General features: G+C 40.7%; 2 protein-coding genes across 4 annotated transcripts; both read left to right on the forward strand.

Annotated features, from left to right (window-relative positions):
* The first annotated feature begins 8,304 nt into the window (after positions 1-8,304).
* LOC143030941 (uncharacterized) lies at positions 8,305-43,821 on the forward strand. Of its 3 annotated transcripts, none has more exons than XM_076194227.1 (2): positions 8,305-8,377; positions 36,530-37,716. In XM_076194227.1, the coding sequence occupies exon 2, from the start codon at positions 36,652-36,654 to the stop codon at positions 37,690-37,692; it is 1,041 nt and encodes a 346-aa protein (XP_076050342.1). In that variant the 5' UTR covers positions 8,305-8,377; positions 36,530-36,651; the 3' UTR covers positions 37,693-37,716. The 3 variants fall into 3 exon arrangements, 1 of the variants encoding a protein (XP_076050342.1); XR_012966954.1 differs by lacking the exon at positions 36,530-37,716 and adding an exon at positions 43,617-43,821 and having other exon boundaries at positions 8,308-8,377; XR_012966955.1 differs by lacking the exons at positions 8,305-8,377; positions 36,530-37,716 and adding exons at positions 39,018-39,865; positions 43,617-43,821.
* A 15,602-nt stretch (positions 43,822-59,423) lies between these two features.
* On the forward strand, positions 59,424-60,786 carry LOC143030174 (uncharacterized). Its single transcript, XM_076193337.1, has one exon. The coding sequence runs from the start codon at positions 59,424-59,426 to the stop codon at positions 60,216-60,218; it is 795 nt and encodes a 264-aa protein (XP_076049452.1). The 3' UTR covers positions 60,219-60,786.
* The last annotated feature ends 11,303 nt before the right edge of the window (positions 60,787-72,089 follow it).

Genomic DNA, 72,089 nt, shown 5'->3' on the forward strand with positions numbered 1-72,089 from the left:
TAAATTGTGACACCCAGCTCGTTGTCTCCCTTCCCATTTTCTCGTCTGTTTTCTCTCCGTATCAGCCCTTAATTCCCCAAAGTCGGGGGAATTTCCAGTCCTTAAGACTACTAGTAGCAACATCCTGTCTTTTCTCCTCGTTATCCTCTTTATTTGTCATGTCATTTTTGACAACCAATTCAATGCCTTAACGAAGGGAGAGACTTCTAATATCTAGAAACACCCCCCCCCCCCTTTTGATTTGTGTTCTCGGAGCCATGCTCAACGGTATTCGCGCCCATACAAAGCACTCAAACACCCCCCCCCTCCCCCCCCTGCGCGCTGCCACATATTTGATTAAGCTAGGCAATTAGAATTATTAGGACTGTGTTTAACCCGCTCGTGAACAGTGTCTACCTCAAAGAACACTTGAAACTGTGTCACCCTCCCGCATGAACATTATTCGTAATACCCTTCGCAACTAGGGACGGAGACATAGTACTATTGGCAACGTCGGAAGCCGGCTAGCGGACATCGTGACCTGACCTGTCGCAGGACAGGGGCAGTCTAAGCATCGAGTTCGAAAAAGGAGGTCAGACCGCTCGATCTCGGAATAGTAAGCGCGTCCTTTCCTCCCTCAAGTGACTGTTGGGGATTTATATCCTCTGGAATAAATCGAGTGACGATTATTTGGGTATAAACCCCTCAAGCAAAAACTGAGTGTAGTGCGATGGACCGGGAAAAGTACGCCGACGAAGTGAATTACAACCCCCATCACAGCGCGCCCAGGCCGTCCACTCCCCGCCCCCACCAAACGAAGTGGCGCCGATCGTAGCTCAGCAGGAGATCAGGCTAATTGAAGACGTCTCCACAAGCAAGACAATTATAAGTACACATTAAACAACAATTTCTTAAACTAGGAACGCGCGCAGGGAATAGATAGGATGTATGTATGTATGTGAACCCAACTGTTAAAACCCTTATTTAATGTCAAGTAGCTTAATTTTAGTGTTTAATTATTCAATTCATTAAAACTCACAATAGGAGTTCTGGGTTTCATTAGCCTAGGACGGTTCACTTAATGAGTTGTCCCATCATACCCCTCTTTGATTTACTCACGCTTGCCTTGGAGGGAAGGCGAGTGGTCCCGAGATGTGATAAAAATCACCTGGACTTCGGTTCCCCAACTGCAGCTATCTTCCCCCTCCCTTCATCAATCACTTAAGGTACGTGTTACCCACACCACCTCATCTACCACCTTCTTCCACTGTCCAGGAATTTGCGTCACGTGCTCGTTAGTGGTCCTTCGAACCGGATATTCATTCCATTACCTATGTACAGAACTCGTAAATTAATGCGACTTCACTAGTTCAATAATTAGTATGACAACTCATGAAGTAGATCACAACATGTTTCCCTGCGCATAGGTTAGCAACTCAATGCACTGTACAGGAGTCACTCCTGCTCGTTAAGGCACGCACTAGGTCAACCATGATATAGTAATTTTATGTCACATTAATTTACCCTTCCTACTTTTACCTTTCTCTTGTGCAACATTTCGCCACCCTAAGTAGAATTAGATTGTGCTGAAATTACACTGGTCCCTTTTTCACGGGTAATTCCGCCCGGCCTCTTCATTCAGCGGCATCCTCAGCCGCACATCGTAATTTTAAGTTCAGCCATTTTCGGCTTAATTTAGTTTCGGCTCGGCCCAGCCTTCCAAAGCGGCGCAAATACCCCCCCTTTTGGCGCCATCCGCCACCACGTCCTTGTGTTAAGCCTAGCCGTTACCGTTACGGATGACCTGACGCTAACGGCTCGCATCGGCCCGGATTCAAGCGGCCTTATTTTTAAACTTTCGCGGTTTCACGCGAGTATCCTCTCTCCCACCTCCTTTGTCAGACCAGCTCGTATGACAGCACAATCTTCTGTAGTCACCCCCTTCGATTCTCCATTTTCGTCGTGCGATTCTTTCGCTCGACTCTGCATCGTTCTTGAGAGAGAGAGCGGACACCCCCCCCTCTCGGCTTATGATTCAGTGACCGCAAGCATACTCAGACGGCGGCCACCATGTCTTATTACAGCCCTAACGAAGACGCAATTACGAACGCAACACTGACCGAGCTCATTGCCATCACGCAGAATTTCCTTGACGCTGTCACGGAATATTCTGAAGCGTACGGGACTATCAACGTTGAGAGCCTGAGTCCCAGTGCGGCTACGGAAATTCTTCAAGAAGGTCAAGACCATCACCAAACATGGCGGTTATTGGAGCCCGCGTGGGCCCGCCATCCTCACGAGGATCGGCTCACAAAACTGAAACAGGAACTAAGACCCCACAAGAAGGTCCTATTAAACCTAAAAGTCCGAGCAGATGCGCGAGTGAACGGCGCAAATACCGCCGTTCAAGCGTCAAACAGCCAGCTTAATCAAAGCGCACTTGTCACATACATAAGGGAAGAAAATCATACCCCCTCTTTCGATGGGGATCTGGAAATGTTCTCCAGCTGGTGGAGCATTTTCAAGACAATTGTTCACGAAAGCAATAGGTACACAGAGGGAGAAAAGTTCAGCGCTCTCATGCGCTCTCTAACGGGGCGTGCCAAGCGTCTTGTTGGATACCCCGTGTTCAACAACACCGCGTATGAACACACCATCCGACGGCTGCATGATGCCTATGACAAGCCCTTGGCAGTACGAAGAAGTCTGAAGGAACGCCTCGTCGCCATTCCCGCACCTAAGGACGAATGTGAGGACTTGTCGAGGTTCCTCGCCGATTGGGATGAGTTGGGCGAAAGGTACAGGAACGCAGTAGGACAAGCCCTCTCCGATGAATTTGTAGAGGATGTCCTAGTGCCGAAACTACCCCGACAGGTTCTTTCATCAATATACCTGTTCAAAGGCACTTCTGAACTAAGTGCACCAGAGCTTCAATCAGCACTCAAAGTTTACTCGGGTGCCATCACGGGCAGTCGGCTCCATACCCCGGTGTTGGTACGCCCAGTTGCCGCAGCTACCCCCACACCCGTTCCTACTCAATCCTCAACACGCCAGCCTCGACAGACATTGACGTGTGCTCCGACGCCACCGAGGAGTCAAGGTCATACGTCCAGGCACAGCACTGGACGGCCTGTACCCACGCCCCCAGTAGGTCACACCCCGGAAGCCACCTGCACCCCCTCTTCATCGCACTCGGCTCCCATCTTACCAACTTCAGTCAGCACTTCCACGGCACCAGATGCCACTTTATATCAGGACCCGGAAACAGCACCAGTCCTCGTCATTGAGAATGCACAAGTTGCCACTGACACTCCAAGCTCTCAGACCACCTCTGCTCCCACTTCATCCACGGCTGTCAGCTCTCAACATGACGGCTCCTGTGCCACGCCCCCAGTAGGCCACGCCCCGGAAGTCACCAACACCCCCTCTTCAATGCACGCGGCTCCCGTCCCGCAAGCTGCAATCCGCACTTACACGGCACCAGATGCCACTTTATATCAGGACCCGGAACCAGTACCAGTCCTCATAGAAATTACTCAAGATGCCACCTATGCATCTACTTCATCCACGGCTGTCAGCTCTCAACATGACGGCTCCTGTGCCACGCCCCCAGTAGGCCACGCCCCGGAAGTCACCTGCACCCCCTCTTCAATGCACGCGGCTCCCGTCCCGCAAGCTGCAATCCGCACTTCGACGGCACCAGATGCCACCTTATATCAGGACCCGGAACCAGTACCAGTCCTCATAGAAATTACTCAAGATGCCACCTATGCTTCTACTTCGTCCACGGCTGTCAGCTCTCAACATGACAGCTCCTGTGCCACGCCCCCAGAAGGCCACGCCCCGGAAGTCGCCTGCACCCCCTCTTCAAGGCACGCGGCTCCCGTCCCGCAAGCTGCAATCCGCACTTCCATGGCACCAGATGCCACTTTATATCAGGACCCGGAACCAGTACCAGTCCTCATTGATAATATACAAGTTGCCACTGACACTCCAAGCTCTCAGAGTACCTCTGCTCCCACCACATCAACGTCTGTCAGCTCTCACCACGACAGCTCCTGTGCCACGCCCCCAGTAGGTCACACCCCGGAAGCCACCTGCACCCCCTCTTCATCGCACTCGGCTCCCATCTTACCAACTTCAGTCAGCACTTCCACGGCACCAGATGCCACTTTATCTCAGGACCCGGAACCAGTACCAGTCCTCATTGATAATATACAAGTTGCAACTGACGCCCCAAGCTCTCAGAGCACCTCTGCTTCTACATCATCCACGTCTGTCAGCTCTCAACATGACGGCTCCTGTGCCACGCCCCCAGTAGGCCACGCCCCGGAAACCACCTCCACCCCCTCTTCATTACACTTGGCTCCCATCTTAGGAACTTCAGTCCGCGCTTCCACGGCACCAGATGACATTTCACATCCAGAACCGGAAGCAGTCCCGATCATCGTTGGGACTACACCAATTGATAATGACGCTCGAAGTCCTCACATTACACCATTCGATCCTGGAACCACTGTTACGGTCCCCAGAGAAGACGATGTCATCAGCTCCGTAGGAGTCCGCACTCTTAAAGGAGAATACGAGCGGTCTGTCACACGAATCATCCCTCGAGAGATCAATCTGAGCGCGGACACGCCCCCTCATTCCCACGCGGACCGTCACGAACTGACCGCGGAGCACCTTCCCCCCGCGGGGGAAGGCGAAGCGGACACCGTAGACGACGGAACCTCTCCGGCGGCGAACGACCCGACTGAAATCGCCTGTGAACACGAGTACCTCGCCACGCCACCTACGCTACAACCCCGCACGGCCTCGATGACCGACGTCACAACGAGAGCTTCAGCCACGTCACTCAACGAGCCAGCAGCGGCTCCATTAACAAGAGCACGACCAAGAAGAACGGCCGCCTAGCAAGCCAGAAACTAGTTCTTTCACTCTTGATGAAAGACCAGCCTTCTTCTCCCAGCTTCAAGCCATAGGGGAGACCCCCCCCCCCTTTTTGGTTCATAACCTGTGTCACAATTTTTTAAATTGTGACACCCAGCTCGTTGTCTCCCTTCCCATTTTCTCGTCTGTTTTCTCTCCGTATCAGCCCTTAATTCCCCAAAGTCGGGGGAATTTCCAGTCCTTAAGACTACTAGTAGCAACATCCTGTCTTTTCTCCTCGTTATCCTCTTTATTTGTCATGTCATTTTTGACAACCAATTCAATGCCTTAACGAAGGGAGAGACTTCTAATATCTAGAAACACCCCCCCCCCCTTTTGATTTGTGTTCTCGGAGCCATGCTCAACGGTATTCGCGCCCATACAAAGCACTCAAACACACCCCCTCCCCCCCCCCTGCGCGCTGCCACATATTTGATTAAGCTAGGCAATTAGAATTATTAGGACTGTGTTTAACCCGCTCGTGAACAGTGTCTACCTCAAAGAACACTTGAAACTGTGTCACCCTCCCGCATGAACATTATTCGTAATACCCTTCGCAACTAGGGACGGAGACATAGTACTATTGGCAACGTCGGAAGCCGGCTAGCGGACATCGTGACCTGACCTGTCGCAGGACAGGGGCAGTCTAAGCATCGAGTTCGAAAAAGGAGGTCAGACCGCTCGATCTCGGAATAGTAAGCGCGTCCTTTCCTCCCTCAAGTGACTGTTGGGGATTTATATCCTCTGGAATAAATCGAGTGACGATTATTTGGGTATAAACCCCTCAAGCAAAAACTGAGTGTAGTGCGATGGACCGGGAAAAGTACGCCGACGAAGTGAATTACAACCCCCATCACAGCGCGCCCAGGCCGTCCACTCCCCGCCCCCACCAAACGAAGTGGCGCCGATCGTAGCTCAGCAGGAGATCAGGCTAATTGAAGACGTCTCCACAAGCAAGACAATTATAAGTACACATTAAACAACAATTTCTTAAACTAGGAACGCGCGCAGGGAATAGATAGGATGTATGTATGTGAACCCAACTGTTAAAACCCTTATTTAATGTCAAGTAGCTTAATTTTAGTGTTTAATTATTCAATTCATTAAAACTCACAATAGGAGTTCTGGGTTTCATTAGCCTAGGACGGTTCACTTAATGAGTTGTCCCATCATACCCCTCTTTGATTTACTCACGCTTGCCTTGGAGGGAAGGCGAGTGGTCCCGAGATGTGATAAAAATCACCTGGACTTCGGTTCCCCAACTGCAGCTATCTTCCCCCTCCCTTCATCAATCACTTAAGGTACGTGTTACCCACACCACCTCATCTACCACCTTCTTCCACTGTCCAGGAATTTGCGTCATTTGTGACTTTTCTATTGTGTCTAAATATAATCAAAAGCATCATCAGATTTAGAAATGTTTGATGCACTACTGCGTTATTACATATTTTCACTAAAGAAGTGCTGAAACATCCTTTGGCTAGGCACAAAATCTTTACATTTCCCACATAACCAAGATAAATTTATATCATTCATATACATCATCGGTAAAATTTTACTTTCGACCTTTGTTTGAATATAGCAATACAAAATTAAATAGTAATTTTGTAAATTAAAATGTATCAACGTAATATGCAATTTTGTGTGCGGAAATGAAAATAAAAATACGTTGCTACAACAGATTTCTTAAGTAACGAAGTCGTGTACGACGAATGGTACGCCATGTTTGTTGTGGTAGATGCCGACGTCGGAGAAATGAAAGGACGATAAATTTGTCTAAAACTAAACTAACCTAACCTAACCTGTGTTTAATAAATCATTACCTGCAAATTAGATATCATCCGGCTGGTCCTCGTCGTCGTCGTCGTGAGAGACGTTGGCGGGCTTTTAAACCACTCTCTCAGCTTTTGTATGGCTATATTCCTCCAATGGTCGAAAGTAAAATTTTACCGGTTAGATTAGGTTAATTTAGTTTAGTTTCCTTTACTTTACTTTACTTTAGACAAATTTATCGTTCTTTCATTTCTCCGACGGCGGAATCTACCATAACAAACATGGCGTACCATTCGTAGTACACGACTTCGTTACTTAAGAAATCTATTGTAGCAACGTATTTTTATTTTCATTTCCGCACACAAAATTGCATATTACGTTGATACATTTTAATTTACAAAATTACTATTTAATTTTGTATTGCTATATTCCAACAAAGGTCGAAAGTAAAATTTTACCACATCATCATTTAATTCTTGATATAAGTAAAAGAGTGATCTCTAATCACGACCGGGTATTTAAAAACGCCCCCCAAAAATGCCAAATTCTCAAAAATGCCACCCAACAAAATTTCCTGCCAAACACAGTAAAAACATTCCTAAGATACAAAATTTGGCATTAAAAATGCCAATCTGGCAACTCTGACGCTCAGTGATGATCTGCATTCGCAGAACATAGATAGCAGGCTAGCGGTAACCATGAATCGTAACCACGAATCGTAGCTGGGGTCGGTAATTTTGCAGAGGATAAAAACGTTACTGCTCTTTGATCAAATTACATGAAAATCACACCTTTTAAAGAAAATAGTTCAAATAATGCAACCATATGCTAATTTGTTACGGTATATGTAGCTGTGGTCGGTCATACTGCAGAGGCTAAAACATAACATCTCTTTGGTCAAATTACATGAAAATCACACATTTTAAAGAAAAAGAGTTTAAATAATTCAACTATATGTAGTCTATTACACTAATAACACAACAATAAAAAACTTAAAAGTGTAGTTTGATCCATACCACCAGTAATCATAGACGACGGGCTGGACGAGTCGTAGCCGGGGTCGGTAAAATTGCAGATGATAAAAACGTAAGTTCTCTTTGATCATATTACATGGAAATCACACACGTTAAAGAAAATAGTTCAAATAATGCAACCATACATATATAGAAGTGTGCATTTGAGCAAAACCCGTCCTTTTTTGTATTTTCTCTGCAATTAGTGAGACCCTACAGGTCCTTGCACTACCCACGTCGAATGCTGACGCCGAAATGTTATTTTCGGTTGTAGGAAACACTAACACAAAAATCCGAAATTCCTTTCAGATACCTTTTCTCACTGCCCTTATTAGGATGTCTGAAGCAGTAAAGGCAGAAGGGGGTTGCATAAAATTCAAACCCAAAGAAGCTCATTTGGCAGTTTGCAGATAGTCCAATAAATAAATTGTCAATTTTATTTTGTATTATCATTACCCCTTTAAAGATTAATTAACCAAGTGTTATTTTCTATTTGGAAAGGAAATTGAATTTTATATATTTTTTTACCAAGGTTACCCGTTAAAGACTCATTTTCTCTAATTATTGTTAAATAGAAAACGTGTAGAATTGCTCAGTGTAGAATAGCCACAGCACTAATTAAAAGAGTTTGTTTTCGTAGCTGTGTTTTGTACATGCTAAACAAGTGTGCCTTTGTTGAATTCGTAAGTGAAATCATATAGTGGTAAAGTAGCTTAGTGAATGTCACGTGTTGTGTGTTTACCTTTGGCATTCACTTACCGTTTGGTAGTGTAATTGGCATTCTAAACAAGGGGTAAATGTGCAGGCATTTATCAAGATTTTTGCTAGTCTGGCACCAGCAATTATCTATATAGTCGGTTAGCTCATATAATTCTGAGTGTTTTTAACCCCAGATATAAGTACTGCAAATTAAAAGTGGTGTCAATAGCTGTTTAAGAAAATTGAGATGAGTGGACACCTTTATATTTAACAAGGCCAAGGGGTTAGGTTAGGTCAGGTCAGGTCTGGTCTCACTGCTGCAATTCGTAACTCTTTCTCTTATCATTAAGTATTTTAAAACCCATATATAAGTATTACAAAGTAATAGTAATATTGGTAGCAATCTTTAGAAAATTGAGACTGGCAAATATTTTGGTCTATCTAAAAGATATTCGCTAGTCTCAAAGCTGCAAACTTTATCACTGGCCAGCTCTTATCATTGTGAGTATTGTGAGCTCAAGTTAATATTAACATTGGTAGTGATTAAAAAAAAGTTAGGACTGGTAAGCATCCTTATGCTTATCAACGTGTGTATCTTATTTGCTTATGTTCTTATATTCTTATTAGGGGATGGGCCTCCATTCAGTCTTCCTTGGTAGGAAAATAAAAAATCTATAAAGTTCATTCAGAATTCAGTGTGCACTAATGATATTCTTGTGAGTAAATTTATTTTTTCTTGATATTCATTCCACACATCCACGCCATATCAATCAGAAGTTATTGCATTGTAATATGAGCAATTATACCTCCCCTTATGCAGTCTTACATATATAATGGATGTAGGTCATGTGACCTATATGTCCAGATCACTTTCAGCTTGAGTAGGTCAGGCCTCTGATTTGTGTCCTCCGTGTCCTCCCCCAATTGACTTTGACCAGGTGTGTCCACCAGTATAAGACTTTCCTCAAAATTAAATTTTGTCTCCTGGTTGACCCAAAATTGATCAAGTCTCCTTTTGCATTGTATGACAGTAGAAGCCCAATTTAAGGTCTTCTCTTTTTCCACATTAAGGGGATGGAGAGGGGGTGTCACCAATTAAGTGAAGCAGCTTTGCCATGGATGTACTGTGTCTTGCTGCATTGCTTTTGACCCAGAGCAGTGGGAGGGATACAAGGATGACCTATCATCCATAATGAGCTAAGATGAGAGGGAGGAAAGAGTGGTAGATTAGAGTGAAATGGCTGGGAGTGGGTGTGAACCTTTTGACATAGCTACTTCCTTTATAAGGGAGGAAAAAGCCCTTATATATATATATATATATATATATATATATATATATATATATATATATATATATATATATATTATATATATATATATATGTATTTACCTAGTATTTACCTAGTTTACCTAGTTGTATTTTACGGGAAGGGGAGCTATGCTTGTGGTGTCCCGTCTTCATATCTCATTTTATCTAAACTATTTCTAAATTCATGTATTGTTTTTGCACACACCACTTTCTCATTTAACTTGTTCCAACTGTCTATTACTCTGTGAGGAAAGCTGTTCTTTTTCAGATCTCTTCTATAGCTGTCTTTCTTGATTTTCTTTCCGTGCCCTCTTGTATTTCTATCATCCCATTTTATCAGATTCTCTCTATCAATAAATTCTATGCCTTTCATGATTCTGTAAATAGCTATCAAATCTCCTCTCTCTCTTCTTTGATTTAGTGTCTGTAGTTCAAGTTTAGCTAGTCTCTCTTCATATGATAGTTTTGAAAGTGTTGGTGCCAATTTTGTAATTGCTCTTTGTATTCTAAGTTTTTTTTATACATTTTTTTGTACTTGGTGACCATATTGTTGCTGCATATTCCAATCTTGGCCTTATCAGAGTGATTAGAATTTTCTTCACCATTTCTTCATCCAGGTATGTAAAGGCCACTTTGATTGTTCTTATTGAATTATAAGTTTCTCCAAAAATCTTATTTATATGTTTCTCAGGTGATATATTATTCATAACAATGACTCCCAGGTCCTTCTCATTTTCTACCTTTTTTATTCCTTCTTCTCCCAATTTATATGATCCTGTTATTCTGTTTTTGCTTTTTCCAAATTCCATTATACTACACTTTTTAGTGTTGTGTGTGTGTGTGTGTGTGTGTATTTACCTAGTTGTATTTTATGGGAAGAGAGCTATGCTCGTAGTGACCCACCTTTGTATCATTCAGCATCCAGTTTGATCTTAAATTCTTGTATAGTTTTTGCATTCACTGTTTCCTCATTCATTTTGTCCGAGATATCTACCACTCTGTGTGGGAAGCTATTCTTTTTCAGATTTCAATTATTTTCCATTGTGTCTTGTGTAGACCTTTGGCTAGAATGGTGGATCCCTTCCAGTTTGGTAGGTGTCCCATAGACACAGAGGGACACCTACCAAACTGGGAGGGATTCACTATTCTAGCCAAAGGTCTACACAAGAATCAACAGAAAATAATTGAATCCCTTTACATTGGCAACTACAAAAACACAAACAAGAGAACTGGTGACTTGAAATGGACAAAATCTACCTTGACATTAGCTCTCCAAAAATGGCTTCCTAACCCCCGACTCTAAGCAGATACCTTTTTCTCACCACTTTTGCCTACCCTTCCCAGCTTTCCTCCTTTTGACAATTCTTCTTACACTGTGCTACCATATTTTATTTCAGATGCTATCAAATCATGTATCCTCCATTATTTATACTTTGTTCCTTCACCACTTAATATTTTCATCATTATCATTATTAGCATAATTTTTCATTATTATATTACCATTATTGTTATTCTCTTCTTTTTATTATTTTCGTTATTGTTATTATTATTATTATTATTGTTATCATTATTAATCTAATATTAATAATCATTATTTCTTTGTATTAATATTGTTATTGTTATTATTATTACTGTTATTATTATTATTGTTATTATTATTATTATTATTGTTGTTATTATTATTTTTATTATTATTGTTTTTATTATTATGATTATTATCATTACTATTATTATTTCATTATTTTCATTGTCATTATTATTATTATTTTTGTTGTTATTATTATAATTTTCATTGTACTTACCACTACTCTTATCATTATTGCTAGCGTTATTATTATTATTACATTTACTTATTATTTGTTACAGTAAATATGTAATGTTCACACTTTGTCACCAATTCTGGTAACATGGAGAGGTAGTGATGTCCACCTCATGTATAAAATACCCACAGCTCGTTTGTACACCATTACGTTGAAAAAGGATACCTGCAAAACTAGTCAGGAATAAACTCAGACTAAGACTCCTGTCTGGGATATAGGCTGCATGTTATTGTGGCAGAGTAGCATGCAGTTGATACTTTAGGGTCTATATGAGGTGCCCCTGAGGACCAGAGCCACACATCATTTTGTCTGTCATAGAGGAAAATTCTGTACATAGAGAAATGATGACACTTTTATACTACAACTGTCCCTCTGTTATGCTGTCCCCCAACCCCTTGTTACCGTCCTGTACCATTTCTCTGAATATTCATTTCCTTTTTTCACCTACCTACCCTATGGTGGGGGGCAAAAGAATACTGCCACGAAGCATTTACACCCGAGTCGTAAAAGGCGACAAAAAAGGGACGGGAGATGGGATTAGGAGTCCTAATACCTGTAGCCCCAAAAGGGGATATTCCTAAAAAAGAAAGTAAAGGCATAAGAGGGTCTGGGAGCTTTCCAACCAGTACCCTAAGGTTTGGGTCTTTTAATGTGCATGGATGTGGTACAGATGAGAGTAAAAGGAAGAGATAGGCAGTATATCTGTGAGAAGAAAGATGGATGTACTGGCTTTGAGTGAAACTAAAATGAAAGGAAAGGACAACTGTGAGTTTAGGAGTGTAGCTGGGAGGTACTCAGGAGTGAAGAGGGGACAAGGGAGAGAAGGGGTGGCTATACTAGTAAGTGAAGAGATAAGTAAGCAGGTAGTGGAGTGGAAGGAGGTGTCATCAGAGTTGATGTGGATGAAGGTGAAGCTGGGAAAGGAGATGTGGGTTTTTGTAAGTGTGTATGGGCCTAGTAGTGAAAAGAGCGTAGAGGAAAAGGAGGCTTTTTGGATAGATATAAATGAGTGTATAGAGGGATTAGGGAGAAATGTCAATGTAGTTGTATTGGGAGACCTAAATGCTAGGGTAGGAAATGAACCAATTGACAGAGTGATTGGGAAGTATGGAGTTCCAGGTAAAAATCGTAGTGGAGAATTGATGGAGATGTGTCTTGAGAGTTGATGATAGCAAATACAGTGTTTAAGAAGAAAGTCAAGCATAAGTACACATGGGAGAGGGTGGTGGATGGAAGGGTGGCAGATAGAGAGTTAATGGACTCTATAGTGGTGACCAGGAGTATGGTAGGAAGAGTTAAGGATGTACATGTTCTAAGGGGAGAGAGTGGGGGAATATCAGATCATTTCTTGGTGGAAGGTAAATTGAGAGTGGAGAATAGATGGAGAAAGAAAATGGCAGAAGGTAGGGAGGTACTTAGAGTGAACTGCTTAAATGAGTGGGAGAGAGTAAAGGATAAAGTAGAACTAGGAGTGGAGGAGGAATGGGGATGGTTCAAGGAGGGAGTCATAAGGTGTGCAAAGATGGTGTGTGGAACAAGGAGGGTGGGAGGAAATAGAAGGAAGGGTAGTGAGTGGTGGGATGAGGAAGCAAAGAAGGGTGTAAAAGAGAAGCAGGCATTCATAGAGTGGCCACAAATTAGGACGAGGGAATCGTATGAGAGGTACAAAGTAAAGAGAAAGGAAGTTAAGCATAAGATAAAGGAAGCAAAGAGGAGAGCAGATGTGAGATGGGGAAAGTGTATGACAGAAAATTTTGAAAGTAATAAAAAGATGTTTTGGAAGGAAATTAAAAGAGGAAGAGGAGGTGAATCAAATAGAGAAGAAAAGGTAAAAGGTGCAGATGGAGAGATGATAATGGAAGGCAGTGAGAGGAAGGTGGGCAGAGTATTTTAGGGAGTTGCTAAATGTGAAGGAGGATAGGGAAGGAAAGGTAGTTGCAGTGGGAATATGAGAGTGATGAGTGAGGAAAATGGAGGAGAAATAGGGAAGGATGAAGTGAAAGCAGCTGTTAAGATGATGACAGCAGGTAAGGCACCTGGGTTGGATGGATGCCATGCAGAATGTCTGAAGAAAGGAGGTACAGTTATGGTGGACTGGCTGGTGAGGTTATTTAATGTTTGTTTAAGAGAGGGTAGAGTGCCAGAGGACTGGAGGAGTGCCTGTATAGTTCCGCTTTACAAAGGAAAGGGGGACAAGTGTAAGTGTAGTATTTACAGAGGAATCAGCTTGTTGAGTGTAGTTGGGAAGGCTTATGGGAGGATCTTGATTGAGCAGATTAGGAGAGGAACAGAGGGAGTAATTGGTGAGGAACAGTGTGGTTTTAGGACAGGTAGGGGATGTGTAGATCAGATTTTTGTGGTAAGGCAGATATATGAGAAAGCTATAGGAAAAGGTAAGGATGTTTTTTTGGCTTTTATGGATCTGGAAAAGGCTTACGACAGTGTAGACAGGAAGGCACTGTGGGAGGTATTGCAGATGTATGGGATAGGAGGAAAGCTGTTAAGAGCAGTCAAGAGTTTTTATGAGAGTAGTAGAGCTTGCGTTAGGATTAGAAATGGAGAGAGTGAATGGTTTGAGGTAAAGGTGGGACTTCGTCATGGATGTGTTTTGTCGCCCTAGCTGTTCAATCTTTACATGGATGGGGTGGTGCAAGAGGTGAATACAAGGGTAGTGGGTCAGGTGTTGGAGATGATTAAAGAAAATGGAGTAAAGTGGGAGATGAGCCAGCTGTTGTTTGCTGACGACACTGCACTTGTAGCAGGATCAGAGAAGGGGTTGAGGAAGTTAGTGACAGAGTTTGAGAAGGTGTGTGAAAGAAGGAAGCTGAAGATTCATGTGGGCAAAAGTAAGGTGATGAGATGTACAAGGGGAGAGAGTGACAGTAGGCTGGAAGTGAGCATTAAGGGTGAGAAACTGGAGGAAGTGGATAGTTTTAGATACTTGGGTGCGAATGTGACAGGAAAGGGAGGAGTGGGGGTGGAGGTAGAATGTAGATTGAGAGAAGCGAGTAAATGCCTTGGTGGATTAAAAAGTGTAATGAGAAATAGACATCTGGGAATGGATGCTAAGAGGAGGTAATATGAAGGAGTGATTGTGCCAACAGTAATGTACAGGGCAGAAACATGGAGTATGAGACAGGAAGAGAGAAGGAGTATGAATGTGTTTGAGATGAAATGTCTGAGAAGTATGATAGGGGTTACTAGGCTAGATAGAGTGAGAAATGAGGAGGTGAGGAGGAGAACAAGGGTGGAAAGGGAACTGGGAGATGGGGTTGATGAAAGAGTATTAGGATGGTTTGGACACATGGAAAGAATGAGTGAAGAAAGATTAATAAAAGAAGTGTGGAAGGCAGAGGTGGAAGGAGTGAATATGAGGGGGCGTCCTAGGATGAGGTGGATGGATGGGGTGAAAGGGGCTTTACAAAAGAGAGAAATGTCTGTGGAGGAAGGATGGGAGAGGACAGAAGATGGGGTGAATGGAGAAGGGTTGTGTATAGATGAGTCTGTGATGCATGAGCGGGAATGGGTGAGGGGATGGGGGTGAGGAAGTATGTATGAAAAAGAATTGACGCAGCTCGAAGGGGTTTTTCCCCGTCTTCTCCTTTTCTGCATGAGGGGACGGAGAGGGGGGTCGCCGAATTTATGAAGCGGCCTTGCTGTGGATGTACTGTGTCTTGCGACACTGCTTCTGACCCAGGGCAGTGGACAGGATGCAGGGATGACCTGTCATCCAGGAGGTGCCAAGATAGGAGGGAGGGAGGAGGGTGGAGGGGAGTGGAATATATGGGAAATGAAATGGGTGGGAGTGATTTCTATGCCTTTTTCTTTTTGGCTACTCCCCGTGTAAGGGGGAAAAAGCCTTTGGTATATGTATGTAAGACTCCTGTGTTTCGTACTCCACTTAGTCATATATATGTGTGTGTGTATTTACCTAATTGTATTTTGCAGGAGGAGAGCTATGCTCGTAGTGACCTGCAGTTGTATCTTTCCGCATCCTGTTTTTTCTTAAAGTCATTTATAGTTTTAGCACTCACTGTTTCCTCTTTCAGTTTGTTCCATATATCTATTACTCTGTGTGGAAAGCTGTTCTTTTTCAGATCTCTTCTGTAACTGTCTGTGTGTGTGTGTGCATGTGTGTGAAACAGTGAATGCCAAAACCATACACAGGTTCAAAATTAAACTGGACGTGGAGAGATACAAGAACAGGTCACAACGAGCATAGCTCCAGTCCCGTAAAATACAACTAGGTAAATACTGTATACAGATAATAGAATGGAGATATATTGTAAAAAGTCTACTTACATAACACATAATGGACTCGGAAAGATATGTAACTTGATTAATGCTGTTGAAGGTTAATTATTTGTGCTGTACAATGAATCAGGTGATGATGTAATGTATTACACAGCAAAGCAAAACAATTACAGTTTTTTTTAATGCACCTATCCAGCAGGTGCTTTTTCAGGAAGCCTATCTTTGCTGAGAAGCTTATTTACATCATGATAGGCAATAGTTGTTCCTTAGACTGTCAAACCAAGCAGTCCCATCTCCCTGAGGAACACTACAGCTGGAACAGGGTTTTCCCACAAATCCTTTATAGAGTGTATTTTGTGTTGTTGGTGTTCATGATTGTGTACAGTGTAGTCTTTCATAATGTGTTGTCTAGTATGGGGTGAAGTGTTGCATCCTGGATGATTATTTGCAATGCTGTCGTCCAACCTCTTGTGTTAAATTAAAAGGGTTGGATGGTAGCAGCGCTGTAGTCTGGCGTGGTGGACTATGTCCTTTTGTAGGGAGAAAGGATTTTGAGGGATGGATATCAGAGGATCTAAGAACAAATTCTGGTAACACATTGCTGCATACCAGATTTTGTTGTTGAAAATGTGTCTGTATTGATTCACTATCCTTAGTATGGGTTCTTGATTGGAAATCTGTGTGAGCATGGGCTTGTGTTTTGGGAGTCTGTGATGTTACTGAGGGTTTTGCTAATGATGTAGAAGAGGGTTTTGTTGAAGATGCAATGGGATGCATTGCTAAAGACGAGGTGGAGGGATCTGTTGATGATACATTGTAACTTTACAAAATAGATAACTTGCTCTGGACTGAACAGAGGAAGCAGGATTCTTATAGGAGTGGAGGACAGGGATGGAGTGGAAGGAGAAGGCATATGTCTTTGCTCCGCCATCCATCTGTCTAAAATGAAGTACTTGCTTGGCACTACCAAGACTAACCAGTTGAAGAATGTCTTGTTCAAGACAGTACTCTTTGCATTGTTGAGAATGTATTAAGTGAGCTTCTCTGCTATGGAAACAATGAAGTTCTGATTCACAATCAATAGTAGGAAGTGAATCAAGGACAGAGCAATGACCACATCGAGGACCATTTGTACAATTCTTTCTTCCATGGTGAAACTCATAACACTGGTAACACTGTAAAAGACAATTGATGAAAGCTTTTATTGGGAGAGAAAGAGGACCAATATTTACTCACTCAGGGAGATATGGACCATGAAATGTGAGCATGCTACTATTTTCTCTTGTTTTTGTCACTCTGTAAGCATTGTCAGGGCACAATTGATATTTCTGAGAATTTATGTAGGTCTTGATTGTGGAAATGTGCTTTGTAGTAATTGAATGTTCAGTGTTGTTTGATGGATTTGAAAATTCCATCTGAAGGACAAGGTAGATGGAGGAGCATCATGGCCGGTGTTAAGTCCTTATCTCAGATCATCTTTACCATATTTGTTTAGGTTATTTGTAGGGAACACTCCAGTCTCTCTAGATACTTAGTAGCATGGATAAAGTTACCTCTGTTATCCTTATAGTATGTTACAAACCAGTAAGATGTAGGGGTATGTTCTTTGGTAGCATGTTCTTCAGCATCATTGAAGAGGTTGGGACAGGAATCATTCTTGCTGTCAACTACATTATTTGATCAAATGATCTCGGCAAATATGCTGTCATCTTCAAGGTGGGAAATGCTCAAATGGGACCAAAACTCATAAAATATCCAACTTTACATTGATTAATGTTAATAGGCAGGGACACATTCTAAACTGAGATAATACTAATATCAAATAAAAGTTCCACAAAGAAGACATTCCTAAAAAAAGTAAAGGCATAAGAGGGTCTGATAGTTTTCTGACCAGTAACCTAAGGTTTGGGTCTTTTAATGTGAATGGATGTGGTACAGATGAGAGTAAAAGGGAAGAGATAGGTTGTATGTTTATGAGAAGAAAGATGGATGTGTTGGTATTGAGTGAAACTGGGAAGGGACATGTGGGTTTTTGTAAGTACATATGGGCCTGGTAGTGAGAAGACTGTAGAGGAAAAGGAGGCCTTTTGGATTGATTTAAATGAGTGCATAGAGGGTTTAGGGAGAAATGTCAATGTAGTGGTATTGGCAGACCTTAATGCTAGGGTAGGAAATGAACCAACAGATGGAGTGGTTGGAAAGTGTGGAGTTCCAGGAAAAATTGTAGTGCAGAATTGATGGTGGAGATGTGTCTTGAAAGAGAGTTGATAATACCAAAAACAGTGAGGAAGAAAGTCGAGCATGACAGCACATGGGAGAGGGTGGTAGATAGAGCATTAATGGTCTACTGTATACTGTATAACGGTAACCAGGAGAATAGTAGGAATAGTTAAGATGTACATGTTCTAAGGGGAGAGAGTGGGGGAATATCAGATCATTTTTTGGTGGAAGGTAAGTTGAAAGTGGAGAATAGATGGAGAAAGAGGAAAAGGACAGAAGGTAGGGAGGTGCGTAAAGCGAAGTGCTTAAATGAGAAAGAAAAGGAGGAGTACAAGAAGAAGCTGAGAGAGGAGTGGGAAGGAGTGAAGGATAGAGTAGAATTTGGAGTGGAGAAGGAATGGGTATAATTCAAGGAGGGATGCACAAAATGTGCAAAGATGGTGTGTGGAACAAGGACGACATGAGGAAATAGAAGGAAAAGTAGTGAGTGGTGGGATGAGGAAGCAAAGAAGGTTGTAGAAGAGAAGAAGCAAGCATTCACAGATTGGCTACAAAATAGGATGAGAGTCATATGAGAGGTACAAAGAAAAGAGAAGACAAGTAAAGCGTAAAAGAGGCAGAGGAGAGCAGATATGAAATGGGGTAAGAGTATGACAGAAAGTTTTGAAATTAAAAGATGTTTTGGAAAGAAATTAAGGGAGGAAGAGGAGGCAAATTAAGTAGGAAAGAAAAGGTAAAAGGTGCAGATGGAGAGATGATAATGGAAGAGACAGCAGTGAGAGGAAGATGGGCAGAGTATTTTAGGGAGTTGCTAAATGTGAAGGAGGATAGGGAGGGAAAGGTAATTGCAGTGGAAAATGCTAAGAAAATGATAGTAACTGAGGGAAATTGAAGAGAATTAAGGAAAAGATGAGGTGAAGGCAGTTGTTAAGATGATGAGAGCAGGAAAAAGACCTGGGTTAGATGGGTGTCATGTAGAATGTCAAAAAAAAAAAAAAAAAAAGTACGGTGATGGTGCAGTGGCTGGTGAGGTTATTCAATGTTAACTTAAGAGAGGGTAGAGTGCCAGAGGACTGGAGGAATGCCTGTATAGTTCCACTCTACAAGGGAAAAGGGGACAAGTGTGAGTTTAGTAGTTTCAGAGGGATCAGTTTGTTAAGTGTAGTTAGGAAGGCTTATGGGAGAAACTTGATTGAGCGGATTAAGAAAGGAACACAGTAATTGGTGAGGAATAGTGTTGATTTAGGACAGGTAGGAGTTGTGTGGATCAGATTTTTGTGGTAAGACAGATATGTGAGGAAGTTATAAGAAAAGGTAAAGATGCTTTTTGGGCCTTTATAGATTTGGAAAAGGCTTATGACAGGGTAGACAGGAAGGCACTGTGGGAGGTATTGCAGATATATGGGATAAGAGCAGTCAAGAGTTTTTATGAGAGTAGTAGAGCTTGTGTTAAATTCAGAAATGGAGTGAGTAGTTTGAGGTAAAGGTGGGACTTCACCAGGGATGTGTTATGTCACCTTGGTTGTTCAATTAATATATGAATGGGGTGGTGTGAGAGGTAGATGCAAGGATAATGGGTCGGGGATTAGAGATGGTTAAAGAAAATGGTGAAAAGTGGGAGATAAGCCAGTTGTTGTTCGAAGATGAATGTGGGTAAAAGTAAGGTGATGAGGTATAAGAGGAGAAAGTGGCAACAGACTGGAACTGAGTATTAAGGGAGAGAGACTGGAGGAAGTGAATAGTTTTAGATACTTGGGTGCAAATGTGGCAGGAAAGGAAGGAGTGATGGACGTAGAATGTAGATTGAGAGCATTTAAATACCTAGGGGGATTAAAAAGCATACTGAGAAATAGGCATTTGGGAATGAATGCTACAAGAAGATTGTATGAAAGAGTGATTGTGCCAACAGCACTTTATGGGGCAGAAACATGAAACATAGGAGAGGAGGAGATTGAATGTGTTTGAGATCAGGGCTGCGGAGTCGGATGGAATAAGGTCCAACTCTGACTCCGACTCCTTTGATTCCTCTGACTCTGACTCCGACTCCGACTCCTTTGATTACTCCGAACTCCAGACTCCTTAACTCCTTTACCCCTATGTGGAAATCTATTCTGCAGATCCATATACCAGCCTCCCACACCTGTTCAGCAAGCATTTTATTGATATTTTATATGTCTGGGGTATTGGCTGCTTGTTATTATGGCAAAGTAGCATGCAGTCGATACTTTAGGGTCTATATGGGACACCCCTACGGACCAGAGCCACACATCATTTTGTCTATGATAGAGGAAAACTCTGTTCATAGAGAAATGATGACACTTTTATATTACGACTGTCCCTCCACTATGCTGTCCCCCAACCCCTTGTTGCTGTCCTGTACCATTTCCCTGAGTATTCTTTTTCTGTGGTGGGGGAATTCTCTGTGGTGGGGGAAAAGAATACTGGCACCAAGTATTCCCACTTGGATCGTAAGAGGCGAGAAGAAAGGTACGGGGATTGGGACTAGGCATCTTTCTCCTTGTAGCCCCAAAGGGCACATTCCTAAAAGTAAAATCAGAGGCATAAGAGGGTCTGGAAGTTCTCAGACTAGCACCCTAAGGATTTAATGTGCGTGGATGTGGTACAGATGAGAGTAAAAGGGAAGAGATAGGTAGTATGTTTGTGAGAAGATGGATGTGTTGGCTTTGAGTGAAACTAAACTGAAAGGGAAGGGCGATTGTAAGTTTGGGAGTGTAAGTGGGAGTTTATCAGGAGTGAAGAGAGGGCGAGGGAGGGAAGGGGTGGCTATACTAGTAAGTGAAGAGATAGGTAAACGTATAGTGGAGTGGAAGGAGGTTTCCTCAAGGATAATGTGGATGAAGGTGAAACTGGGAAAGGAGATGTGGGTTTTTGTAAGTGCATATGGGCTTGGCAGTGAGAAGAGTGTAGAAGAAAGGGAGGCTTTTTGGATAGATTTAAATGAGTGCATAAAGGGTTTAGGGAGAAGTGTAAATGTAATAGTACTGGGAGACCTTAATGCTAGGTTAGGAAATGATCCAATTGATGGAGTGGTTGGGAAATGTGGAGTTCCAGGAAAAAATCGTAGTGGAGAGTTGATAGTGGAAATGTGTCTAGAAAGAGAGTTGATGATAGCAAATACAGTGTTTCGGAAGAAAGTCAAGCATAAGTACACATGGGAGAGGGTGGTGGAGGGAAGGGTGGTAGATAGAGCTTTAATAGACTATGTAGTGGTAAATAGAATTATGATAGGAAGAGTACATGTGCTAAGGGGAGAGGGTGGAGGAATATCAGATCATTTTCTGGTGGAAGGTAAGTTGAGAGTGGAGGACAGATGGAGAAAGAGGAAAGGGACAAAAGGTAGGGAGGTGCTTAGAGTGAACTCTTTAGATGAAAAGGAAAAGGAGAAGGAGTACAATAAAAAGCTGAAGGAGGAGTGGGAGGGAGTGAAGGATAGAGTAGAGATAGGTGTAGAGGAGGAATGGGGATGGTTCAAGGAGGGGGTCACAAAGTGTGCAGAGATGGTGTGTGGAACAAGAAGGACAGGAGGGAATAGAAGGAAGGGTAGTGAATGGTGGGATGAGGAAATGAAGAAGGTTGTAGAAGAGAAGAAGGGAGCTTACACAGATTGGTTACAAAATAGGACAAGGGAGTCATATGAGATGTACAAAGAAAAGAAAAGAGAAGTAAAGAAAAAGGTAAAGGAGGCAAAGAGGAGAGCAGATGTAAAATGGGGTAAGAGTATGACAGAAAAATTTGAAAGTAATAAAAAGATGTTTTGGAAAGAAATTAAGAGAGGAAGAGAAGGCAAATCAAGTAGAGAAGAAAAGGTAAAAGGTGCAGATGGAGAGATGATAATGGAGGAGAAGGCAGTAAGGGGAAGATGGGCAGAATATTTTAGGGAGTTGCTAAATGTGAAGGAGGATGGGGAGGGAAAGATAGCTGCAGTGGGAAATGCTAAGAAAATGAGAGTGATGAGTGAGGAAAATGGAGGAGAAATAAGGAAGGATGAAGTGAAGGCAGCTGTTAAGATGATGAAAGCAGGTAAGACACCTGGTCTGGATGGATGCCATGCAGAATGTCGTAAAAAAGGAGGTACAGTGATGGTGGACTGGTTGGTGAGGTTATTTAATGTTTGCTGGAGAGAAGGTAGAGCGCCAGAGGACTGGAGGAGTGCTTGTATAGTTCCACTTTACAAGGGAAAGGGGGACCAGTGTGAATGTAGTAGTTTTTGAGGGATTAGCTTGTTAAGTGTAGTTGGGAAGGCTTATGGGAGGATCTTGATTGAGAGGATTAGGAGAGGAACAGAGGAAGTAATTGGTGAGGAACAGTGTGGATTTAGGACAGGTAGAGGTTGTGTAGGTCAGATATGTGAGAAAGCTATAGGAAAGGGGAAGGATGTTTTTTGGGCCTTTATGGATGTGGAAAAGGCTTATGACAGGGTAGACAGAAAGGCACTGTGGGAGGTTATGCAGATATACGGGATAGGAGGAAAGCTTCTCGGAGCTTTCAAGAGTTTTTATGAGAGTAGTAGAGCTTGTGTCAGGATTAGAAATGGAGAGAGTCAGTGGTTCGAGGTAAAGGTGGGACTTCGTCAAGGATGCGTTATGTCGCCCTGGATGTTCAACTTATACATGGATGGGGTAGTGCAAGAGGTAAATGCAAGGGTAGTGGGTCAGGGATTGGAGATGGTTAAAGAAAATGGAGAAAAGTGGGAGGTGAGCCAGTTGTTGTTTGTGGACGACACTGCGCTTGTGGCAGGATCAGAGGAGGAATTGAGGAAGTTGGTGACAGAGTTTGGGAGAGTGTGTGATAGAAGAAAGCTGAAGATAAATGTGGGTAAAAGTAAGGTGATGAGATGTACAAGGGGTGAAAGTGGCAGTAATCTGGAAGTGAGCATTAAGGGAGAGCAACTGGAGGAAGTGGATAGTTTTAGATACATGAGTGCAAATGTGGCAGGAAAAGGTGGAGTAAAGGTGGAGGTAGAATGTAGATTGAGAGAAGCGAGTAAATGCCTTGGTGGATTAAAAAGTGTAATGAGGAATAGACATTTGGGAATGGATGCTAAGAGGAGACTGTATGAAGGAGTGATTGTGCCAACAGCACTGTATGGAGCAGAAACATGGAACATAAGAGAGGAAGAGAGAAGGAGCTTGAATGTATTTGAGATGAAGTGTCTGAGAAGTATGATGGGGGTTACTAGGATAGATAGAGTGAGAAATGAGGAGATGAGGAGGAGAACAGGGGTGGAAAGGGAGCTGGGAGATAGGGTTGATGAAAGAGTATTAGGATGGTTTGGACACATGGAAAGAATGAGTGAAGAAAGACTAGTAAAGGAGGTATGGAAGGCAGATGTGGAGGGAGTGAACATGAGGGGACGTCCTAGGATGAGATGGATGGATGGGGTGAAGGGGGCTTTGGGGAAGAGGGGAATGTCTATTGAGGAAGGACGGGAGAGGACAGAAGACAGGGGTGAATGGAGAATGGTTGTATATGGAAGATGTTGTGTTGCATGAGGTGGAATGGACGGGGGATGAGGTAGTGTGTGTGAGCAAAATTTTGACGCAGCCCGAAGGGATTTCTCCCCGTCTTCTCCTTTATGCATGAGGGGACGGAGAGGGGGGGTCGCTGATTTAATGAAGCGGCCTTGCTGTGGATGTGCTGTGTCTTGCGACACTGCCTCTGACCCAGGGCAGTGGACAAGGTGCAGGGATGACCTGTCATCTAGGAGGTGCTAAGATAAGAGGGAGGGTGGAGGGGTGTGAGGTGTTTTCAGGGATGGAATGGGTGGGAATGATTTTAAGCCTTTTCCTCTTTTTGGCTACCTCCCTTGTAAGGGGTAAAAAACCCTTGGTATATGTATGTATGTATTTTTTACGTGAAACATTCACTTGTATGATAATTATACTCACATATACACTCAACCAGCTTTATATATATATGTGGTAAATTGAGATTAATTGTCTTATTATTATTTTTATATACATGAAAATGGTGTTAAAGAATTGTATACTGGTGCTGTAGATTCCTTATATATGTGATTCTCATATGTTTTATACTTTGTAATAGGTTTAGATCCTATACAGCACTTTTAGTCGTGTGTATCTAATTGAATCCTATGTAGACATCTTTTGTTTGTCAAAGTATTGATACGAAGACGTTCTAGACGTCGCTTGATTGTTGACATCCGCTTGCAATTAAACTTCGTAAGCGAAACCCCGTTTTTCAACTTTCCTCACCGACACACTGCTACAATGGCAACGAGGATTTGTGGATTTGTATGCTAAAGGACCGATTTCAGTTTTAGAAGACAGAAATAGCTGCCTTTCCCCCTGATGGTGGAGAAATCGAAGGATGAAGATATACTCACCCATTCACCCCATCGGAACCGTCCTGGCCACTCTGGATTCGTAAATAGCCTTTGTGTAGCAGGCTACGAATCAATTGTTTCAATAGGAAACTGGATTTAATACAAGTAGAATTACAATGGCAAATAACTCAGGTAAGATTGACTGTTTTGACCCCAATAAGATTAAGTGGGAGATATGGCTTAGTATGCTGCAAGCTCATTTTGCATACAATGGAGTCACTGATGATAACAAGAAGAAAAATTCTTTATTAGTATCATTAGGAAGTGAAACATACAGCACGCTAGCTTCGCTCACTTCACCTAATTTGCCACATGAGAAAGACTATAATGATTTAGTGAAGCTTTTAGAAGCACATTACAAAGTTAAACCGAGCTATCATCGGAGTTTGATTAAATTTCAAAACAGAAAGAAAAAATCTGTTGAAAGTTTAAGAGACTTGTATGCAGACTTGAAAAGTCTAGCCAAAGATTGCAACTTTGGGACCTTATTCGACGCCCGAGTGAGAGACCAACTGTTTATGGCTATTGAAACTGAAGTGTATTTCCCGAACTTAGTTGCAGAGAATTTGGATTTACAAACTATGTCTTCAACGAATACCTTAGAGAAAATTTTAAATATGGAAAAAGCTTTCGTTGGAGAAAAGCTCCCGACCACTGAAGTGAGGAAAGTGGGGATTAGTTCTGAATATGTTAATAGTCAGAAAAAAGAAAGTTGTAGGCATTGCGGGTATCCACATAAAAATGAGAACTGTAGGTTTAAGCACCTAACTTGTTCAGTTTGTAACACGAGAGGACACCTAAAACGAGTGTGCCGTTTTGATAAGACTGTGTCTGGTAAGCCACACAGTGCCCAGAAAGGATCTTTTGGAAAATTTACCAACAAGAAGACGTTTGGAAAAAAGAAAACTAATATGGTTTTCGAGGGAATTTCTCAGGAAGAGAGAGATACTGGTAGTGATGATAACCAATTGTTACATTTAGTGGATCGACCTAGCCTTCCAGAAGTGGTTAGTGTTGATATTTCTCATGAACCTATACACAGTGTTGTAGGTAAGGTTTTGCCAGTGAGAAACAAGGTTGATATAAATATTGAAGGTCATAATGTGCCGTATGAAATTGATTGTGGTGCCAGTGTGTCGACTCTAACCTTACATTGGGTTAAGAAATTAAATTTATCTCTAGAGCCTAGTGATAAAATTTTGAAGGCTTATGGTAATAATGATTTGCATGTTTTGGGTAAGGTTTATGCAAATATATTTTATAATGGTCACAATGTAATTCAAAGTTTGTAGTTGAATCTAATAACTCTAACTTATGTGGAAGAGATTTAATGCCTAAAATTGGTATTGCACTCACAGGTATAGAGGAAGGAGTTAATGTTTTGGATTCCAAGGTACAATTAGATAATTTTTCAGCTGATTCTAGATTGCCAATTTCATGTGTTGTAGCAAAGGTACACCTAAAGAGCGGTGCTGTGCCTAGTTGGAAAAAAGCAAGGCCTGTGCCCTACCACTACAGAAAATTGGTAGAAGATGCTTTAGAAGAGTTAGTTGATAACAATATCATTGAACCAGTACATTCTAGTACTTGGGCAGCTCCAATTGTACCAGTGTTAAAAGCTGACAAAAAGTCAATGCGTATCTGTGTAGATTTCAAGGAGTTAAACAAAAGTATTTCATGTGACCAGTACCCTTTGCCTAAAGTTGATGAAATCCTTGCTGTTGTTGGGAAAAGCAAGATATTCTCAAAGATTGATTTAAAAGATGCTTACTTACAGGTGCCAGTAGATGATGAGAGTCAAGAATTGCTAGTAATTAATACTCATAAAGGTCTTTTTAAATATAAAAGATTACCCTTTGGACTTGCATCATCTCCTGCCATCTTCCAAAGATTGATATCCCAACTATTGATGAATATAGATGGAGTAGTTGCCTTCTTAGATGACATATTAGTCGGAGGAGAGACTAAAGAGGAACATGATATGAGATTAGATAAAGTGTTGAAGGTATTTCAGAAACATAATGTTGCTATTAACAAAAAGAAAACTGTTCTGAATACCAATTCCTTAGAATACAGGTAAACGTCGACTTACGATGGCATTAGGTTTCGATAGAGCCATCGTAAGACGATCTCATCGTAAGTCGATCCCCACTCTGTTCCGTGGTCACTGTACCTAGCCTACCTGTATATTAACCACCAGAGATACTGAATATAGCCTATTAAACATGTACAGTAGTTTATTTAATTATTTTTATCCTTTTTACCATATTCAAACACTATAATATGTATTTTCAGTACGGAACTTAAATCTCGCGGGCAGCAGCCAATGCCAGCCGTACGACGTGACGTAATAATACTCGCATCATAAAATATAGTCACCGCTTATATCGATCGTTCTCTTTCACCCGCGAATTTTGAAAACCACAGAGAATGAATCATTTGAGAGAATGTAAAAACACAGGGGCGACTACAATAAATATAATCAAGACGCCGATATGGCAGCGTCGCGAATCCACTTGCTCCTCATGACGCCTACGTGTGCGGCACCGTATGGAAGGGGTTAAATTATCATATCGTCGTCGTCGTCGTCGTCATCGTAAAGTCGAACAATCGTAAGTCGCGGCCATCGTAAGTCGACGTTTACCTGTACTTAGGATATGTAATTTCAGGTGATGGCATAAAACCTTCACCAAGGAAACTTGCTGCTATTTTAGAAGCACCTATACCAAAGTCTGTAGGTGAAGTTCAATCATTTTTGGGTCTAGTCACTTATTATTGTAGGTTTGTAAGAAAATTTTCAAGTGTATTAGCACCTCTGTATGATTTACTGAAGAAAAATGCAAAATTTAAGTGGTCTTCTGTTGAAGCAAAAGCATTTATGACTGTTAAGGAAGAGTTAGTCAACTCTGATTTACTAGCCAATTTTGATGGTGAACATGATGTTATTGTTGAAGTAGATGCTTCACCAGTAGGAGTAGGATGTGTGTTAATTCAAGAAATGAATGGTAGTCCAAGACCAGTTTACTTTGCAAGTAAAAAGCTGTCTGCTGCTGAGCTAAATTATTCTCAGTTGGACAAAGAAGCTCTAGCGTTAGTGTATGCGGTAACTAAGTTTAAATATTTTTTGCTTGGACGTAAGTTTGTGCTCCGTACAGATCACAAACCTCTACTTGGTTTATTTGGTAGTGAGAAACAGATTCCTGTCAATGCAAACGCAAGAGTACAGCGTTGGGCATTATTGTTATCCCAGTATGATTACCAATTGTGTTTTAAATCAGGCAAACAAAACATTGTAGCAGATACCCTGAGCCATTTGCCTGTATCAGATTCTGTTTTAGACTCACATACACCTGCTGAATATGTGAATTTAGTTGAAAATTTGGAAGATCAAAATATTTCCTATGAAAGGGTTAAGGTTATGACAAAGAGTGATCCTGTTTTGAGGAAGGTTTTCCAATGTGTTAAATTTGGGTGGATTGATAATCCTGTTATTTCTGAATATGCAGCAGTTAAAGCAGATTTAAGTATATATGAAGATGTGTTGCTATTTAGGAATAGAGTAGTTATACCAGCTGAATTAAGAAGTAGTGTACTTTCACAACTGCATGTAGGTCATAATGGTATCAGTGCTATGAAGGCTGAAGCCAGGAATTGGATATGGTGGCCTAAGTTAGATCAAGATATATCTGAGGTTACTAAAGCTTGTTCAATTTGTTTTAAAAATTTTCAAGGTTCTCAGGAAGTTACCTTATCATGGCCTGAGACGGGTAAGTCTTGGTGTAGACTCCATATGGACTATGCAGGTCCAATCAATGAAAGTTATTTCTTAGTGATTGTGGATTCACACTCAAAATTTATGGATGTTCATGTAACAAAGTCAACAACATCTACAGTAACAATTTCTATGCTGAGAAAAACTTTTTGTAATTTTGGGTTACCTGACATTGTAGTTTCAGATAATGCCTCATCATTTGTATCTGAGGAAATGGAGACTTTCTTTGAAAAGAATGGAATAAAACATATGACACCAGCCCCATATAACCCATCATCTAATGGTTTAGCTGAGAGAGCTGTAAAAACTTTCAAGGAAGGATAAAGTAAATTTAAGGAAGGTGATATCAGAACCAGAATTTGTAGATTTTTGTATAACTACAGACGTTCAATTCATTGTTCCACAGGAAAAGCTCCAGCTGAGCTAATGTTTAACAGAAACTTCAGAGGTATAATTGAGAAAATTAAACCACAAAATAAGAAGGAAAAGGTTTTGGAAAAAAGTGTACGTTTGAGAAGTCTGAATATAAGATTGATGATGCTGTTTTTGTAAAGAATTATGGCAAAGGTCATTCATGGTTGGAAGGGAAAGTAATTGAAGTTCTAGGTGTGTGAAACTACAAAGTGATGTTAAAAGATTTTGGAAACATTGTTTGGAAAAGACATTCTGATCAACTTATGCCTAGATATACACCAACTGTTCCCAGTAATGACACTGTACGTAAAGACAACTCGGATAGCAGTAAACCTTTTGTGCCTATGTATTCTTCAGGTCAAGGACACTGTCCTAATAGTTCAGAAGTAATCGATAAGGCTGATGAAAATTCCTCTGTAAATGTTGATAATGATGATAATGCTATGAAAGTACCAAGTCCACAACCAGTTAGAAGATCTAGCAGAGTTGTGAAACCACCTGATAGATTGAATCTATAATTGTGGTGTTATAAAGATAAATGTTTCAGTTATGTTCATATGGATACTCCTTTTTCAATATATGCACACAAGCACATATATTCATATAAACATATACATATCAAGTATATAATGGTATTATCTATGCTTATGATCATCTACCAGCTTATGAGCACTTTCAAGTCTGTCATGGCAGAGTTGCCACTTCAAGCTATATATTTTCTTTTTCCTTTGTGCCCCTCCCCTCCCCCCAAATAAACAAAATCCTCTGTTATTTCATTTGTCCAATCTCATAAACCTTCTATCACAATATTAGGAAAATATGTGACAAATCATGATGAGGAAAGGTTAATGGAGGTGCCCTACCTAGTACTTACTGCAGAATTAATTTCACCATGTTATCATAAAAACCAGGGATCAGTTCAGGAAAGAGAGAGAGACAACCTTCCCCTATGCACACTGTTCATAGCTGCTGTTGTTCCTCCCCTTTTCAGTCATCACCAAATGCTGTGACATATGCTCTAATGTCATTCCTGTCTGGCCTCTGAGACTGGTCAAAGTTTATCTCAGGGCATTATCCCAGCATGACATAGCTCCTACAAAACAGTAAACCACACAAAAACACTTCCATTGACTTTTACATACATGAAGACGTACGTGCATAGTGCAAACATAGTGGATATATACTATTGTCTACACTATCATGTACATGTGTACATGATGGAGCTCTAGATGTTAACATAATTTGAATTAATTAGACTGTCAACAAAGGTAAAGTAGCTAGTTAGATTATTTAAAGATAAAAATCATCTCTGTCACTTGACAGTTGATAAATTATTCAGGAATTTGAATTAATAATTATATTTATTGAGTATTTATTAAAAGTAGAAATACATTCCATTTGGCTATAACTCCCATAGTATAGAATGAATGAAACATTAATACAAACTACATTCTGGAAACTTCTATAAATGGTACATATCCTGTAACTAGCTATAATGTGTGTCTAAGGGAGGGTAGATTACCAGAGGACTGGAGGAGTGCATGTATAGTTCCGCTTTTCAAAGGAAAAGGGAACAAGTGTGAATGTAGTAGTTTCAGAGGGATCAGTTTGTTGAGTGCAGTTGGGAAGGCGTATGGAAGGCTTATAATTGAGAGAATTAGGAGAGGAACAGAGGAAGTAATTGGTGAGGAGCTGAGGAGCAATGTGGGTTTAGGAGAGGTAGGGGCTGTGTGGATCAGATTTTTGTGATAAGACAGATTTGTGAGAAAGCTTTAGGAAAGGGTAAGGATGTCTTTTGGGCCTTTATGGATTTGGAAAAGGCTTATGATAGGGTAGACAGGTATTGGGGGAAAGCTGTTAAGAGCAGTCAAGAGTTTTTATGAGAGTAGTAGAGCCTGTGTTAGAATCAGAAATGGAGAGAATGAATGGTTTGAGGTAAAGGTGGAACTATGGCAGGGATGTGTCATGTCGCCATGGCTGTTCAATGTGTATATGGATGGGGTGGTACGAGAGGTAAATGCAAGAGTAATGGGCAGGGGACTGGAGTTGGTTGCAGAAAATGAAGAAAAGTGTGAGGTCAGTTGTTGTTTGCTGATGACACTGCACTTGTGGCAGAGTTAGAGGAGGTATTGGGAGAGTTAGTGACTGAGTTTGAGAGGGTGTGTGATAGGAGAAAGTTGAAGGTGAATGTGGGTAAAAGTAAGGTGATGAGGTGTACAAGAGGAGAGGATGTTGGAGAGTTGGAAGTAAGTCTTAAAGGGGAGAGGCTGGAGGAACTGGATAGTTTTACGTACTTGGGGTCATATGTGGCTGCAAAGGGAGGAGTAGAGGTAGAGGTAAGCTGTAGATTGAGAGAAGCAAACAGATTCCTTGGGGGATTTAAAAAAGTAATGAGAAATAGACATTTGGGAATTAATGCAAAGAGGAGATTGTATGAAGGGGTGATTGTGCTGACAGTGCTGTGTGGGGCAGAGCCATGGAATCTGAGAGGGGCAGAGAGGAAGAGTTTAAATGTGTTTGAGATGAAATGTCTGAGAAGTATGGTGAGGGTTACAAGGCTGGATAGAGTGAGAAACGAGGAAGTGAGAAGGAGAGCTGGGGTGGAAAAGGAGTTGGCTGTGAGGGCTGATGAAAGACTATTAGGATAGTTTGGACACATGGAAAGAATGGATGAAGGAAGACTGGTGAAAGGGGTATGGAAGGCAGAGATGGAGGGAGTGAATTTGAGAGGACGACCGAGGATGAGATGGATGGATGGGGTGATAGGGACGTTGAGCAAGAGGGGAATGTCTGTAGAGCAGGGAAGGGAGGTGGCAGAAGATACGGATGAGTGGAGAGGGGCTGTGTATAGATGATACTATGATGAAAAGAAAGGGAAGGGATGGGAGGATGGGGGGGGTTTGGGGTGTGGGAAAGTGTGAATGATACTTTGGCGCAGCCCGAAGGGATTTCTCCCCGTCCTCCATTTTCTATGTGAGGGGACGTAGAGGGGGGGTCGCCAATCAAGTGAAGCAGCCTTGCTGTGGATGTGCTGTGTCCTGCATTGCTTCTGACCCAGGGTGGTGGGCGGGATGCAGGGATGACCCATCGTCCACGAGGAGCTAAGATGTGAGTGTGGAAGGGATGATGGGTGGGAGTGGGTTTATGCCTTTTGACTTGGCTGCCTCCCTGATAAGGGGGAAAAAGCTTTTTGTATAAAGATAGATAGAATTATGGTTATGGGTTAAAGCATAAATATCTGGTACACTTAGGCCTAATTTTCAGTTGTCTTTATGACATAATCAGTTCTAAATTAGATAGAAATGGTTCGTGATTTTCTTTACTCTGATTTCTATTTTTCATTGCTTCACTTGTAGGCCTATGGTATTCACTAGTAACCATAATCAGTAGCCTGTTTCTATTTCATATATTTCAAACCACTAAATTTCTTTGATAAACGTGTGATTTTCATTTTCTGAAGTAGCTTTATCATAATCTAGCATATTTCTATTAAAGGAAAATGTGATAAAACTACCAAAAATGAGGGAAAAGAAAATTCATTGGGAGATACTGCTTCAGGCAGAATCTGTTGTTTGTTTACATTAGTTAGTACTATACTCATTGCATTGAGAAATGGCCGTTAGGGCGGAGCACTGGGAGTCCCCCTGTGTTGCCACATATAATTATTCTATAATTATATTTTATTTTATAATTTTATTTTATATTTTCATAATGTTGACACATATAATTATATTATAATTTTTTGTCACACACCATCACTGAGGTAAAAATCAAAGCAATGTTTTCTATACAAAGTTTTCGTTTCCTCGAGTCAGACATGACATATGAGCACTAGAGAGCAACGGTGCCGCTACATCTATTCTCTAGCCCTGCCCCCCTCACACTGCATTCAATGTGAGCTGTGCGGGCCGTGTTATCTGTGGAGATGTGGCAACACCGGGAAATCTCCTAACCCCGCCTTAACGGTCACTTCTCGTTGCGCTGACTATAGTAGCACACAATGCGTCACATGGTGACAGCACGAATTGATGTTTATTTATGTTGAAGTAGAAGTATTGCAGTATAGTACTAAATAATATTATATATACATATATATATATATATATATATATATATATATATATATATATTATATATACATATATATATATATATATATATATATATATATATTTTCTCTTGTAAACATACGAGGTTGAAGGCTAAAGAGGATTCACTGTTAATTATTTTATTGCGTGTAGCTTCGATACAACGCACAATCTTTTTATCTTCAGATTTGACGTATCTTAGTAGTTGTCCTATTGTGGCCGACGTTTCGGAACTTCCTGGTTCCATCTTCTGGGCGATCTGATGTGCAGTGTCTGTGGATGTCGTATTTATTCATGGAGTTAGGATCATAAGGCTTTTTGCAGGAAGAGGTCTCCTCTGATTGGTTGCCTAGGACCAATAGGGGATCCGGGTTACTGGAGGTCAGGGAGACCTTTCCCAGTGCGTATAGTGGTTCTGTCTGTGTTCAGTCTCTTCATGGATGGTAAGACGCGCAGGTCTTCGGTCTGGATGTTGATGTTAGGATGGCTATCTTGTATGTATATGGCTTCCAGGAACAGTAGCCGTCGGGGATCCGATTCCTTGTCAATGATTGTCGTGTTATTGTCTAGGTCTTTTCTTGTTAGTGCTTTGTTGTGTGACTTGATTGATCCGTTGGACAGGTGGCATGTTAGGCGTCATGTTAATTGTGTTGTTGTCATACCAATGTAAGTGTGAGATCCACACGCCTCACTATTATTGCATTTATATTGGTATACAACGTGGTCTTGTTGTAATGTTGATTTTGTGGTTGGTGGGTTGGTTACTCAGGTCCTGGTTAACAATGGATACACAAATTCAGACGTAACACACATCACAGAAAAGATCTTAGACAAATGGTACACAAAAGAAGATAACCCGACATCTAGCAACAAAAATTCCATCAAGTTATATTACAAGAATCACATGTCAACAGAATACAAAACAGATGAAAAGATATTAAAAGAAATCATAAACAAGAACATACAGACAACAGACCCCGAAAAACAAATCCAACTCATCATCTATTACAATACTAAGAAAACAGCCCAATTGATTATCCGTAACCAACCCACCACCACAAAATCAACATTACAACAAGACCACGTTGTATACCAATATAAATGCAATAATAGTGAGGCATGTGGATCTCACACTTACATTGGTATGACAACAACACAATTAACATGACGCCTAACATGCCACCTGTCCAACGGATCAATCAAGTCACACTATACCTCTTCCCACAACAAAGCACTAACAAGAAAAGACCTAGACAATAACACGACAATCATTGACAAGGAATCGGATCCCTGACGGCTACTGTTCCTGGAAGCCATATACATACAAGATAGCCATCCTAACATCAACATCCAGACCGATGACCTGCGCGTCTTACCATCCATGAAGAGACTGAACACAGACAGAACCACTATACACACTGGGAAAGGTCTCCCAGACCTCCAGTAACCCGGATCCCCTATTGGTCCTAGGCAACCAATCAGAGGAGACCTCTTCCTGCAAAAAACCTTATGATCCTAACTCCATGAATAAATACGACATCCATAGACACTGCACATCAGATTGCCCAGAAGATGGAACCAGGAAGTTCCGAAACGTCGGCCACAATAGGACAACTACTAAGATACGTCAAATCTGAAGATAAAAAGATTGTGCATTGTATCAAAGCTACACGCAATAAAATAATTAACAGTGAATCCTCTTTAGCCTTCAACCTCGTATGTTTACAAGAGAATATACTACCTGGCTACACCAATATATATATATATACATGTATATGTATTTATATGTATATATATATATATAAGTATATATATGTGTATATATATGTATATATATATATATGTATATATACATATGTATATACATATATATATATATATATATATATATATATATATATATATATATATATATACATATATATACATATACATTATATATATAGTTTCACTCTCCTTACAGGAAACATCTACAAATACATGACCACAAACACTTTTACCCAGACTGACAATGATAGCTTGTCAGTATTGTGTATTTTTTTATTTTTTATTATTGATGAATTGTTTTTTGTTTCCATCTGGAGAGACCACTTAGTGTACATATACACTGCGCACACTCACTATTGCCTCCAAAAATAAAAGCAAAACCATACAAAAACTGTTAAATTGTGCAACTGGTAAAACCAAACAGGGAAACCATGTTAAAAAAATTATTTTATTGGACTTGAGGAGTCGGAGTTGGATAAAAAATTCCGACTCCGACTCCGACTCATAGTACCCATAGAAATCCGACTCCGACTCCGACTCCAGCTAAAACCTCCGACTCCGACTCCGACTCTGCAACCCTGTTTGAGATGAGGTGCCTGAGAAGTATGATAGGGGTTACTAGGCAGGATAGAGTGAGAAATGAGGAGGTGAGGAGGTGAACGGGGATGGAAAGGGATTTGGGAGATAGGGTTGATGAAAGAGTATTGGGATGGTTTGGACAAAAGGAGAAAATGAGTGAAGAAAGATTATTAAAACACCTGTGGAAGGCAGAGGTAGGAGTTGATATGTGGGGATGATCAAGGATGAGATGGATGGATGGGGTAAAAGGGGCATTAGGAAAGAGGGGAATGTCTGTTGAGGAAGGACAGGAGAAGACAGGATTTGGGTGAATGGAGAATGGTTGTGTATGAATGATGCTGTAATACATGAAAGGGAGTGGGTGGGGGATGGGGGGTGAGGGAGTGGGTGTGAAAAATAGATTTATATATCCTGAAGGGATTTCTGAGCCATCTTTTCCATTTCTAAATGAGGGGATGAAGAGGGGGGATCACCATTTTAATGAGGAAGTGCTATATCTTGTGACACTGCTTCTGACCAAGGGCAGTGGGCGAGATGCAGGGGTTACTGAGGAGCCAAGATAAGAGGGGAGGAGGATGGTGGATGGGAGTGGAGTATGTGGGGATGGAATGGGTGGGAGTGGATTCTAGGTCTTTGTTTTTTTGGCTACCTTCCTTGTAAAGGGGAAAAAAACTTTGGTATATGTATATATATATTATCACACAAGTGTCACAACTGGTAAGGGAGTCAAAGGCTTCCTGGAAGATGACTGAGATTGTGTATGTAATGCCTGTGTTAAAGGACCTGTAGGTTGAATATGTGAAAGCACTAATTCTGATATTATACATTGTCCTCTTGCTATTTCCACATTTACTGGGATTGAACCTTTAATACCAGTTCCTTCCTGATTACATCATGATTGTTGAGATTGTTTTAGTAGGTATATCCAATATATATCTTTTTTTATTAGACAAACAGGTATTTTACTTAATGTGACAAGAAAAAATATGGAAATTTCCTCTACAATTTCATTTATTATGTTATTTAGAAATAATAACACAGGTACATCACTTACCAGTTTATCTGAAAGGATGTGATGACTTGCATCACTTATTTGGGTCAGATGAGATGAACTGAATAAGCCCTCCTAGGGTTTGTCATATTTAGACTCTGGTCTTGTGAGCCCAAACATGGAATGTTGTGGAATTATGTTAAAATATAACTGCTTTTGCCATCTGGGCTGTTTCCCACTTCCAAATCTCATGACATGATGAAAAAGCCAGAGCAAAATTTTAGTCATTCCAGTTGAGGTGGGATGAGTATGCATGTAGCTATTGGATGGTTTTCAGCATATTTCTAATGTAAAGGTAGAATACAATATATAATAGCACTATTTCTGTTAGTATTTATATTTCATGTTGCATTATGACAAGTACAAGGGGTCTGTTTAGGTACAAAGGGACTTGAATATTAAATGGTTTATGTGCACAACACTCACAATCCTATAACAGTATATTACACAATTTCAAAGAGTTAGATGACAATATTATGATTACATATTTTCCAGGAGGAGGGTAATTATCACCATTCCTTTGGAAGAGCTATCCATAGAATCCATAGGTGTCATGTAATGAAGAGGATCTGGTGTGACATCTATAGCACAGCTATATCATTTGTTTTAGATATCACATGATGACCCACACAAGAGAGAAGTATTTCCAATGTAATCTGTGTGATTCTGCTTTCTCACAAAAGCGTGATCTTACAATTCATATGAGGACCCACACAGGCGAGAAGCCTTTCCAATGTGACCTGTGTGATTCTGCTTTCTCACAAAAGGGTAATCTTACAAGTCATATGAGGACCCACACAGGAGAGAAGCCTTACCAGTGTGACCTGTGTGATTCTGCTTTTTCAAGAAAGGGTCATCTCACAAGTCATATGAGGACTCATACAGGAGAGAAACCTTTCCAATGTGACCTGTGTGATTCTGCTTTCTCACAAAAGGGTGATCTTATAAATCATATGAGGACCCACACAGGAGAGAAGCCTTTCCAGTGTGATCTGTGTGATTCTGCTTTCTCACTAAAGGCTTCTCTCACAAGTCATATGAAGACCCACACAGGAGAGAAGCCTTTCCAGTGTGATCTCTGTGATTCTGCTTTCTCACGAAAGGGTCATCTTACAAGTCATATGAGGACTCACACAGGAGAGAAGCCTTTCCAGTGTGACCTGTGTGATTCTGCTTTTTCAAGAAAGGGTGATCTTACAAAGCATATGAGGACCCACACAGGAGAGAAGCCTTTCCAGTGTGACCTGTGCAATTCTGCTTTCTCAGTAAAGATTACTCTCATAAGGCATATGAGGACCCACACAGGAGAGAAGCCTTTCCAATGTGACCTGTGTGATTCTGCTGTCTCACAAAAGCATTCTCTCAAAAGTCATATGAGGACCCACACAGGAGAGAAGCCTTTCCAGTGTGATCTGTGTGATTCTGCTTTCTCAGTAAAGAGTAGTTTTACAAGTCATATGAGGACCCACACAGGAGAGAAGCCTTTCCAATGTGACCTGTGTGATTCTGCTTTCTCACAAAAGGGTAATCTTACAAGTCATATGAGGACCCACACAGGAGAGAAGCCTTTCCAATGTGACCTGTGTGATTCTGCTTTCTCACATAAGAGTAATCTTACAAGTCATATGAGGACCCACACAGGAGAGAAGCCTTTCTAGTGTGATCTGTGTGATTCTGCTTTCTCACTAACCCTAGATTGGTGGAGGTGGCGCGCGCTGGCGATTCCCGTGACCACTGTATCCAAAAAGATACACAGAATAAAAAATTAAAATAAAATATATGCGTGTGTTTTTTGTCCATTTAAAGTTACTATAATATAAATATAGGGTTCGTAGAGTCCTGCTAATACAAAATTAACGTAATTCCAAAATAAAAAATGACAACTATGAACAATTGAAAAAAACTTTGACAGAAAATCAAAGGATTGAGATTACGTGTTCCTGAGCCTAATATAAGAGGAACTTGGTAAAAAAAACATTATAACAATGACCTACATATGTCCATTCATCTCATACAAAACCTTTAAAACCTCAATTGTACAAAAAAAACTTCGTCATGACTAAATGAATATGGGTGATTTTGGAAATGAATTTTTATGTGTAATGTGTAAAAATAATGCATGTACTTATTTTTCTTTTATGAAATTGTGTTTCTATGTGAAACATATATTCTTTGTATGAAATTGCACTTACATAGAGACGGAAGTGGAGTGTGAGAGGGGGAGGGGGGGGATTGGTGCGTAGGCCTATGCACTGAGGGAGAGGAGGTAACCGGATGTGGAATTTAGAGGGGGAGGGGAAGACAGGATGTAATGACAGCACTCAAATCCCTATGAGGACCTTCTAAGCATTCAATAAATGTCTCTGGCGACGCAAAAAAATATAAATAGGTGATATTGCGAGCACTGTGCCACCTTGGCCCTCTGTCCTAGAACCCTCATTTAGTCACGATGGTTATATTATTACTTTCATTTATTGTCACCGACGTATTATCACAACCATGTTGAAACTCATGAGAGTTTACATGCTGTGCTAACTCATCTTCAGTGTAGTATATAGTACGTTTCATTTTTGGTTTCGACAACCTAAAATGAAATTGAAAAAACTATATAATGACAATTCCTTCTCTATTATAGAGTTGTGTATACAATTATAGTATTTTTTTCTACCTATACAATACAAAATTTTTGTTTCTAAGCTACCATGTGAAGATATATAATGATTTGACTTTTCCCATCTGACGTCCACAAGCGTAGCATATCCGGTAGGAACTGGACCAATCGGATACACACTACCTTATAGGGGCTATATTATGTATCCAGATGGGGTAAAAACACCCTTAAAAGAAAAAATATAATAATTACTGATAACTCAAACAATAAAAGTTACCACATAGGCATTATTGTGGACAAAAAAGCCCGCGAAAATTTAAGCGCGAAAAGTGTGTATCCAATTGGCCCCGCTCCACCAATCTAGGGCTAAAGAGTAATCTTACAAAGCATATGAGGACCCACACAGGAAAGAAGCCTTTCCAGTGTGACCTGTGCGATTCTGCTTTCTCAGTAAAAGGTCATGTCACAAGTCATATGAGGACCCACACAGGAGAGAAGCCTTTCCAGTGTGATCTCTGTGATTCTGCTTTCTCATAAAAGCGTTCTCTCAAGTCATATGAGGACCCACACAGGAGAGAAGCCTTTCCAGTGTGGTCTGTGTGATTCTGCTTTCTCACAAAAGGGTCATCTTAATATCCATATGAGGACCCACACAGGAGAGAAGTCTTTCCAGTGTGACCTGTGTGATTCTCCTTTCTCACTAAAGAGTAATCTCGTAAGGCATATGAGGACCCACACAGGAGAGAAGCCTTTCCAGTGTGACCTGTGTGATTCTGCTTTCTCACAAAGGGTCATCTTACAAGTCATACGAGGACCCACACAGGAGAGAACCCTTTCCAGTGTGACCTGTGCAATTCTGCTTTTTCAAGAAAGGGTGATCTGACAAACCATATGAGGACCCACACAGGAGAGAAGCCTTTCCAGTGCAACCTGTCCAATTCTGCTTTTTCAAGAAAGGGTTCTCTCACACAGCATATGAAGACCCACGCAGGAGAGATGCCTTTCCAATGTGACCTTTGCAATGCAGCTTTCTCAAAAAAGGATTCTCTCACAGAGCATATGAAGAGCCACACAGGAGAGGTCTTCTAGTGTGACCTGTGTAACTTTGCTTTTTCACAAAAGGGTTATCCCACACAGCAGATGAAGACTCCCACAGGAAAACAGCCTTTCCAGTGTGACCTCTTTGATTCTGGTTTTTCACATAAGACTTCTCTCACAAGGTATATGATAGACATTGGAGAGAAGCCATTCCTGTATGATTTGTATGATGAAAAGATCACACTCTTCCGACGGCTTGGATCAAACCAGCAGAAAGGCAGTTACGCAAGTGATGCCTACACACTTAGAGTCCAGCATGGTGTTCCCTTTGTTTTACCTGTATAGAGGTATTAGGGAGAAATGTCAATATAGTTGTATTGGGAGACCCTAATGCTAGGGTAGGAAATGAACCATTAGATGGAGTGATTGGGAAATATGAAGTTCCAGGAAAAAATCGTAGTGGAGAGTTGATGGTGGAGATGTGTCTAGGGAGTTGATAGCAAATATAGTGTTTAGGAAGAAAGTCAAGCATAAGTGCACATGGGAGAGGGTGGTGGATGGTTGTGTGGCAGATAGAGCATTAATGGACTTTATAGTGATAACCAAGAGTATAGTAGGATGTACATGTTCAAAGGGGAGAGAGTGGGGAAATATCAGATCACTTTTTGGTGGAAGGTAAGTTGAGAGTGGAGAATAGGTGGAGAAAGAGGAAAAGGGCAGAAGATTGGGAGGTACTTTGAGTGAACTGCTTAAATTAGAAAGAAAAGGAGGATTACAAGAAGCTGAGAGAGGAGTGGGAGGGAGTGAAGGATGGAGTAAAACCAGAAGTGGAGGAGGAATGGGGATGGTTCAAGGAGGGAGTCATAAGGTGTGCAAAGGTGGTGCGTGGAACAAGGAGGATGGGAGAAAATAGAAGGAAAAGTAGTGAGTGGTGGGATGAGGAAGGAAAGAAGGGTGCAGAAGAGAAGAAGCAGGCTTTCACAGATTTGTTACAAAATAGGATGAGAGAATCATATGAGAGGTACAAATAAAAGAGAAGACAAGTAAAGCATAAAAGAGGAGAGCAGATATGAAATGGGGTAAGAGTACTGTATGACAGAAAGTTTTGAAAGTAATGAAAAATGTTTTGGAAAGAAATTAAAATAGGAATAGGAGACGAATCAAGTAGAGAAGAAAAGGTGATACAGATGGAGAGATGATAATGGAAGAGAAGGCAGTGAGGGAAAGGTGGTTAGAGTATTTTAGGGAGTTGCTACATTTGAAGGAGGATAGGGAGGGAAAGGCAGTTGCAGTGGGAAACGCTAAGAAAATGACCATGATGAGTGAGGAAAATGGAGGAGAAATAAGGAAAGATGAAGTGAAGGCAGCTGTTAAGATGATGAGAGCTGGTAAGGCACCTGGGTTGGATGGATACCATACAAAATGTCTGAAAAAAGGAGGTCCGGTGATGGTGGACTGGCTGGTGAGGTTTTTTAGTGGTTGTTTAAGAGGGGTCCATGACTTTTCGTCGCCGTCTTTTCGTCGCCGGACTTTTCGTCGCCGACGTTTCGTCGCCGGACATTTCGTCGCCGCGACTTTTCGTCGCCGGACGTTTCGTCGCCGCGACATTTCGTCCCCGCGACTTTTCGTCGCCGGTCTTTTCGTCGCCGGACTTTTCGTCGCCCCAAGCATAAATTGTATGCAAAGATTGACAATATTTGAAATATAAAATAATTGAAATATAAAATTGGAAATATATGATTTAATGCCAAATTCAATATACTTCTTCTGATTGATCTTGATGTGATTATTGGTAGTAGCGTCTGTCCAGTCACTTTTTTTCTAGTAATAATCACATAATCGTATTATCTATTATTATTACATTGGTCACCTAATATTATTGATAGTGAAAATTCTTACGGAATTATAAGACTATCAATGATTAACTAGTTGTTAAATTTGTAATTTGTAATTCGTCTGAGATGTATAGCTATTTGCCACACTCATATTATTGCATTGGGAGTAGGAATATAAGTACAAGTATGACATTAAATCATATATTTCCAATTGTCAATCTTTGCATACAATTTATGCTTGGGGCGACGAAAAGTCCGGCGACGAAAAGACCGGCGACGAAAAGTCGCGGGGACGAAATGTCGCGGCGACGAAACGTCCGGCGACGAAAAGTCGCGGCGACGAAACGTCCGGCGACGAAAAGTCCGGCGACGAAAAGACGGCGACGAAAAGTCGTGCACCCGTTTAAGAGAGGGTAGAGTGCCAGAGGACTGGAGGAGTGCCTGTATAGCTCCACTCTACAAAAAAAAGGGGGGGACAAGTGTGAGTGTAGTAGTTTCAGAGGGATCAGCTTGTTAAGTGTAGCTGGAAAGGCTTAAGAGAGGGTCTTGATTGAGCAGATTAGGAGAGGAACAGAGGGAGTAATTGGTGAGGAACAGTGTGGTTTTAGGACAGGTAGGGGTTGTGTAGATCAGAATTTTGTGTTGAGACAGATGTGTAAGAAAGCTGTAGGAAAAGGTAAGGATGTATTTTGGGCTTTTATGGATTTGGAAAAGGCGTATGACATGGTAGACAGTAAGGCACTGTGGGAGGTTTTGCATATATATGGGATAGGAGGAAAGCTGTTAAGAGCAGTCAAGAGTTTTTGCAAGAGTAGTACAGCTTGTGTTAGGATTAGAAATGGAGAGAGTGAGTGGTTTGAGGTAAAGGTGGGATTTTATCAAGGATGTGTTATGTCATCCTGACTGTTCAATTTATACATGGATGGGGTGGTGCAAGTGGTGAATGCAAGGGTAATGGGTCAGGGATTGGAGATGGTTAAAGAAAATGGAGAAAAGGGGGAGATAAGCCAGTTGTTGTTTGCTGATGACACTGCACTTGTGGCAGGATCAGAGGAGGGGTTGAGGAAGTTAGTGATAGTTTGGGAAGATGTGCAAAATAAGGAAGTTGAAAATAAATGTGGGTAAAAGTAAGGTGATGAGATGTACAAGTGGAGAAAGTGGCAGCAGACTGGAAGTGAGTATTAAGGGAAAGAAACTGGAGGAAGTGGATAGTTTTAGATACTGTACTTGGGTGCGAATGTGGCAGGAAAGGGAGGAGTGGGGATGGAGGTAGAATGTAGATTAAGAGAAGTGAGTAAATACCTTGGTGGATTAAGATGTGTAATGAGAAATAGACATTTGGGAATGGATGCTATGAGGAGATTGTATGAAGGATTGATTGTGCCAACAGCACAATACGGGGCAGAAACATGGAACATAAGAGAGGAGTTTGAATGTGTTTGAGATGAAATGACTGAGAAGTATGATAAGGGTTACTAGGCTAGATAGAGTGAGAAATGAGGTGAGGAGAACAGGCGTGGAAAGGGATTTGGGAGATAGGGTTGATGAAAGAGTATTGGGATGGTTTGGACACATGGAGAGAATGAGTGATGAAAGATTATTAAAACAGGTGTGGAAGGCAGAGGTGGAAGGAGTGAACATGAGGAGGTGACCTAGGATGAGATGGATGGATGGGGTAAAAGGGGCATTGGGAAAGAAGGGAATGTCTGTTGAGGAAGGACAGGAGAGGACAGAAGGTAGGGGTGAATGGAGAATGGTTGTGTATGGATGATGCTGTGATGCATGAGGGGAAGTGGGTGGGGAATGGGGGGTGAGGGAGTATGTATGAGAAAAAAATGGACTCAGCCTGAAGGGATTTCTCCCCGTCTTCTCCTTTTCTACATGAAGAGACGGAGAGGGAGGGTTGAATGTAGCAGCCTTGCTGTGGATGTGCTGTGTCTTGTGACACTGCCTCTAACCCAGGGCAGTGGACCTGTCACCCAGGAGGCTACCTTCTGTGTAAGGGGGAAAAAGCCTTTGGTATATGTATGTACTATTTGTTTTTGGTATATGGAAAAATTCACTTTGTTGGACAATTAAACCTGGACCTTCGTTTCAGGATGATGTCAGACTTCTCTTGTTTTTCATACTTGGAACAGACTGGTTCAGGAACTTTTATAGTGGACTGAAGTTTGGCATCTCTTGCAAGTTTGTATGATGGATATTCAGAACATAACCTCAGTAATTCACCAAGTAAAATTTGTATGTATTCTGTAAATAAAAAATTGAGGTTTATATTTTGTACATTTTATTTAGCTTGTCATATCAGGACAATACCAAATTTGTAGGTATTTTGAAGTTATCACATTGCTCTAGTAGGACGTCCTATACCGTTTTGACTTTGGGATAAGATAGCCCAATGCACCTCTCTAATTATTTTTTTTTTTTTTTTTTTTTTTTTTTTTTTTTTTTTTTTTTTTTTTTTTTTTTTTTTTTTTTTTTTTTTTTTTTTTTTTTTTTATGTGAAATTTCATTGAGAAGAAGTGCAGCAAGTAGTAGTCTGGAAATGGAAAATTAATAATGATAATTTTCAATCAACATGTATACATTCTCAATATGAATTCAGCCCCCTTGTGCCTGAATTACCATACTGAAATTACATTGAGATGTTTGAAGTTAAATATGTACTTGTCTTCCTTTCATTACTTCTGTGGTAATTGTTACCTATTTGAATAGGCATCTTCCTTATCATTGGGAATCTTTATTAGTGCCTACCATTTCGTTCTGGAAACTTTCCCTCAAGGTGTTGTTGTCTACATCTTTCGAATCGGGAGCATTTCCTGAAGCTTTGAACCACGCCTATTGTAACTTTAAATAAGATACGATTTAACTCCCTTCCTCTATTATTGCTTGTTAAATCTCTTTTTATATAATAGGTATTTAATAAATCGGGGATTGAACTTTTGAGAATTTACTTAAAAAGTCAATATTAACCCATGGCCTTTTCGAGCTTTACGAACTCAGAAGAGACGTGCCAAATACACTGTCCGCACTAACTGTCGCCACAGACTATCCAGAGCTCTAGTACCTAGTGCCTTGACTAGAAACGTCAAGGCAAAGGACCTACGTCTTTGAAAATTCATATGCTACTGATATTTTGATAGGCCTTTTTTTTTATTACATTACATTGGATTTATTTTTGCATTATTTTATCAAAAAGTGACTAAGCCATACATCTAGCAAAAATTCACCAACTCTATGAGAACCTACTCAGTAGACCTTTAAAACCGTTCACTTGTCTAGTTGCCATTTGAATTTAGTTGTAGCCAGTTGGGTTTGACTCTTAGTAAAGTTTGGCCAGTTTACTTCTAGTTGCACCCCAGTTTGTAGTTGTCCCATTATTTCTTCCTAACCCCCTCTTTTATTTCTCCCTATTCAACAGCTTGGGTCTGTCCTAATTATTGTTTAATGTTGATATTAGATTAGTTAAGAATTTTACCTGGTAGCTTCCCATAAGAGGTGGAGAGAGGGTAGAGTGCCGGAGGACTGGAGGAGTGCCTGTATTGTTCCTTGTTTACAAGGGAAAAGGGGACAAGTGTGAATGTAGTAGTTTCAGAGGGATTAGCTTGTTAAGTGCAGTTGGGAAGGCTTAAGGGAGGATCTTGATTGAGAGGATTAGGAGAGGAACAGAGGGAGTAATTGGTGAGGAACAGTGTGGATTTAGGATGAGTAGAGGTTGTGTAGATCAGATTTTTGTGTTAAGACATATGTGAGAAAGCTATAGGAAAGGGGAAGGATGTTTTTTGGGCCTTTATGGATGTGGAAAAGCCTTATGACAGGGTAGACAGAAAGGCACTGTGGGAGGTTTTGCAGATATACAGGATAGGAGGAAAGCTTCTAGGAGCTGTCAAGAGTTTTTATGAAAGTAGTAGAGCTTGTGTCAGGATTAGAAATGGAGAGAGTGGTGGTTCGAGGTAAAAGTGGGACTTTGTTCAACTTATACATGGATGGGGTGGTGCGAGAGGTAAATGCAGGGGTGGTGGGTCAGGGATTGGAGATGGTTAAAGAAAATGGAGAAAAGTGGGAGGTGAGCCAGCTGTTGTTTGCGGATGACACTGCGCTTGTGGCAGGATCGGAGGAGGGATTGAGGAAGTTGATGACAGAGTTTGGGAGAGTGTGTGATAGAAGAAAGCTGAAGATAAATGTGGGTAAAAGTAAGGTGATGAGATGTTCAAAGGGTGAAAGTGGCAGCAGACTGGAAGTGAGCATTAAGGGAGAGCGGCTGGAGGAAGTGGATAGTTTTAGATACTTGGGTGCAAATGTGGCAGGAAAAGGTGGAGTGGAGGTGGAGGTAGAATGTAGATTGAGAGAAGCGAGTAAATGCCTTGGTGGATTAAAAAGTGTAATGAGAAAGACATTTGGGAATGGATGCTAAGAGGAGACTATATTTACCTAGTTGTATTTACCTAGTTGTATTTTGCGGGAAGGCTCGTGTTGTCCCGCCTTTGTATCTTGCAGTGTCTAGTTTGTTTTTAAACTCATGAATGGTTTTTGCGCATACTATTTCATTGTCCAGTTTGTTCCAAGTGTCCAAAACTCTATGAGGAAAACTGTTTTTCTTCAGTTCTCTTCTATAGCTATGTTTTTTTATTTTCTTTCCATGTCCTCTTGTGTTTCTTTTGTCCCAGTTAAGTAAGTTCTCACTATCGAGTACCTCTGTGCCTTTCATGATTCTGTAGATGGTCAATAGGTCACCTCTCTCTCTTCTTTGCTCCAGTGTCGGTAACTCCAGTTTAGCCAATCTCTCTTCGTATGATAGGTTTGCAAGTGCAGGTGCCATTTTTGTAGCTGCTCTTTGGATTCTTTCTATTTTCTTTATATTCTTTTTGGTACTGGGGGACCACAATGTCGCTGCATACTCTAATCTAGGCCTTATCAATGTAACCAATATTTTTTTCATCATGTCTTCGTCCAAGTATGTAAACGCCACTTTTATTGATCTTAGCAAGTTGTAAGTCTCCCCAACAATTTTGTTAATCTGTATATCATAGGACAAGTCGTTCGTGATAATTAGTCGCTAATCTTTTTCGGATCCTACTTTCTTTACTTCTTTGGTTCCAATTGTATATTTTCCTGATATTCTGTTTTTGCTTTTTCCAAACTCCATTATGCTACACTTCTTAGTATTAAAGTCCACTTCCCATTTCTGACTCCAGTTCCATACCCTATTTAGGTCTTCTTGCAGTGCTTCACAGTCCTCATCAGTTTCTATTTTCCGTAGCAGTTTGGCGTCATCGGCAAAGAAGCTCATGTAGCAGTTCACGTCCTCATCCATGTCATTCATATAGATAGCAAACATTATTGGTGCCAGCACAGATCCTTGCGGTACTCCACTGATCACCTCTTTCCAGTCTGAATATTTTTCTCTGAGCACTACTCTCATCTTTCTACCAGTCAGAAAGTCCTCTATCCATTTTAGTAGGTTTCCCTGTATTCCTCCTATGTGTTCCAGTTTTTTTAGTAGTTTTCTGTGTGGTACTTTGTCAAAGGCTTTTTGCAAGTCTAGGAATGCACAATCAGCCCATCCATTTCTTTCTTGCACTATGTCTATTAGTCTTGAGTAAAAGCATATTAAGTTTGTGGAGCATGATCTTCCTTGTCTGAATCCGAATTGTCTTGGGTTTAATATGTCATTGTCTTCCAGATGTTTTACCCATCTATTCTTGATTATTTTCTCACAAATTTTGGCAATGGTGCTTGTTAGTGATACTGGCCTATAGTTGGTGGGTTCTTCTTTGTTTCCTCCTTTGTGTATTGGTACAATGTTAGCGTTTTTCCAGTCCTCGGGTATCTTTCCTTCTTTGAGTGAGCTGTTTATTAAGATGTGTATTTTGTCTGTTAGTTCTTCTTTGCACTCCTTTAGAATCCAATTTGCAATACCGTCCGGGCCATGTGATTTTCTGACATCCAGCCTTGATAAATGTTCTGATATTTCCTTTAGTGATGCTGTAAACTCATTCATGAGGGGAGATTTCTTGTTTTTGTCTATGTCACAATTCGGTATTTTCTCTCTGGTGAAAACAGATTTAAAGTGATTGTTCATGACTTCGGCCATCTCTAAATCTTCTGTGTATTCTATGTTTCCTTGGCATAGTTTCACCAATTCCTGTTTGTTTTTAAGTTTACCATTCACATACCGATAGAATAGTTTGGGTTGCTCTTTGCATTTGTCTATAATATCCTTCTCATGGTTCCTTTTCTCCTCTCTTCTCACATTAACATACTCATTTCTATAGTTAACATAAATTTGCCATTTGCTTTGTTTTTTGTCTTTTCTCCACTTTTTCCAAGCTTTGTCCCTTCTGTCTTTTGCCTCACTGCATCTTTTGTTGAACCAACATTTAATGTACTCTCTCTCTCGCTTTTGTCTTGGTACATGCCTGTTTACCCCTTCATTGTAGTTTTCCATCAATATATTCCATTTCTCTTCCACTGCTGTTTCTTCCCTGTAAAATATTTCCCAGTTTGCATTCCGGAAGAATGTCTTTAGTTTTGTAAAGTCTGTTTTGTTGTACCTCAGTCTTCCTTTCCTATGCTTTTCGTTCCTCTCTATGTCTATTTCTTCCTTTAGTATAGTTTCGATGAGTACATGGTCACTCTTTCCAATTGGTGTCTCATACTGGACTTTATGCACTATTTCAGGCTCTGTTGTAAATATTAGATCTAGTTTCGATGGCTCTTCATTATTTCTGTACCTTGTGTTTTCACGGACCCATTGGGTCATTGTGTACTCCATGGTCATATATGAAGGAGTTATTGTGCCAATAGCACTGTATGGGGCAGAAACATGGAACATAAGAGAGGAAGAGAGAAGGACTTTGAATGTGTTTGAGATGAGGTGTCTGAGAAGTATGATGGGGGTTACTAGGCTAGATAGAGTGAGAAATGAGGAGGTGAGGAGGAGAACAGGGGTGGAAAGGGAGTTGGGAGATAGGGTTGATGAAAGAGTATTAGGATGGTTTGGACACATGGAAAGAATGAGTGAAGAAAGACTAGTAAAAGAGGTATGGAAGGCAGATGTGGAGGGAGTGAACATGAGGGGACGTCCTAGGATGAGATGGATGGATGGGGTGATGGGAGCTTTGGGGGAGCTTTGGGGAAGAGGGGTATGTCTGTTGAGGAAGGATGGGAGAGGACAGAAGACAGGGGTGAATGGAGAATGGTTGTATATGGATGATGTTGTGATGCACGAGGTGGAATGGGCGGTGAGGTAGTATGTGTGAGCAAAATTTGACACAGCCCAAAGGGATTTCTCCCCGTCTTCTCCTTTTATGCATGGGGGAGGTTGCCAGTTTAATGAAGCGGCCTTGCTGTGGATGTGCTGTGACTTGCGACACTGCCTCTGACCCAGGGCAGTGGACAAGGTGCAGTGGGGAGTAGTCTTGTGTGATCGACTCTGTAGGAGTGACGACTGTCATGTGGCAAGTAGTTGCCACTACCTCTAGCAGTGAGTAAAGTCACCTCTTGTGGCTGCAGCTTTAGTGTTGTGCCTTTAGCCACAAATAGTGGCATGTTTGAAATTAAGACATTACACCTTGCATGATTTTTTAACATACCTGAACATGTTATGTTAGATAGTACTACTTATGGTGAAGGTAGAGTTGGTCAGTTCAAATCTGGCCAGCAGTATAAGGGTGTACAGACGTATTCCCTGATTTATGAAGGGACCCTCTAGCCTCCTGAGGTATAGGAAGCTAGTGAATAGTTTTGTTTTAAAGTACTTTTAACCACAGGTTGATATAATTCATCAATTAATCTGTCTGCAGTCCTGATCTCTACAGGAGACCCACAGCACTAAGGTAACCACTACTGGATCAGCCCACAAATTGCTCAAGGAAGACCTATGAAGTTTGCATGTGTCCTACTTTTCTTGCACTTGTTTAGCTATGAACAACTCCTATGCTCTTTCATAATAAACCAGTTTTGCATTTGATAGACCTAGGGTGGTGTTGAGCATGGTAAGTTAGTATTTAGTATTCCACTTGTGCAATAGAATTGTGTAAGGCTATTTTAATTAAATCTGAAGAGTTTCTATGCTTCTAAATGAACCTGAAACTGTGGTGGGAATGATAGTAAAATCACAGACAGTTAAATTCTTGCTTATATTCCTACAGCTGTAGTAAATAAGATCGATTTCCTCCCCTTTCCTGTTTTATATGAAAATGTTTCGAGACCAATGGCATGTACCCGCAATTGATGATCCATGAAGATGTTGGTAATCACTCCAGACGGAGACTTGAAGCTTTTATACCTTTTCATTCCTGTAGCTTACAATTGGCACCCCTTTACACCTTCCACTCATCCAGACACTGCAACAGTTTCCAGTCACAGACATAGGCACAACTCAAAGAGATTGAAGTCTGATTACAGATTCACCAGCATGTCAAGTCGGATTGGATTAGATTTTTAAGCAATTCAGTTTTTTGTAGTTTAGAATGTTTCCAAAGGTAATTTAATGTTTTTTCCCTTTAAGCCACTTCTAATACAAGGAAACCAAGCATTTAAGGTCAAAAATACATTTTTGATTAAAATACTACAAAGGCAAAGAAGCTCGCAGGCTGAGTGGGTTATGGCGGTTCAAATCCTGCCACCAGCAAAGTTGAACCAAGGGCATGGTTCATTAAATTCCATGCTACAAAACCTTCCGGTAGGGGAAGTTTGTGACTTTAAACCATAAATGAAAAGAATGAAAGTAAAATATTACTTGAAAAATGGACATTTTTATCAAAAGGTTGCAAAAAAAAATTGATCTGGGTTAATTGCAAATCATAATTTTTGTCAGTCCAACATTTTAATGGTTGAATTTGGTTATCAGATTCAAAAATGCGGACCAGCCCACCTTTGCACTTGAAGCTAATATGGGAAATCAAGGCACAACTGAAACCAATTCATTCAGCCACTCAAAGGTTTGGATAATGTGTTTAGCATTATTCTAAGTATGCAGTAACTTTTCCTGTTAATGGTGCTTTGGTGACTGCTGGAAGCTCCTCAATCGACACTGGGAGTACAGTCCTAGGTAGCCCTTTTAAGGAGAGGCAAAACCCCTCAAACTAGCTGTGGGTTTTCTGTACACTGTGAAGGAGAGTTACAGAAAACCCACATATACAGGAAGCTATCTACATTTTTTTCAGCCATCACCCAAACAAAATAGAATACTGTGTAGCTTTGGGCCTATTTTTTTAGAGCCCTCAGAATTTGCAGTCCACCTTTTTTTGAAACTGAATTAGCCACAATACATTCCCAGCTTACAAAAATAGGTTATCCAAATTGGTTCCTATCAAAAGCATTCACCAAAGCTAAAATGAGTTTCTACAAAATTACTCCTAACCCTAGTAGTAAGTTTGTTTGGGATAAGAAATGTATCATTCTACATTTAATAATACATTTCAAAAGTATGTAAGGATAAAATAAATTGTGTTCAACTATCCCAACAGCCTATTCAGTAAAGTGGTAAATGTCCATCATAGAGTTAAGATGGATGACAGCCAAGGAGTTTACAAAATACCTTGTAGAGATTGTGAACGAGTTTATTAGGGCCAAACGGAAAGAGACCTCAAAACAAGAATAAAAGAACATACTCCGTGAAATATGCACAAGAAAACTCCTGCACACCTTAATGAAAAACCATATGGCCTTGCCCCTAAAAATTATCGCTGAAATACAGTTTTTCAGTAAATGGCCCAAATGTTTGAAATGACCCCAGTCAACTAGATGTGATGTCAACCATCCATTTACTTCTTTGGACTCTGAAGATCCTGTTACTTAGCCACCTGCCAAAGTCCCCATCAAGAATGACATGCCCTCTCACTTTGTCAAGACCAGTGTAGCTGTGAAGGACAAGCTAGATGAACTTGTTGCCAAGTTTTTCTTCTCATGCAACTTGTCATTCATGGCTATGGATCATCCCTCCTTCTTTGAACTCATCCAGGCTCTTGGTCCTAACTATCACCCACCCAGTCATAGTCAACTCATTCGACCTCTTCTAAATGAGGTCACACAAGATCTTCAGATCCAGATGGAGAACCACCTTAACGGAAAGACAGTCACACTATTGAGGATGGCTGGTTAAATATCCATAATGATCTAGTCCATACTACTAGACTGAGAGTGCTACCTGCTTCCTGGATGCAAAGAATACAGGAACCCTTCAACAAGACAGCATGAAACTGCAAGATGTGTCAGTCATCAATCTGCAATGGTGAAACAATAGTTTAGATTGAGTTCTAATGCTGTCACTGACAAGAAGAATATGTAAAACATGCAGGAAGATCTGCAGACTGAGGACCCACACCTCAATGTGTATGGTTTTTCAGCCCACTGGCTCAATCCCCATGATGGGGACATCACTACAGAATCAATTATGAAATGCATTAGTGAAATTTCTAAGTTTTTATGTAATCATCATGCTCCTTCTGGATGATTGAAGGCATTCCCTGGCAGCCGGAAATCTCAGCTGCCTGGTGATACTTGCTGGAAGTCCCAGTTAACCAGTATTGATATATTCATCAACAACTGTGTCCACTACATATATATAGTACAACAACAGGAATCTGAGATGGTCTTGGCCATTGTGAGACAGATCATGGACTCCAATTTGTCTTGCCAGGCCTGGCATCTGAAAGAGTAACTCTCTCCCACTGTAAAAGCACTTTATGTGTGTCAGTAGGACAACTCAGGTCTTGCAGTGGTATGTGATGCTTGACTCAGTTTCCTGGAGGATCCTATTCTGATTCAATATTGGAAAGCTGTGAAGAAATGATTCGAGTAGGTTATACGACCATGCTATCTTGTGGCACACTTACTGCATCCCAAGTACCAGGGCAGCTGTCTCATCCCAGATCAGTGAGAAAAAAAAAAATATATATGTAGACTATGTTGAAGCTGCCATTTGACACTAAATCAGCACCTTGCCCTTCATCTTGTTGAGACATATCTCTGCACACTGATGGTGCATCATCTGCATCAGTTGAGAGAATATTTTCAACTTGTGGGATGATACATTCCAAACTATGGAACCATTTGGGTGTGGACAAAGCTTGTTTCTTTGTTATTGTATGCTTAAAGGGAAGAAAGAAGGTGAATATTAGGTAGATTACAGACTCCACGTACAACTTGCAACTTTTCAGTTTTAGACATTTGTCTGAGCAACTTTGGAACTTGAAGCCATGTACTTACCTGCCTGCTATAAGTATAAAGAATGCTTATCCATAAACCTTGCTTGTAGGTCAAATAAAGCATTCATATGGTTACTGATGCACATTTATTATTTCCACATTATGGACAGATTATGGACTCCAATTACAACTTGCAACTTTTCAGTTTTAGACATTTGTCTAAGTAATATTTATAGAATGTGAAGCATTTAGTACTTACCTCTGCAATATGCACAAAGAATACTGATCCATAAACCTTGTTAGTAGGTAAAATAAAGTATTCATATGGTTACCAATGAACAGTGGTGGGCAGCAATAAATTTTGCGATAAAGTGATAAAGATAAAATGATAACATCTTATTACTGTAACCTCCCGCTGTAACGGTTTTTTGTCTTCTACTTTATCGCTGGATTTATCGTGGGAAATTTGAAAGTGATTAATTTTTCCGGTCTTGCGATAAACGATAAGCGATAAATTCGGTTAAAGCAATATTATTGCTTAACTTATCGCAATGCCCACCACTGCCTATGAACATTTATTATTTCCACATTATGGACATTTCTTCCATTATTTCCTATTTTCTTCCACACACATGGAAAAAATTCATTTCCAGAAAGAAAAAAAAAATCAACCCTGTATGGAAAGGATCTGTTGGGAAAGAATTCTAATGTATCTGGTGTGAGGCCACTAGATGACAAGCAGCTAATGTTGCATTAAAGGTGGACTGATACATGTGAATGAAATATACAGGATAAAACGCCATTATGAATTAAGTTAACATTGCAACAATATCATGATCTCTGCACGCTGCAAGTGAATCTGGTTGTACAAAACTAATACTTTTCTCTATTCATATATTAACCACAGGTATCAAATAGATCAGTTACAATGATTTTCTTCTCCTTAGGAAATGACATAAATCAGGGCAAAAATACATAATGTCAATGCGGCATTGAGTTAATGGTGATGATCTTGGACTGGGACTGGTGTAAGGAGCAAACCATGAACCCCACTGACACTGACTGGCCTTTTCACCTCATTGCCCCTCTCTCCATGCTCTATTCTGACTGATACCTGCCACTTTCATTCAGCTCAATTATGTTACCTCAGCAAAGGCTATTATACTTAATCCCTTTACATATATCCGTTCAACTTCAGATCACTGGCAAGAATGGAACTAATGATCCACCGACCTACCACATGGAGGTCTCTCCCTTACTTTTTGTGAACAAGCAAAACTTACTTGTATACAATGGGTTTCCCCCCTATAAGAGAGGTAGCCTATTCAAAAGCCATATACCCACTCCCCACCCACCACCTTCTCCTCCCTCTCATTGTAGCTCCTCATGGATGACGGGTTGTCCGTGTATCCTGCCAACTACCCTGATAGAAGCAGTGCAGCAAGACAGTACATCCACAGTAAGGCCACTTCACTTAATCCGCAACGCCCCCTCTCACAGAAAAAGAGATGGGGAGAAACCCCTTCATGCTCCATCAAAATATCATTCACACATAACTACTTCCTAACCTCCATCCCCTCCCTTCCTGGCATCACAGTATCATCTATACACAGCCACTCTCCACTCACCCCTATGTCTTGCCTTCTCCCTCCCTTGCTCAACAGATGTTCTCCTTTTGCTCAATAACCCTTTCACCCCTCCATCTATCTCATCCTCTGTCATCACTGCAAGTTCACTTCATCTACCTCTGCCTTCCACACCTCTTTTACTAATCTTTCTTCACACATTCTTTCCATGTGTCCAAACCATCCCAGTACTCTTTCGTCGGCCCTATCTGCCATCTCCTTTTCCAACCCAGCTCCCCCTTTGTCCAACCTTGCAACTCCTACCATACTTCTCACATTTCATCTCAAACACATTCAAACTTTTCCATTCTGCCTTTCTTGAATTCCAAGTCTTCACTCCATACAGTGGTTTTGACACAATCATCCCTTCATATAATCTCCTCTTTGCACCCATTCCCCAATGCCTATCTTATATCATGATGCTTTTTAATCCCCCAATGTATTTACTTGCTTCTCTCAATCTACAATTTACCTCCATTCCTCCCTTTCCTGCCACATGTGACCCCAAATACCTAAAGCTATCCACTTCTTCCAGCCTCTCTCCTTTCAGAATTATGTCCAACTTGCTGCCATCCTTTCCCCTTGTACATCTCATCACCTTACCTTTACCCACATTTACCTTCAACTTACTCCTACTGCATACCTTTCCAAACTCCATCACTAATTCCCTTAATCCCCCTCTGACCTTTGCACAAGAGAGGTATCATCAGCAAACAACAACTGGCTCACCTCTCACTTTTCTCCATTTCCTTTAACAATCTCCTATCCCCTGCCCATTACCTTTACCTTTACCTCCTGCACCACCCCATCCATGTACACATTCAACAGACATTGAAACATGACACATTCCGGATGCAGGTACCCCTTTACTTCAGACCACTCATTATCTCCATTTCTAATTCAAACACAGATTCTACTACTCTTGTAAAAAGTCCTAACTGCCCTTAACAACTTTCACTCTATCCCATATATCTGCAACACCCCCCACATTGCCTTCCTGTCTACCGTCATAAGCTCCTCCTTGGGGATCGGTGCCATCTGCGTTAAAACTACACCCAAAGACCTTTATTACGCACAAATACTCTCTTCTCTTCCTCCACAACCACCAAATACCAGCCTCCGGAAACATATTCATAATCATATCACTCACCACTCCATTAACACACTGAAAGACAACACACTGCTGCATGCCAGACCCCCTGATATCCACCCTTCTGAATCCTCTCTCCCACGAAAGGACAGAGTCCATTTGGCCAGACTGCGATGCGGTCACCACCCAGCACTTCTAAGCTACCAGAAGAGGCTGGACGACCGTGTTGTGAACAGCTGCCCAGGATGTAACACTTCACCCCATACCATACAACACATAATGGAAGACTGCATTATACACAATCATGCACGCAAACAACACGACATACACTCTATAAAGGATTTGTGGGAAAACCCAGTTTCGGCTGTGGCCTTCCTTGGGGAGACGGGACTGCTCGGACAGACAGTCTAGGGAACGACAACAACAACAACAACAACAACCGTCATAAGCCTTTTCAAAGTCTGATCTATGCAATCCCTATCTTCCCTAAAGCCACACTGTTCCTCACAATTACCCCCTCGGTTCCTCTCCTAATCCTTTCAATTAAAACCCGCCCATAAACCTTCCCAACTACTTACAAACTGATCCCTCTAAAACTACTACTCATATTCCCCTTTTTCTTTGTAAAACAAAAATATACAGGCACTACCCTCCCTAAGACACACATTAAACAAAATCACTAGCTAATCCACTATTACTGAACAGTACCTCCCTTATTCAGACACTCCACATGACACCCATCCAATCCAGGAGCCTTACCTATTCTCATAATTTTCAGAGCTACTTGCACATCTTTTCTCATTTTTCCTCCATTTTCCTCTCCTATCGCCATCATTTTCTTAGCACCTCTCACTGCTACCACCAATCCCTCCCTATCCTCCTCACATTCAACAGCTTTCTAAAATACCCTGCCCATCTTCCCCTTACTATCTCCTCTTCCATTATCATCTCTTCATATGTGCTTTTTACCTTTTCTACTTGACTTGCCTCCCTTTCCTCCCTTAACTTCCTTCTAAAACATCTTTTTATTACTTTCAAAATTTTCTGTCATACCCCTCCCCATTTTACATCTGCTCTCCTTTTTTGTCTCCTTTATCTTATGCTTTTCTTCTTTTTTCTTTGTAGCTCCCACACTTTTTTCTCATCCTACTTTGCAACCAGTCTGTGAATGCTCACTTTTCTTCTACAACCTTCTTCACTTTATCATCCCACACTTATTACCCTTCTATTCCCTCCCATCCTCCTTCTTCTATATACCATCTTTGCACACCTTGTCACTTCTACCTCTACCCTATCCTTCACCACCTCCCACATTTCTTGTTCTCCTGCTCCTTTTCCTTATTTAACAGTTTACTCTAAACACCTTACTTTCTGTGCTTTTCCCATTTTCCACCTATCCTCCACTCTCTACTAGCCTTCCACCGAAAAATTATCTGATATTATCCCACTCTCTGAACATGGACATCCAAAACTTTTCCTATTCTTTTCCTGGATACCACTACATAGTCCATCAAAGCCTTATCAACCACCCTCTCCCATGTGTACTTGTACATGAATTTATTCCTATACACTGTGTTACCTACCATAAACTCTCTAAACATATATCCACCATTAACTCCCCATTATGATTTTTAAATGACACTCCTACTCCAGCACAGAGATCTCTCAATACCACTACATTGGCATTTCCCCCCAAACTCTGTAAATACTCATTTCAATCTATCCAAATTGCCACCCTCCTTAACAAAGACCCACATCTCTGATCCCAGTTTCACCTTCATCTACGTTAATCTTGATGAAAAATCCTTCCACTCCACCACAGATTTACCTATCTCTTCACTTACTAGTGTAGCCACCCCTTCCCTCCCTTATCCTCTCCTCACTCCTGACACCCTCACCACTGCACTCCCAAACTCAAAATCACCATTTCAACTTTGTTTCATTTAATGCCAACACATCCATCGTCTTGCATAGTGTACCACACCCACACACATTAAAACACCAAAACCTTAGGGTTCAGGTGGGAAAACTTCCAGATTCCATTATGCCTCAACTTTTTGTAGGAATGTACCACTCAGGGTTACAGAGGGCAGGATGACTAGTCCCATCACCCCCATCTCTTTTTTTTTTTTTTTTTTTTTTTTTTTTTTTTTTTTTTTTTTTTTTTTTTTTTTTTTTTTTCTTATAGCTGCCTTTTACAACCACAGTGTGAAAACTCTGGCAATTTTTTTTCTTCCATTGGGGAGTAGGTGAAAATGGACATATAGACATATACATTCAGAGAAATTGTACAGGAGAGCATTAAGAGTGGTGATGGGGGGGATGGCATAATGGAGGGACAGTTGCAGTACAATAAGGTAGCATCATTTCTATGAGTAAATAGTTCCTCTATCCCTGACAAAATCATGTCCATAGGGGCACCCCATATAGACCCTAAAGTATCAGCTGCATGCTACCGAGTATATTTTACCATACAATAACATGCAGCCAGTACCAGTGACAGGGAGCAAAACCCTAGCAAAACTTAATCATTTATATTCACTGAACTGTGGCTGTGACAGAGAACAGGGGTTTTATTTCCCTTTGCAGAAGCCTACCTTCGTTTTGATTCACAGAAATACAGGGCACACGAATGATTACGTGAACTTGAAATGCTCACATTCCCCACCGTGTGACGTGTTCCGGATGCAGGCACTAAACAAACTGATGTTTTTGGACAAAATATAACCTTGTATTGTTTGTCCTTTTCTAGGGCAATTGGCTTTGTAAAAGTAAATTGACAATCTTCAGAGGTTGCTGAGCCAAGAACTTCACTCTTATCATCCACTATTTGAATGGTTCCACTATTGGGTGCTTGCATGTAATGAATATATATATTCCTGTTACTCACAAGATTTTCCATCAAGCCCACATCTGAAGAAGGAGGGTAAGTATTTCTATAATGATATCCACGGTCATAGCCACCTGAGAAGTTCATGCAAGAAAGCACCTCTTTCCTACTGAGCCTCATATCCAAGGCTGGATTCAAAGGCACAGTCTCTGGGATGGATGAGGGGTCAGCTCCCCTGATGGCCCTCAGAATGTGAATACACTCTGTGTGGGTCAGCACGTCAGTATTGATCACATTGTCAACAAACTCATTGCAGGACATGTCAAGGAATTGGACCTCCTTCAGTAGGTCCCCTATCTTCTCCCAAACTGCACTCCCTGATGGTTCCTCCTGCTGGGCTAGCTGAGCTTTTCCCCTGCCATGTGATGAGTTACAGTTGGCATTCAAAGTATCTTAATGTATGAGCTTGATGGACAAATACTAAAACACCACTACATACTACAATTGAAAATGCAAATACATGGGAGCATTCAAAGTATCTTAATGTGTGAGCTTGATGGACTAATATTAAAACACCACTACATACTATAATTGACAATACAAATAGGGGAAGGTGGGGTAATACGGACCCCTGGGGTGAGATGGACCCCCCCCTCTAATTTGAATTAGAAAGGGCATGATTAAGATTGTTGCCGCTAGATGTCCTCAACATCAACTGTAACTCACGCGGGTGCAACCGGAAGCCAGGTTCAGCACCGCATTTGCGCTCGATGTGGAGGTTTGTGTTTTTGGACAGTGCTGATGTTATTTGGAGAAGGTAAGATAATTATTTTTTTTGCATTGATATACTGGCTGTAATGATTTAGTAATCATGCTGCATATAGCCAATCGTGTGTACATTATAGGTATGTGCCATAAAATGATATATCAAACATAGATGTTTTATTAAAAAATGCATAATGCGAATATTTACGTATGGGGTGAGATGGACCCCGAGGGGTCCATCTCACCCCATACTCTAAATATTTTACAAACACTTAGCATTTTCTTTTTTTTTTCTTGTAGATGCCCCAGAAATACGTGAGGATAAGTAATAGAGGGGGATGGAATACAGAAGCAATGCAGAATGCAATATCTGCAGTTAAAGAAAAAAAGAATGGTGTGAAAGCAGCCTCCAAGGAATTTCCTCATCTTTCCACGGGTTCGTATGAAGCAAGAACTAAAGGATGGTGCTCCACCAGGAACCGGATTTGCCTGTCATCCATCTGGGTGGATGCAGCTCCCTATTTTTACAGAATGGTTTCAGCACTTTCTTGCCCACACCAAGCCATCAGTGAATGATCCAGTATTGCTGATTATGGATGGACACATGACCCATATCAAGAATCTTGATGTTATCAATCTTGCCAGGGATAATTATTTCACGATTGTTGTTTTACCACCACATTGCAGTCACCGAATGCAGCCACTGGATGTTTCATTTATGAAACCACTGAATGCCTACTATGTGAGGGCTGTTGAAATATTCCTCAGAAACAATCCTGGCAGACTTGTGACAATCTACAAAATAAGTGCTTTGTTTGGTGAGGCCTATCTCCATGCTGCTGTTCCAAACACAGCCATTAATGGGTTTAAGAAAACCGGTATCTGCCCATTGAATAAGCATGTTTTCGGAGAAGCTGCATTTTTACCTGCACACCCAACAGACTCTCCATTAGATGCTGATCAGGAAGAGGAAGATCTGAACGACCATGTCGCCCCTCCTATCATGGTCACTGAGGATGAACCTGAACTGGAAGTAGCTGACATATCGGAAAACCCATGTGCTGTTCCTGTTCCTGAAAAACCAAGTCTGTTCAGGCCAGGTAGTTCACCCAAGGAAATTGTTCCCTTGCCAAAGGTGACCATAACGACACGAAAGAAAAGACCTAGGACTCAAGAGGGACCCCTCAACATGACAGGATCCCCATACAAGAATGACAGGATCCCCATACAAGAATGAGCTCGAGACAGAAGTTCAGAAGAAAAAAGAAAAAGAGGTCAGTCTAGCAAAGAAGCAAAAAATAAATAAATGAATAAATAAATAAAAAGAATAGAAGCCAAAAATAAAACAGCAATCATATCAAAGCAACTACAACGTGAAAAAAAGAAAATAAAACCAAAAACTCAACAAGCAAAAGCTGGACCATCCTGGCTTCATGAAAGCAGTAGCGAGAGTAAAGAGGGAGATGGAACTGTCTGCCTGTACTGCAGTGACAAGTTTGGAAATTCTAAAAGAGGTGAAGGGTGGGTTTGCTGTGCCAATTGTAAACGATGGGCACACGAGCAATGTGCAGGGATACTGGATGATGAGGATGATATTGAGTGTTTTATTTGTGATCTATGCAAGGAATGATCAGGCAATTTGGCATAATATAGCACTATAAAGTATCCCTGTAGATGTAAAATGGGCACAGAAGCAAATGTACGATGATAAAGGATGCTGAAAGAAGGGTTTTCTTTGTCATTTATTCCAGGAAGGATTTCTTTTCTTATTTTTTGGTCGAGGATTATGATGAACCCTTAGGAGGTACCCGAAAAAATGACGGGGTAAGACGGACCCTGGGGTCCGTCTTACCCCGTCATTTTTTTTCGGAAACAATAAAAGTTACCTTTGTTATTTTAATCATAGTTTAAATTTTTCCCTCAAATAACCGTACCTAGGTTGCGTATTGGAATCATAAGACCCCACAATACCACCACAATCCCTAAAACATTAAAAAAATATCAAAATGTGGCTTCTAGACCCATTTCTTTCTTAAGGGGTCCGTCTTACCTCACCTTCCCCTACATGGGAGGATCCATCATTAATCAAAACCATGAATATGACTACTGTACTTACCATGCAATCAGGGCTTTGAAGGGGACAATCTCAGAAGAAAAATTTAGGCTACGATCCATCAGCAAATTCTTGAAGCTTTCTTGGCTCAGATATGATACAGTTTCAGAAAACAAGGAAGTATCAGGTTTAAGATCCAGCATCTATGAAGAAAATTTAAGTTCTATTTTCACATATACTGACAATAGGAGAGGAAGCCATTTATACAACCACTCATACAATGTCGCTATCAACAAGTATTCAGGGTCACCAGAATCATAGTGAACGTGCTTGTTATGGCACAACGGTTTCACTCAAGCTTTGTATGGTGCAAATCCAGTTTCCAGTCCAACAGATTCTATGGGGGTGCTATCTACTCTCCCAACCTGGACACATTGGGTGACTGCCTCAGTTGAAGCAAAGTGCTTCCTAGTACAAACTCCTCTCCTTCTGATGGCAAAGTTAGCATATGATGCCTACATTCATCCATCCATGACTTGTCTTATATATTTATTCTGGCTAATGCTATAGGAAGAGCTCAAGTGTATTTGAGATACATATACATACAATGCCAAGATAAGAGGGAGAGAAGAGAGTGGAGGGGAGTGGAGTATGTAGGGAATGGAATGGGTGGGAATGACTTCTATACCATTGTTTTTTGGCTACCTCCCTTGTATGGGAGAAAAAAACATTGGTTGTATGTGTGTATTTACTTAGTTGTATTTTACGGGAAGGGGAGCTATACTCGTGCTGTCTCGTCTTCATATCTCGTTTTATCCAAGAGCTATATATACTAGGTCTAACCACTTCCGACCGAATTTCGAGGGTGTTGGCGCAGCGGGCCCGTGACGTCACCTGGCTGCTCAAAGTGGGGTTCGCGCGTCCCATCGCTGTTGGTTGTAGCTGGTTCGTCGCACGGGTATGTCGCTGCCTCCGCTCGCACCGCTCCACGCAATTAGTTATATTCTGACGATGAAGATCTATATATACCGGTATATATAGATCTTGACAATATGACTTATTGTGACATTAAGGGTTGTGGCTCAAACCAAAGAGGAAGTAAGCTAAATGATAATTTTCATCGTTTTCCTGCAAATATACATACACACGTGAACGTGTACACATATAAGCACACACGACGATATCTCCCCTTCCCGTAAAATACAAGTATATAAACGCACACACACACACACACACACACACACACACACACACACACACACACACTTTCACCGAATGGACGGCGAGAACTGGTGTTCCAAAGAAAAAGGAAAAACTACGTGGATCCCAACATCCAGGAAGTGCCTTTTTGTATTTATAGGGAAGGGGAGTGCTCGTGGAATAGTGGGGAAGTGATAGGGAAGGAGAAGGGAAGGGATATTGAGGGAAATGGAAGGAAATGAGGAAGGGGAGGACTTGGTCCAGGAGGTCAGACGGCTTGTAAACAAACGCCGAACGGATGACTTGGATCTCGATGATGGGACTAACAAAATTGTAAAGATTAGAAACATAGATAAGAGCAGTTCAATGGAAGGTGAGGATAATAATTTCCAAGGATTTAGTGAAGGGGCGGAGGATACCAACCTCCCTCGACTGGCAAAACTGGAGGAAAAACTTGAACAAATGACTGAGTATTGGGAGATTAGGTTTGGTAAAATGTAAAAAATTGCCGAGAGGTTTGAAAAATTGGAAGAACTAGAGAAGGCGAACAAAAACTTAACTGATGAAATAGAAGAAATGAAAAGACAGTTAAGAGAAGTAAAAGTGGAGAATGAAGAATTAAAAAGGAACAATAGAGACAATAGAGAAACAATAGCAAAAGAGGCAGAGGGGTGGAGGAAGATACAAGAAAATAGTGAAGTTGCATTTTCTGATATAATTAAACAGCAAATGAAAGAACAAACTGAAGACTCAATTATCAAAGTGATGAGACAGAAGGAGAATATTGTAAGAGACTTAGCAGACAAAAAGAAATGTATAATTATATTAGGAATGGAAGAGAAACATAACCCAGCTAGAACCACAAGAATCAAAGAGGAAAATGAAAAAGTAAGAAATTTACTAGAATTAGTTCAGGAAGATGAGCCAGAAATAATGAAACAAATCGAAGAGAAATTCAGACTCGGGAAATATAGTACAGACAAGACTAGACCAATTAAGATTAAATTCAGGTCACAAACGACGGCAGAGAATATCTTATCCAAAACAGGGAAACTAGCAACAAGTGAACAATATAAAAAGGTATGGATAAAAAGGGAAATGAATAAAGACGAAAGAGAGGAAGAAAAGCAGAAAAGACTTGAAGCTAAGAAAAAAAAAAAACGAGAGCAGAACGGAGTCAGAGAAAGAGAGATTCTATTGGAGAGTAGTGAATATGAAACTAAGGCAGTTCGACATACAAGAGAAAAACAAAAGGGAAACAGAGAACACAATGGAAGTGACAGAAAACTAAGAGTGTCTTACACAAATATAGATGGATTAATAACAGGATTGAATGAGCTGAATGATTATTTGAAAGAAAAAGAACCGGACATAATGGGAATTGTAGAAACAAAATTAAAAGGCCCACTACCACCCAACAGTGTAGGACATGATGCATATAATCATTGGATTAAAAACAGAGAGAAAAAGCAAGGGGGTGGAGTTATGTTCCTGACTAAGAAGGATATAAACGTGAAGGGTGTCATATATGGAAAGAATAGAGTAGAGATGATTATGATAGAAGTGGAAGACAGAGATAAGAAGAGCAGAAAATTTGTGATCAATTATGTGCCTCCGAAAACAGCCTCATGGGAGGAGAGTGAACATAAAAGTATGTTAGAGGACACAAAGATAACATTAAAGGAAATAATGGAAGATGGAGGAAGAATAGTTATAATGGGCGACTTTAATTGCAAAGAAATCTGCTGGGAAGAAATGACAGTAAAGGGTGGAGACAGCTCATGGGGAAACGCTCTACTTGAGATGATTACTGACCATACTATGACACAATGGATACAGGAGAACACCAGGTATAGAAATGAAGAAGAACTTTCGAGACTAGACTTAATAATTACATCTGAACCTAGAATAGTGGACAAGATTGAATATAAAACACCAATAAGTAAAAGTGACCACATATTGATTGAACTGGAACTTAATGAAGAAAAATATATGAAAAGAAATGAGCAATATAGAAAAGGAAGAATGATGTATGAAAAAACAAACTTTGATAAAATAAGAGAATTCTTTCAACAAGAAAACTGGGAAGAAATATACAAAGAAGAAACAACAGTGGAAGAGAAATGGAATATTTTGACAAAAATTTACAAAAAAGGAGTGGAAAATTATGTCCCAAGACAAAAACAAGAAAAAGAATATGTAAAATGCTGGTACAACAAAAGTTGTAGGGAGTTAAAAGACAAAAGAGACAAAGCCTGGACCAGATGGAAAAAAGACAGAAGACCTGAAAAATGGAAAATATATACCGGTTATAGAAATGAATATGTACAAACGTGCAGAGAGGAAAAGAGAAAATATGAAAAAGATGTCATAGAAAAGTGTAAAGAGCAACCAAAACTATTCTACAGATATGTAAACAATAAACTGAAAAACAAACAAGACTTGGAGAAATTAAGACAAGAGGGAGTTGAATACACTGAGGAAATAGAAATGGCGGAAATTATGAACAAACATTTTAAATCAGTGTTTACAAGGGAGAACATACAACCTGAAGAGATTGAATGGAAAGAGAAAGTCCCCCCTATGGAAGAAATAGAAGTAACAAAGAATGAAATATTGACACACTTGAGTAATCTTGATGTCAGAAAATCGCATGGACCAGATGAAATAGCAAACTGGATTCTGAAAGAATGCAGGAATGAACTGGTAGAGAAAATACATAGCATACTAAACAGTTCCTTGAAAGAAGGAAAAGTTCCAGAAGATTGGAAAAAAGCAAATATAGTACCTATATATAAAGGAGGAAATAAAGAAGAACCTACAAACTATAGACCAGTCTCTCTAACAAGTACATTAGCAAAAATTTGTGAAAGAATTATCAAAAGTAGATGGGTAAAATATTTAGAAAAAAAAACAAAGTGTTAAATCCAAGGCAATTTGGATTCAGACAAGGACGATCATGTGTCACCAATTTAATATGTTTCTATTCAAGGCTAAGATATAATACAAGAAAGAGATGGATGGGCGGACTGTGCATTTCTAGACCTAAAGAAAGCTTTTGACAAAGTTCCACATAAGAAGTTGCTTAAGAAATTAGAAACTGAAGGAGGAATACAGGGAAAACTACTAAATTGGATGGAAGACTTTTTGCAAGAAAGAAAAATGAGAGTAGTGATAAGAAACCAGCACTCAAAATGGGATGAAGTAATAAGCGGTGTTCCGCAGGGAACAGTTCTGGCCCCAATAATGTTTGCTATATATATTAATGATATGGATGAAGGAATAGAAAGCTATATGAGCTTCTTTGCAGATGATGCAAAACTACTGAAAAGAGTGAAAACTGAAGAAGATTGTGAATCACTACAGAGAGATCTAAATATAGTACAGGAATGGAGTAGGAAGTGGGAGATGGAGTTCAATACAAAAAAGTGTAGTATAATGGAATTTGGAAAAAGCAAAAACAGAATAACAGGAGCATATAAATTGGGAGAAGAAGGAATAAACAAAGTAGAAAATGAGAAGGACCTGGGAGTCATTGTTATGAATAATATGTCACCTGAGAAACATATAAATAAGATTTTTGGAGAAACTTATAATTTAATAAGAACAATCAAAGTTGCATTTACATACCTGGATGAAGAAATGGTGAAGAAAATCCTAATCACCCTGATAAGACCAAGATTGGAATATGCAGCAACGATATGGTCACCAAGTACAAAAAAATGTATAAAAAAACTTGAAAGAATACAAAGAGCAATTACAAAACTGGCACCAACACTCTCAAAACTATCATATGAAGAGAGACTAGAAAAACTTGAACTACAGACACTAGAGCAAAGAAGAGAGAGAGGAGATTTGATAGCTATTTACAGAATCATGAAAGGCATAGAAATTACTGACAGAGAGAATCTGATAAAATGGGATGACAGAAATACAAGAGGACACGGAAAGAAAATAAAAAAAGACAGCTATAGAAGAGACTTGAAAAAGAACAGCTTTCCTCACAGAGTAATAAACAGTTGGAACAAGTTAGATGAGAAAGTGGTGTGTGCAAAAACAATACATGAATTTAAAAATAGTTTAGATAAATTGAGATATGAAGACGGGACCCCACGAGCATAGCTCCCCTTCCCGTAAAATACAACTAGGTAAATACAACTAGGTAAATACACACACATACATGAAAATAATCAAGAATAGATGGGTAAAACATCTGGAAGACAATGACATATTAAACCCAAGACAATTCGGATTCAGACAAGGAAGATCATGCTCCACAAACTTAATATGCTTTTACTCAAGACTAATAGACATAGTGCAAGGAAGAAATGGATGGGCTGATTGTGCATTCCTAGACTTGCAAAAAGCCTTTGACAAAGTACCACACAGAAAACTACTAAAAAAACTGGAACACATAGGAGGAATACAAGGAAACCTACTAAAATGGATAAAGGACTTTCTGACTGGTAGAAAGATGAGAGTAGTGCTCAGAGAAAAATATTCAGATTGGAAAGAGGTGATCAGTGGAGTACCGCAAGGATCTGTGCTGGCACCAATAATGTTTGCTATCTATATGAATGACATGGACGAGGACGTGAACTGCTACATGAGCTTCTTTGCCGATGACGCCAAACTGCTAAGGAAAATAGAAACTGATGAGGACTGTGAAGCACTGCAAGAAGACCTAAATAGGGTATGGAACTGGAGTCAGAAATGGGAAATGGACTTTAATACTAAGAAGTGTAGCATAATGGAGTTTGGAAAAAGCAAAAACAGAATATCAGGAAAATATACAATTGGAACCAAAGAAGTAAAGAAAGTAGGATCCGAAAAAGATTTGGGAGTAATTATCACGAACGACTTGTCCTATGATATACAGATTAACAAAATTGTCGGGGAGACTTACAACTTGCTAAGATCAATAAAAGTGGCGTTTACATACTTGGACGAAGACATGATGAAAAAAATATTGGTTACATTGATAAGGCCTAGATTAGAGTATGCGGTGACATTGTGGTCCCCCAGTACCAAAAAGAATATAAAGAAAATAGAAAGAATCCAAAGAGCAGCTACAAAAATGGCACCTGCACTTGCAAACCTATCATACGAGGAGAGATTGGCTAAACTGGAGTTACCGACACTGGAGCAAAGAAGAGAGAGAGGTGACCTATTGACCATCTACAGAATCATGAGAGGCACAGAGGTACTCGATAGAGAGAACTTACTAAACTGGGACAAAAGAAACACAAGAGGACATGGAAAGAAAATCAAAAAACATAGCTATAGAAGAGAACTGAAGAAAAACAGTTTTCCTCATAGAGTTTTGGACACTTGGAACAAACTGGACAATGAAATAGTATGTGCAAAAACCATTCATGAGTTTAAAAACAAACTAGACACTGCGAGATACAAAGGCGGGACATCACGAGCATAGCTCCCCTTCCCGCAAAATACAACTAGGTAAATACAACTAGGTAAAACACACACACACACACACACACACACACACACACACACACACACACACACACACACACACACACACACACACATATATATATATATATATATATATATATATATATATATATATATATATGCAGAGTCCACTAGGAAAAGGAAAAACACACGGAGTCCGAGCGCTTTTGTGATATATTCACATTATGAAGGAGTACAGAAAAGTGAGAAAAAAATGGAGATACAGAGTATAAATAGGACAAGAGAGACATTTACCCTCCTCTCTGAAGCCTGAAAGCTCAGGCTGGGTCACTCGGTAAGGTCATGGAAACAGATCATTATTACATTAACTTTTAAAATACAAGCCCACCGGCTGCGCCGGCCCGGCTACGCCGGGGGCCTTGGCCTGCGGCGCGGCGCGCCCTGGGCTACGCCCCGTTTTTGGAAAATAAAATATAAAAATCATATTGCTTTTTATTTATTGTCAACATCTAGCTGTTATCGCAAGTCATCTATATATGGGATTTGTGCTGGTGTTAAATTTACGTTCAAAATACCCTTCGAGTAACGTAAGCCTGGACCAGCTTCGCTGACGTCTCCGCCTCTTTGAGGATTTCCCTCAGCGCAGCGTTGTTGTTAACCAAATACGTGTATAACAGCTCTATAATTCCCTCATTCCTTCGGTATTGTTCGTCCTCGCGTTTCCTACGCTTAGACGTCTCGGGACTCTCGCCGTCTTTATTTCTGTAGGTAAACCTGTTGCAGCGTAGTTTTAATTGCTGTTCCTTGTCGTGGTAGAAGTACAAATCCAGGAAATTTACTGCAGATTTCCAAAACGTTTTCCTTGACGTTGGATCTTTGAGACCCAAACGACTGCTGTCGTCTTCCGTAATCATCAAGTTAGGCTTCATGCCACCCAGACGGTGGTAAATTTTACCCTGGATTTTGTAGAAGATTGCAGACTCTCTTTTGTCCTCCAAGGTCCCCGAGGACGCAAAGGACGTAAAAGAGAAGATACTGTTAAACCCTACGATGTTATCAAGAAAGTGGATCGACAGTTTGGAGGAACCGTCGTAGAAGCCTTTGATGTTATCGCCCAGGGGTGACAACTCGTATATTGCCTTGGGTGTTTTTCCTCCGTTACAACATAACGTCTTTCGTTCTCTCTTGAAGAGTAACGCTTGGCAGTGCTTGCATCTATAGGCGCCCATCTCGCCTACCGAGTGCTGAGGCACCTTGGCTTCGCTGGTTTCAGAGATGTAACCGCAAAACGTGCTGAGCATTCGCTCTTTCATCTCTAGGAACACGGGTTTCTTACTGCGTTCTTCACGCGCTTCGCGCACACTGGCTATTCTTTCTAGGACTCCAGCACGAACTTCTTCGTCCTCGGACGGTTTGGGAATGATGGCACAGGAGAGAAAACCGCCAGCGGGAATCTTTGCACGCAATCTCATGAGCTTGATTTCATTCTTAATATCTCTAGACATCTTGACTTCTTTAGTTATTTCAGCTTTTGTCCGCTTGGGGCGCCTTTGTCTAACTTCACGGTTTTGAGCCTTGAGCTCTTTGAGGCTTTGCCTTTGCTCTGCTAGTGTGTCACCAGCAGGTGCGGCGGCGGAGACAATTTTCTCCGTTTCCATGTCTGCAGACGTGACAGGATGTTGCTCTTCTATTATGGTTTGAGGAGAGGGACTACTCTCAAACTCCTCGAGCTTCGCTCTGGCAGGTCCCGCAGTTTGTTCTTGCTCTTCTTCTCCTTCTTCGACAATCATGGGAACGCTTTCTTCTTCCTTTTTTGGCTCGGGGGCTCGTTTTCGAGCTGTTTTTATGGCGTAGGCTTTCGCCTTTTGAATGCGTTTTTGTGTCCCTAAACTCGTACAGAGATAGTGTTTCTGGTAGTCTGTGTGATCAGACCTACCTCCGTTTTTGGTGAAGTTCTTATAGCCAGCGAAGTAGTGTTTGATGAAACTTTCTACCCTTTCTTCGGAAATCTCTCCACTATAGGGCTCCAAGGAATCAAGCAAACCTTCGTCGTAGACGTAATTTTTCTGTTCTTTCAGGAGCTCGTTAAAGGCTATCGCCTTTCTCTGGAATAACTTTATCTCCTCTTTTACTTGAAACTTCTTTGTTTGGCTGTCGTCATAGAGGCTAGGAAACTTCTCCTTATGTTCACTTTTTAGAGCTTTAGTCTTCTCGTTGTTTAACTCCTTCTTGTCGAGCTTCTTCTTCTCCGTTACCCATTTCCAGAAATGGCGATACCTTTGGACTGCCAATTTTGAAGTAGCTCTGGCCATTCCTCTTCCCTCGAATCAACCGGAACGCCGTAGAAAGTCGGTTTTGTTGGTGGCATAATTTCAGATTTGTTTCAGGCATGTTCACAAAAAACCCTCACAGCCTATGATCGAGTACAGCGCTCCTTCGGGTGTAATCCTTTTTACCGTGAAACGGCGTAAGGGCCCATTAATTTTTTTTTAATGTGATGTACTATTTATATTACTGACAATATATGGATCTAATTTATATAATCCTAAACTATTATTAATGAGTTGGTCATAATTGGATTTGATAATTCCTGACTTTATGATATTTCTTTCTGTTATACTCTTACATTGTATAATTTTTGAAGCATTTTTCCAGTCAATAGGATGTTCAAATTCACAAACATGTTTAGAAAGTGCACTAGATTCCTGGCCCTTTTTTATGCTGTTTTTGCACTGTTTAATCCTATCCTCTAATTCTTTTCCTGTTTGACCTACATAATATATGTCACATTTACTAAGGTATTTTATATACACAGCCTGTAGAATTATCAGGGGAATTCTTTGAGAAGATTTTTTAGAGTTGTATTGTTCTTGAAAGCTACATTTACATTGAAATTTTTAAGTATATTGAGAATCTCTATAAAATTTTCATTAAAAGGAAGTACAAATAAATTTTTTCTTTCTTTTTTTTCAAACTTTTGTTTTGGTTCGCCAGTAATATAAATAGTACATATTTTAAAAGTTAATGTAATAATGATCTGTTTCCATGACCTCGCTGAGTGACCCAACCTGAGCTTTCAGGCTTCGGAGAGGAGGGTAAATGTCTCTCTTGTCCTATTTATACTCTGTATCCCCATTTTTTTGTTCTCACTTTTCTGTACTCCTTGATAATGTGAATATATCACGAAAGCTCTCGGACTCCATGTGTATTTCCTTTTCCTAGTGGACTCTGCATATTAGTGATTCACGTGTGATTTGTAGAATTTGTGCATATATATATATATATATATATATATACAGTATATATATATTTGTATATATATATATATGTATATATTTATATACCGTATATATATATATATATATATATATATATATATATATATATATATATGTATATATTTATATATATATATATATATACAGTATATATATATATATATATATATATATATATATATATATATATATATATACATATATATATATATATATATATACACATATATGTATATGTATATAATCCCTTCCCCTTTTCTTTGTCTTAATCTTTCAAATCATACATGTGGCGACTTTCAGAGTGAGGTGGCCCAGATGTGCAGCGCGAGGTCATCCTCCAGAAGGTGCAGGTCTTTGGTGTTGCTTCCCATCTCTCTCCCCCCTCTCTCTCTCTTCCTCTCCCTCTCTCTCTCCCCTTCTCCCTCTTTCTCTTTCTCCCCCTCTTTTTCTCCCCCTCTCTTTCTCCCTCTTTCTCCCCCTATCTTTCCCCCTCTTTCTCCCCCTCTTTCTTTCTCTCTCTCCCTCCCTCCCTCCCTCCCTCCCCCTCCCTCTCCCTCTCTCTACCCCCTCCCTCTCTCTCCCCCTCTTTCTCTCTTCCCATCCCCCCCTCTCTCTCTCTCCCCCTCTCCCCCTCCCCATCTCTCTCTCTCCTTCTCTCCTCCCATCTCTCTCCCACCTTCATCCAGAATTAAAAGAAGCAATGGGGGTCAGTGTAAGTGATCTTGAGACAAAATACATATAAAATAACAAAGTTACGCATCATGTGCTAAAAGGGCGAAGTGATTTTATACATACATATACCAAAGGCTTTTTCCCCCTTACATGGGGTGGGGTAGCCAAAAAGAAGGCATAGAAATCACTCCCCTCCTACCTCCCTCCTATCTTGGCACCTCCTGGATGACGGGTCATCCCTACATCCTGTCCACTGCCCTGGGTCAGAAGCAGTGTCGCAAGACACAGCACATCCACAGCAAGGCCGCTTCATAAATTCGGCGACCCCCCCTCTCCATCCCCTCATGCAGGAAAGGAGAAGACGGGGAGAAATTCCTTCGGGCTGCGTCAAATTTTTTCTCATACAGACTTCCTCACCCCCCCATCCCCCACCCACTCCCCCTCATGCATCACAGCATCATCTATA

Source organism: Oratosquilla oratoria, chromosome 12, assembly GCF_046742065.1.
Source record: "Oratosquilla oratoria isolate Oo_2021 chromosome 12, ASM4674206v1, whole genome shotgun sequence".
In the NCBI taxonomy this organism is placed as follows: Eukaryota; Metazoa; Arthropoda; class Malacostraca; order Stomatopoda; family Squillidae; genus Oratosquilla; species Oratosquilla oratoria.

Bases quoted from the DNA above. Each gene is read 5' to 3' on its own strand.
- LOC143030174 (XM_076193337.1), top strand. From the start codon at position 59,424: ATGAAGCAAGAACTAAAGGATGGTGCTCCACCAGGAACCGGATTTGCC.
- LOC143030941 (XM_076194227.1), top strand. From the start codon at position 36,652: ATGATGACCCACACAAGAGAGAAGTATTTCCAATGTAATCTGTGTGAT.